Genomic DNA, 56,132 nt, shown 5'->3' with positions numbered 1-56,132 from the left:
ATGTCAGAGTTATGGGACTTGACCCAGTGAGGTTGGTAATTGATCTAGAAAAAGAAATAAGAAGTTTCAAATCTATATGCCTTTTAGAAATAGCTGTATGTACTTGCACGCAAAACTTTAACCAGAATTTTCTAAGTCCAAAAGGGGGCATAATTGGGCCAAAATGAAGGTCAGAGTTATGGGACTTGCTGCTATCAACTAGTTTTATAACCCCGAAGACACATGTGAAGTTTCAATTCAATATCTGCATTAGTTATGGAGATACATGTTAAGTTTCAATTCAATATCTGCATTAGTTCTGGAGATAGTAACTTGCATGTAAAACTTTAACCAAAATTTTCTAAGTCCAAAAGGGGGCATAATTTGCTCAAAATACATGTGAGAGTTATGGGACTTGACCCAGAGAGGTTGGTAATTGACCTAGAAAAAGAAAAAAAAGTTTCAAAGCGAAATGCCTTTAATTGATGGCTGTATGTACTTGCATGCAAGAACTTAACCAAGGTGTGACGCCGACGCCGACGCCAGGGTGAGTAGAATAGCTGGACTATTCTTTGAATAGTCGAGCTAAAAATCCACACATGAAAGAATTCTACACCCTGAGCAAGGTTTCGTGAAGGACAAATAATTTAAAGTCAACTACCCTAACCATCCGGCCACAAAGACTAAGACGTAATCATTTAACTGTATCCACTATCCAGCAGACTTTTTTTTATTTCAATTTGCTGAAATTTAGAGATTAAGTGTTTTGTAACAGGGATAACTCCTTAAATGAAATCATTGCTATTTCCTTGTTTTAGACACACTCAGCAAAGTTTGACAGTTGTGATGTAGTTAATGTGCAAAAATAGATGATGTTATACTACTTAAGGTTCAAGCAAAGCACATATACTCTGACTCTGATGCTGGGCTGATTTAAGTAACCTGTTGTATTTTAGGCCAGTGAGTGTATCTTACCTCACAAAAACTTGTTTAAATAAATATTAATTAAGATTCTTCAAAAAATGGTTGACATATTTAAATCTCTGACATTTTTTCTGATGACACACTGTACATCCAAAATCTGGCAACAATGAGTTGGATGGCATCCAATGACACCCCTGACTTGATCAGATAATACTTAATACTTTGAACTTTTATGTCACTGTATTAAGGGGGGCCAGAAACCATGGATATACATTATTAAACATAATTGATACTTATGTATATAATTATATGTATTTCAGTGAATTGAAATTTCTCTTCACTACATGCAGCCACAGGAAAACACTGCAGCAATTACAAGGCAGAGACTGAAGCACTCATGAAGGCCGTCTCAATGATTGAAGACTCGGCAGAAGAAAGCTCCTCAGTCGTCTTTCTCACAGATGCATGTCTGTCATGGAAGCTCTGATCAACAATAAAGCTCCGCAGCTAGCCAGGAGAATGCAGAGCCTGAGTATAACCTGCAAAGTAGCACTTCAGTGGATTCCATCCCATTGTAGACTTGCAGGCAATGAAGAGGCAGACAAACTGGCTAAGCTAGGAGCTCAGTCAGAACAACCAACAGAACCTGTGAGTTACAAGGAGAAAGTCACCATCATCAAGGCCTAACGAGACCAAGGATGGAGGAAGATGCTTTTCATCTCCTTGATCGGTCTGAACAAGTGATGATGGTCAGGCTCCGCTCAGGGCACAACAAGCTCAATGCTCACATGTACAAGAAATACAGACTGGCATCATCGCCAACTTCTCCATGTGGTGAAGAAGATCAGACTGCGGAGCATATACTTCAGAGATGTAAAAGGCATGACCAGGAGCGAGCTGCGACTTGGCCGATAGACACCCCAATCCACCAGAAACTGTATGGAGGCATTGAGGATCTGCGGCAAACCACAAGTTTCGTCGAGGCTACTGGTCTGGCAGTGCGAACGACAAGAAGAAGAAGAAGTGAATTGAAATGTCTTCATGTCATTGTACATTTAGAGTAATATGAGCGAGAGTAGAACTTTATTGATCTTTAGAAAGTAGGTATCATATTTGACCTAATCGGATTTGTTAGATGCACATGCCACTTTGATAAGGCAGTAATCACATTTTGAATACCTGAACCATACTTTTACCTCCAGCAATTTGCATATATTTAGTAAAATGGAAATGCATTTTGTCACAACTGGTTAAACACTTACTTTCAGGTATTGTGACATGTGTATATAATAATACCTACCCTGAAAACATCAGTCAATTATTAAAAGTATGAAAAAAAATATTTGAAATCAGTAGCTGGTTAGTGTTTCTCTTTTGACTTTGATGTATTTGATGGAACAGGAGTACAATGCATTATCAGTTGAAACAATCTTGTGCAAACTTATTTCCGAAGTTAGCATTGTAATAGATTGTACAACATTTGACAACAAGGTACAGAATCAGCTCTTTTTACAGACTTAACAGTCATTTTATTTTTGTTGTTGGTAACTGCTTTGTCTATATTGAAATGGCTATTTCATGGGAACACGAATTTACGGAATTCAACTTTTGAAGATAAAAACGATGGTACTTTATCGGCTTGTTAGAAATTAATTACACAACTCGAGGGTTCAACGCAATAAGGGCGTATCTACATATGATTATTATATGTAGATACGCCCTTATTGCGTTGAACCCTCGAACTATGAAATCCATGAAAATTAGTCCCCCACAAGTATTTATGACTTTGCAGTGTTTTTCGGCCATTTTTCTGCATAGGTTAACAGGCCCTCTGTCAGTCAATTTATTTTCAATTAATATCGTGTCAAGGATAAAAAAAATGAAAATTTAGTTGGAAAATGAAATGTTCATTGATATGAATAGTTGTATGCATGAAAATAAATAAAAATACTCATTTTGCTCTTAAAATTTAAAACTGCATATTTTAGTCAGGCTAAAGAACTGCTTTGCATATGTATTTATATACTAATGATGTTTGTGCATATAAAGTTATGTCAATGTGCATAGGGCTTCTTGCTAGGACTTGAACCTAGAATTCTTACAAAAGTAAGTGTGTTTCTTTACACTACAAGAAGTGATCCCTAGCTTAGCAACAGAGACATTTATTTAAATACAAAATATTGCATATGTATGTTATCCTTCAGAAACAGACACATTTACTATAAATTAAAACTTTATTCTATAACAGTATGTGGATTTTGGACTGTTGGAGGTCGAATAATCTTAGAACGAAATGAATGGAATATTTCGGTTACTTTGAATACCGGAATCTACTTCTTTACCGGAATCTACAGGAATCTAGATTGTACTACCGGAATCTACATATGACAGCTTTACTCTTTCAATTAAATCTCATTTTCCGATGATTATAAACTTTTGATATCTTATGTAAATAGCTTGTATTATATTTCACACAAAAAAATCAAAATTACGAGATACTCGGCGATTGTTTACATGCGCCGTTACATTGACACGCAGTGATTATCGCAAGTGAATAATTATCTGATCACAGTACTTGAAATGCATGCATTTAAAATGCATATTATTTATTAAGTTTCGACAGAGTTGTTATCATATTAAATTCAGAGTATTATAAATAAATCCATACGCCATCATGGTCATCACCTTCAGTAATCGCCTCAATCTAGAAGAGTATATAGAAACTGTAATATAGAATCTACTCGTGATTTGAAAAATGTAAAATTTTGTTCTATGTAAAAATCTATTAAATGATTTATAAATAGCTCTACAACAAAATTGTATTTGTTTGTTTTTCCATTTCCATCAGTTTTTTGATAAGGGGATTTCAATTTACGATCAAGCCTCAAAACCTCCTGTTCGTTGCTTTCTAAACATGTTGAAAATTTGTTTTTGTTTTTGTAGCAAAAACAAAAGCTTTGAAGTAGTAGTCTCCAACAGGCAATATAATAAAAGATGAAAAAAATGTCGAAACTGCAAAGGTTAACTGGGTAAAGTGTAAGATAAAAATTCAAGAAAGAAGGAGTTTAAATGCACGTAAACGCTCCGGCAACATTACTTCTTTCCAAACATCTTCTCGCTTGCAGACGACACTTCTCACCCATACCTCACCCCTCTACCGTGGTGCATGCTTTCAATGCATTTGTCTTCCGTTTTTGTTTGTTTTTTTTTTGGGGTTTTTTTTTGTTAAATAAATGAAAAACTAGTGTTGAAATCAGGTTTTGTCTTTGTTAAAAAAGACGAGGATATTAATTCAGACATCCCGTTGTCAATTTAAAGAAAAGATGTGATGATATTCTATTTAAATAGAAGAAAATTTTGCAATTCACTTTCGCCCGAGAAATATATTGATCAGCAGTTGTAATAAACGTTTTTATGAGACAGCAATAAACACATAGGTGTCATAATTATAACGCACAGCATGTCCTAATTGTATAATCAATTTGATATGATTACACTGATTAAACACGAAATATATGCATTCATATATTAAATTTATTGCTGTTCTTTTTTAACCGAAACAAGAAAATAACTACTATTTCTCTGAGAAAGTTTTGTTTTCAAAATTACATACATGATTAAGAATATTATTCTGTATTCAAAGTATTCAACTGACTTCTAATTTATTTTTCAACACCATTTTGATCTACGGCGTAATTATGGAGTTTTTTTTTTTTTTTTGGTTTTTTTTTGTCCCATTTTATTTTAAAGAAAATTAACTAGCGGAAGTCACCTGCAACTGGCAAGTTATTAAAACATATTGTTAATTCAATTAACATTCAAATATTGCACACATAAAATTATATTGGCCCAACTCTCAGTGTGCAACATCCTGAAGGTGACACTTATTCTAACTTTTAGCGGGGTATTGTCAGAATTTTTATTACCAGAAATTTAAAAACGGAAACGTCAGCAGAATTTGCAAGTTCACACCCGTATATATAAGAAATAAAATTAACAGAGAAACATATAAGCCACATAATTATGGAATATCCATGCTCCATCTGTGCTTTAGAGTGTCTGCAAGACACCATACAATGTTCAAATTGTAAGAATTGGATTCATAGTAAATGTTTAAATCTGAGTGATATAGATTTGCGAGCTTGGTCAGCTGCTCATTTGAACTTTCTGTGTCAGAACTGTGTATTCTCTGGAACCAGCTATGATGCCAGCGCAGCCCTAGCAAGGTAAGAATGGTTTATTTTTCATTATTACTTACTAAAGTCAACAAAACTCCTACTTGGTCATTTTATATTGTAGTTTGGTTAAATTTCGACATTAGAGCGCGGATGGTAGATCACCGATTAAAGGTTTTTGTAAACGGAAATGAGGTTAAAAATGGAAATACGCATCAAAGTGACAGCTTCAAACAATTTATATCAAAATTATTTTGCAATTGCGAAAATAATTACACATGCATCGTAAATGTGTTCCGGCTAGCAACATCCGACAGCTCGCTCGCGTTGTGCCTATGTCAGTATCACTATGACGTGTTTTTAACACGTGCATGTTGCCGCATATGCACGTGCAAAATATGCAATATTGGTCAAAATACATGAATAATGAGCTGTAGTACCTATTCAAATGTCGGCATGAGAAATTTCGTATGAATACATGCATTATTAACCAAACAGTAATGCCCTGCACGCGCAAATATTCAATATTGGTTAAAATAAATAAATAGTAACCTGCAGTACCTAATCAAATGTCGGTATGTGAAATTCCTAGAGAATACAAGTCATGTATTATTAACCAGATAGTTATACAATATAAACTGACCGATTACAAATGTTGTCGAGTGTGTACACGTTATCATTGCAAAAGCAGCGGCACGATGGCACGTGCAGACTTCCCGCTAAAACGCAAATAAACTATTCCTTATTGCTAAATCATAGCTTGAACTGGTTATTCTCTTCTTTTTTTCGCATAAACAGTACTATTAACCAAACTCTGTGACGTAACGTCAAAAGTTGAAACCCATTAGTGTAACATAAAAGCGACGTATCAGTAGTTTACACATGATAAAAACGGGACGTCTAGATGCTTTTATTTCATTTCAGGCGTATTTTGTTTCATGTTATATTATAAAAACAATGCATACTTATATTAAAGCGTACATTTAAATCTAATAAAAACATTTTAACAGTACAGATATTACCTTTTATAACATCTGAACATTTTTCTGTCTCGTAAGTTTGTGTTTCTTTTTAACTGAGATTTCACCCACATTGTCAAGAATGGTATCGTGTAAATAAACGGTAACGAAATAGAGTGTTTGCAATCATTTTTTTAAAGAACACACATGATTAAACTTGAGATAGTGCGCGTTTTATTATTATTATTATTAATATCTGTTTGTCAGATATCCTGTTTTCGGATAGTAAAGACCGCGGTTTTTTTTACGTGTGACAGTTTTAAGAACTCATTCATCTGTAAATAAAAATATCATCTTTGAAAGCATTTTCAAAATTAGACTGCCATTTTACAGAGAGAAGCAAGCGAAACTGATCAAACTTGTTAAAATACAAAATAGAAAACAGTTTTCTTTTGTTATCGCAGTTTACAAAACATGGTTAATTTTTAGCATGGGTCGCAACTTTTGACGTTACGTCTGACATGCATTTATTATCTTATTTAATTGAATCAAATTTCATGAATATCGTTAGGATATTTTATATTAAATTTAAAGCCAAAATAAATTTGAATGCATTGGAAAATCTTAAATGTGTATGTTGTAAGTTTGTTATTGATTCCGACAAGAATTTTATATATTTAATAGGTCTGTTACTCGATGATGTTGGTTTCACGTGCGTAAAACACCTAGTGAGGGGGAGGGGGGTGGTATATTTCTTAAGAAGGCTTTAAAACTAACTTATTGAAATATTTATGTTTTAAAACGATTAATAGATAAACCGTTTAAACTCTGTCTTGTTATATGTTTTAACATGTAAATCGAGCTGATATCGTACAGTTTGTTGTTAACATTTTTTTTTATTATTCCAGACTGCATACAGCTTTGTTGTCAAACCGCAGAAACAGTTTGGCCAATCAGGCAAAATCTGAATCGATGTTGTTGGAAACTTACGGCGTAGAAGTACCTACACATACACCAGATTCTGCGACATATGAAATAGACGAGGAAGCTGTCAAAATTCTGGAAATGTACCAATCATCGATGAATTCGGCGTATGTTCCGCTACGCACTTTGGGTGACGGGAATTGCCTTTATAGAGCTGTGTCACGTGTGTTGTCGGGAGATGAGCATGCACATATCCTGCTAAGGTTATTGACTGCGTTAGAAATGATACTAAACAGATCATGTTATGACACAAATAAAAAACACAACGACTTCATTAACGATATTAGAATTGTCACAAGTGACTATGATAAACTTTTGAATGACGTTTTGAAAGAGAATTCTTTCAGTGAAATGGCGCATATATATGCATTGAGTGCGGCATTAGATGAACCCATACAGTCCTATTATCCGCCTCAAGTTAAGCCGGAATTATCCTCTGCTTTCACAAGAAAAATTGTAGGAAGCAGCACTTGTGCAGATAAGATTCCTAGAATAATGTTGATGTGGACATCGATGGTTGCCCCTGTTTCAATTTCTAGTTTTCATGCAAATCATTTTGTACCTCTACTTGATAAACAGGAACTAACAGATGTTTGTGACAGTAACTGTAGCATAAATGTGGACCAATATCCTCTGTTTCCAGGTGAAGAGTCTCTAGAGACTAATGACAGTATATGTACATCTATAGGTGGTGCTTATGGGTGTGAAACGCTCGAGGAGCCTGTCACTTTATCTGACATTTCTTTGAAAGATTTGGTGACGGACTCGGTCGGTGTTTCTGACCCGACGGTATCCAATGCTCCTGGATCTGAAACTGTGGAGAAACCAGTCACTTCGTCTGGCAAGTCTATTCCAGATTTATTGACGGTATCAGCCAAAGATTCAAATCCTGCAGTATTTGACACCACCAACTGCGAAACAGGGGAAATCCCTTTATTTGAGGGCAATGCCGAAAATAAAGACACGGACTCTTCCGATGTTTCTAATGAGACAGTCTCTTCAGAAACATCTAATGATATGCAAGGGTTGCCACAATCAGGATTTCTCGACACAAGTAGTCATTACCCATCTGCTGAAAAACACCTTAGGTCTTCAACATATCCCTAGTGGCTGCAAGGAAAATGTCTTTTTCATAATAGACAACAAGGTTAATTTTTTGAACAGGTCAAACAAAAAACGAAGTGCATTCTCAGATGACCGTGGTATTTGGAATTCGTCTGCTGGAACTTCCCCAAAATCATATTTTCTTCTACACGAGAACGGTGACCTTAGCGCTATGTATCTCAGGCAAGGTATTTTTTGTTCAAAAAAGCAGGTCAAAAAGCAATTAGAGTATCGTCCCATACAGCCACAGCCAGAAAAAGAGCAAATAGTTGTTCTCCATCGTTATTACACCACTCATAAGTTAGACAAAAATTACAAGAAAAAGGTTACCTGGTTAGGCGAGGGGGGTCTTGAAAGTTCTTTGGCCCTGGTTGAGTATGTCGGGAAATTCCCTGGTTTAGCACCCCATGGCCTGTCTCACGACAATAAGACGTATGTAAGGACACCTGACTATGTTATGGATGAAATCGACAAATTGGCAGATAAGAAATTCAAACCTGAAGAAATATACCAATCGTTAAAAGACAGATTCGACGAGACAACAAGACCGCCCATTGAGTCAATTTACAACAAAATCTTTAATAAGAAGGTTAAAGAGGCCCGGGAAAACGGACTTGTCATATCGAATAATATTTCTGACCAAATTTGTCACCTTGAAAATATGGTTACTGAAAATGATACGTTTGTCAGGTCAATGATACGGACTGGTGGCAAATCCCCGACAATTATCCTATACACTGACGAGCAAATTGCCGACATAAAACGACTTTGTTGTACGGGACAGACTGTTCTTGGTGTCGACAAGACTTTCATGTTGTGCAAAATGCACGTAACGGTTACCTGTTATAAGCAGTTGACAGTTTTTAGACACAGAACGGGAGAACCCCCTCTATTCTTTGGCCCAATGTTTGTCCATGACAACAGTGACTATGAGACATACAGCTACTTCTTCCATCATTTAAAATTGAAGTTGGCTAGTACAAATATGGCAAAGCTTGTCATTGGTTCTGATGATGAACAAGCTATGGTCAAAGCCATAACGACTGAATTCTACAACTCGACGCACGTTTTATGCACGCGACATTTACAACAGAACGCAAGACAACATTTGACTGACAACGGTGTTGCCCTGGCAGACAGGAAGGTCATCCTTGACAAAATATTTGGGCGTGATGGACTGGTCAATGCTTCGGATGACATAATCTTCGAAGCCCAGTCTGACGAACTTGAAAGCTTCTGCACAAATTTTTCTGACAAGTTTGTGCAATACTTTCAAAAACGACTTCGACAGACGCTTAAAACTAAGGTGAACGAACCTTTAAGAGATGGAATAATATCAAGCGACTGGACAAACAACAACTGTGAGTCAATTAATCATGTGTTGAAACAGACAGTTGACTGGGAAATGAAAAAGCTTACCTGAGTTTGTCAGGCTGGTTAAACAACGAGTGAATGGCCAGTTCCAAGAACTGAGAGCAGCCCTTCCGTCAACAGGTAACTTTCGCTTGGCTGCTTCTCACCAGCATTTTGAGGTTACAAAGGAAGTCTGGATAGATATGACTGAGCAGCAAAGAGCAAACTTGTTCAAACGCTTCAGACAGTATGTTGTTAAAGATGACAAAATTGTCATTTCTACTGACGGACGCAGTGCTGTCATTGCACCAAGAACTGAGGGTAAAAAACCCGGTCAAAGAAAGCGAAAGGTTAACATCAGGACTGTGACTGTCAACGCCAAAAAGACGAAACAATGAATAACATCATTTTAAGTTGCAAGATGAAATATCACACCAGATGCATTTAGCACATTATGCACCTACATTTCTGAAAACGATGTATGCCAATCAAAGAGAATGTTTTTAGAAGTAATTATTGACAAATGAATTCGGCTAAGCATAAATATTACCACGGGTTTTCACCAGAAATGAACCAATGCTTAATTTTTTTCTTTACCCGTTTCCATTTTGGTCCACACGGTCCGCCATTTTTTCTCGAACTGCAATAAATTTCGGATACAACAAACCGAACAAACCGCCTCCGGGGGCAGTTTGGTCGGTTTGACAAACCGGTTAGCGGTTTTTGAAAACAAATGACACAAACCTTTTCGAGATCAAAACCAGTTTTACAAAACAAATCGAAAGTTTGGCAAACCGGTTTGAAACCGAACTGAGTTTGTTACAAACAAAAGCGCCCTGTGTGTTTGATTGGTTCAAAAGTGACAGGTTTGAAGCCGATTAATTATAATATTGAAAATACACTGCCATACCTTTGTACAAACATACAATTTGGATATATCCCGAAACTGTACATGTTGTTTATGAACATTTCTCAACGCTTCATTTGTCTCAATAAATGAATAAATCCACTGCCCCCAATTATGCACTCGTCTTCGTGGGAAAGTTTACGCGGCTCCTTGGATGTTTGGCCGCTTATGTCTTAAAAAATTACGGCTCAGCTGAGAAAAATCTCAAGACTTGAGAAAAAATTTAGTGAAAGCCAACTTGAGAAATTTCTCAGCTGAGACAATTCTCAGACAATTCTGAGAAAATCTTGAGCTGAGAATTTTTCACTTACATTACATTTGGTAAGGAACCGTTTACTTTTTTAATATTTGTAAATCTACCATCTTGCGAGGAACGTCGAAACCTTGATAGTGCTATACGGTGTTTCACGTTATTAACCTAAAGTACGTGTTTTAACTGATTAAAGTTATTTTCATATAAATTGTTACTTTTAAACTAATAATATATGTGAATGGTATTCCTGAAGGTGAATATTAAGATTATTGCAGGGAAGAAAACGGGTGCATCAGGATAGCTAATTTAATCTGTTACTGCAATTTAGACGATCGTTTCGTCTATAAAGTAAAATAAACTAAAAAAATTAACATATATGTTTAAATTGAATTAAACGTAATGAAAGGAAGCAAAGAAGGAGAGCAATAGAGAAATAGGAAAGTAATACAAACATTATTAACATTCGGATGATTGCGATATTTGTTTTTCGGAATCTTTTGCCTTAGATGAAACTAAATTAGTCTGTAAGTTCTTAAAACACAACATTCAAAATATATGAAATGTTAGGCTTAAATAATTCTACTATAACAATAAAGTATTCAATAGCGGGTGTGTGTGTGTGTGTGTGTGTGTGTGTGTGTGTGGCGGGGGGGGGGGGGTCATTTTCGTGGTGTCTAAATGGCACTAATGCAATAATGCAAGAACACTATTACTCCAGCCGGAACTTTGTGCCGTATGTATATAGCACAGCCATTTAGTTGTATTGAATCTTGTCATTTAAAACAACGATTCTTCCATGTTAATTCCAAAATATACGACTGAAGTAACTGTTATTTTAGTATTAATTTTCAAAGAACAAATTTGCGACAAACCATAAGTTTTGTCTAGATTTTGACTGAGAAAATTGTATATATTAGAAGGTCCTCTTGAAGTATAGAACGCAAAATAAAGAAAGCAGTAGCAGATTCGGTCTGATACAGCTTGTTTTTGAGAGGTATAAATTATGCTACACCCCTCACGTTCTTTACTTTAGCGGAACTCCATTATTTAGGTAGCAGGGTACACTTAGATTCGAAAATTTTGGTCACGGACAGTCTTACATGTAGCGAGTCGCAATATTGCACTTCCCTTATGAGCAGAATCAGGGAGGCCATTTTATAAATTGCGTGCATGTTGTGTGCTTTTAATTAATGGCAAGATCAGGATTCTCATACAAGAATAAAGAAAGTTATCAAAACGAAAGTTTTACACCATCCATGAAAAGTAGCATGCCAAAATCATCAATTTTGCACTTTTTGAACAGCCTGCAATGATCCCGCTGCAAGAACAATGCCCAATTTTATTGCATTTCTCAATTTAATAGTCCTTACTGAACATCAGGATGTAAACGGATTGGGGGCCCATCCAGCTCGTTTTTTCCCCACAAAATAGCGAACATGTTCCTGAGTATCAATCAACAAGCACAAAACCCTTCCGTGATTTGAATTTTCCGCGAAAAGGTGCCTCATTGATTCATACAAAGCTACCAGCCGTTAATTTTACAACTGACATCAGAATTTTACATGTGTCGGCTGTATAAATTTTCTAAAGAATTAACAATCATTATCTCTCACCTTAATTTACAGACATCCCAAACCACGAAGTTCTAATTATAAAAATATTGATGGGGGCCAAAATTCGAAGTGTACCCTGCTACCTTAAGATTTTTCAGTTAATGAACCATTTTCTGGCACGATTTCACGTATTTTGGCATTAGGAATGATATAAGGGCAATTTTGCATCACGTTGCGAAAATAAAATATCCCCACCCCCTATTTTCCTATTTCATGGGGTCCCCACCGTCCGAACATCCCCCTGATTGATGAAATGCATAGCTGGTGGGCCAAATATGCGCTGTGTGGGTTAATAATGATAAAAATGTTGTTTATACTGTACCAGAAACCTGTTACTTGAGCTAGAATCTAAAAAAATCGTATGCGTGGGTATTGTCTTTTATGCTTTTATTTGTCCCCATCGTAACATTTGTGAGCTGCTGTGCCGTCAGGCAGCGTTTTTTTAAGTCCCCAGAAAGTTTAGAATATCGAAGAAGAGGTTCTAAACTATGTGAAACCGCACAAATTTAAGAGTTCTTTCAAAATTTAATTTTGGCAGATTTCCCTTAAGGTAGCAGGGTACACTTAGATTCGAAAATTTTGGGCACGGACAGTTTTACATGTAACGAGTCGCAATATTACACTTCCCTTATGAGTAGAATCAGGGAGGCCATTTTATAAATTGCGTGCATGTTTTGTGCTTTTAATTAATGGCAAGATCAGGATTCTCATACAAGAATAAAGAAAGTTATCAAAACGAAAGTTTTACACCATCAATGAAAAGTAGCATGCCAAAATCATCAATTTTGCACTTTTTGAACAGCCTGCAATGATCCCGCTGCAAGAACAATGCCAAATTTTATTGCATTTCTCAATTTAATAGTCCTTACTGAACTTAAGGATATAAACAGAATGGGGGCCCATCCAGTTCGTTTTTTCACAAAATAGCAAAAATGTTCCTGAGTATCAATCAACAAGCACAAAATTTTCCGCGAAAAGAGCCCACATTGATTCATACAAAGCTACCAGCAGTTCGTTTTACAACTGACATCAAAATTTTACATGTGTCGGCTGTATAAATTTTCTAAAGAATTAACAATCATTATCTCTCACCTTAATTTACAGACATCCCAAACCTCGAAGTTCTAATTATAAAAAAATATTGACGTGGGCCAAAATTCGAAGTGTACCCTGCTACCTTTGATACGTTTTTTTTTTACAATCGACAAACACACTAAAGTCTGTCCCACCTGTTACGTTTACCTCGTTTGTTAGTAATCTGTGTCGGTAAAGTCGTCCTAAAAAAGCATTTTTATATTCCTTACATAAATATCTCTAGACCTTTCTTCTATTTTTTAATAAAAGTTATCTTAAAGAAATAATCTTACATTCCCCTACCCCCTTCCCCCCCACCCATAGTCGTTACGTCGACTTTGTAATATGGCGGCGTCCGTAGCGCAATAAACGGGTTCAGCTCAAAATTAAGATGACTAGGTAAATATTTGACAAGACTGTGTTGGTTTGTGAATTTACACTATCATACCGAGTTAATGCTTGGCAATGTATGTTCGGGCCACCTCAATGCAAAACAAAGAAAAGGTGGGTGTGGGGTGTGTGGGGGGTGGGGGGGGGGGGGGGAGGGCGGCAACTAAATAACCATAGGAGTAAAAGCAAACAAAATTGTGCGTGCGAAGTCTCGTTATATTAATAACACACGGGCATTCTTCTTATATCAGTTTTCTGACATTCTAAAGGAAGGAACCTCAATTCAGTTGATATAATCTAAATAGTACCTCTCGCCGACTCGGGACTGGAAGTAGTTTTACGGATTTAAAGAAAGAATAAAAGCGAAAACTAAACTTCACAGTCCGTTCAATCACTACACATTAATCTGAAAGGAAAGGGCGATAAATAATTTTTTAACATAAAAATGATTAATACTCTAAATAGTTACATAGGCCCTCGTGATGCTGATCTGCTAGAAATAGAAATATTGAGTTTTCCTATCAGAAAACTTGTATATATTTCTGTATTTTAATGTAACTTTAAGATGTAATAATGAAATATCAGTTTCAGAAAACGTCCCATTGCCAATTTCCAAATTGTAAGTACCTGTCCTAGACCAGAGAGTATTCGGAAATTTTCTTTAAGATTGCAGATGTAAAGATGTAAAATCATGTAGATCCAGTCACCACTGAGGATAAAACAGTAGAATGGGCCATGGTCATTTTTAATGTATTATTGTTATTATTTAGTTGGCAATTATTTTTTTTGTTCGCCAGAATAAGTGAATGGATCAACAATATCAGCATTTTTGTGATTCAACTTTTTTTTTAAAGTTAGCACATAATCGAAATATTACTATCTCTGAAAGAAAAATACTATAAAATAATAAATTCAAACATCTCAGAGCTAGTCATCGTCGTAGAAAAACAAAATTCATTCATGCTCAGCATTACATTCCATGATAATATCTGAAACGTTCCTGTTGACATGAAACCATAACGGCAACATTTACTTTTATGTTAGTGAGCCAACGGAGCACAATGGAAGACACGTGCAGTTTTCCCGCCAAAATAAGAAACGAAATGAGATATACATATACACCGGCAGAGAGTCATATTGCCGTGTAATTGCATGACGAGGATCTTGTACGATTATTTGACATGCATTTTTCAGGAGCAAGGAAAGATTGGCCACTTTTTGGGAAAAATGACCCCTTTAATCATCTTCAGCCCGATTTTAGTCTTTCAACATACATATTTTTGTTTCGGTTTCCTTCTTATTTCGGTTATGTTTCGGCTTATATATGAAAACTACTGCATTCTATTTCTTTCAGGTTCAAGTTTGGTGTGCATAGTTATGTAAAATGTGTGACAACTCGGTGTCTGATTTATGCAAGACAGTTCTCTCTCTCGACGTACGTTACACTAAAGCATTGTAACCTAAATACTACCGGCACATTTTATGCAATATCGCCAGGCATACGTGTGTTTTTAACAACAATACCTGGACTTAGCACGACATGTCAGCTTTTCATCTACGAAACAATATTTGAACACGTAAAAAACACAAATCCCACAGGGGTCCTCAAAGAAGCAAGGGTGTATGGAGATTTTTGAAACTTCGTTAAATCGTTCAAAAGGTCCTTTTTGATGTTGTCTGAAAGTGTCATTATTTACCTCGTATGTACAATATTTGAGAGCTGCAGACATACACATTTCAGAAATGTTTTCAAAATGAATTTAGTGTAATGAATGTTGATTCTACGGAAGCGTGTAAGGGCCATCAGACGCTAATCTAGATATATGCAAAATTACATTAAACTACTATCTATTTCATTGGTTCCTCGAGGCAATAATGGAGCTTTTTTTCCTTTTCCACACACAATTGGAGAAGAGTATCTGTTTTGAATATTCTACGTTTATATCTGAATGTCTTAATGAGTTCAGTGAATTGGTAGCTAATAGTCTGTTACAGAAAAACATGGAGCGGGATGAGCGAGAGTAGTTTTATGAAAGAACTGCCCACGATAATGTTTATTTGCCAAAAGTGATAAATTTTCTAATAATTTTACATTATCAAGTATTAAGACAGTGTTTTACAGATTTTGGTCGTGATACCGAAAGCCAAACCAGTGATTTTTGGAGCCGAAATTCGACCCTATCCTCAATCAAAAATAGTACGTTTTCTCCCAAATAATAAAGAAATAACCCCAAACTCCATGCTGAAGAATGAAAAAAATCATCAAAATTGGTAAAAAATGACAACGTTATGACCGTTTTTGTGCACCAATGCTGGTTTTCACACTTTGCCTTTAATCTAGGCATCAGTATTTGTTACCAGTGGGCTTGTTTGGTAATTGAATATTTTAATTTTGGGAGATAAATTATTATTCCTAATTTGATAAAAAATGACGTGATTTTCCTAACTGGAAGGGCCCTGGTCCCATTCCCCAAAAACAGTGAAAAATAAAATACTGCAAACTTCATATAAAAACTATTAATGACAATGCTACAAAGTTCAGAGTGAGAAAATTTGTGTTATAGAATAACTGGGCAAAAAAACATGGTTAGTGATATTTTTGTACCTAAATACCTGTTAGTTGGTCGAAATTACACGTACGACTGACTACAATATTAAGTATTTGAGATGCCAGCGCCCCTCACGATGCCTCCGACACAATCAATAGAATGCGGGGATATGCCTTTTCCCGTAAATTATTTCTCTATCGAACAGATATCATGTCTTATAACATACGACAGAAATACATCATTCCTTTTTTAGCAGGAGGTAAAATGACTCAAAATATTCACTGCTTTTGGGATTTTCACGTTACTGTACCCGATGAAAAACACTCGCAAAATAACAATGTTACCTATTTCTTCACAAACTGGGCATGGATGTGTGGACATGAAACAACTAAATCCCGTTGCATTCCCCGATTTCTGAAAAGTTTTTACTGTAAAATTTACCTGATTTCTGCCAACATGCTGCTCAATGCCTGCGCCGTCGGAAGAGCAGCGGGACACATTTTATGCTTCAGACAACGTTTCATACACGTGTAGACCTAAACTCCAATGGCGACAAGAATTTACAATTGGAAACTGCCGTTGGAAATATAAACTTGCCATTTTTTTGGATATTTGGCAAAGCAGAATAAAAATCGTTTAATTTCTCGATGGTGACTTTTTTTTTTTTAGTTTATCATTCAACTATGTTCAGACCCGGTCCAAACATATATGACTCGGGGGCACAGTCTAGAACAAAGACGTCACCGGCGAGGCGCATAGCGCTGAAAGCGGGAAGGTATGGAGGGGGATGGGGGGGGGTGGGGGGGCGAGGCTCCGCCCATATTTAGGGGGCAAGGGGTCTCTCCCCCGGATTGTTTAAAATACAGGTATGAAATGGTGGCCTGGTGCATTTACTGGTGAGGCACTCCAATCTTTAGGCCTATAGAGGGTCAGATGGTTCACCCCTGGACATGTTTGAAATACAGGCATACATTGCGGCTTCTGGTGCATTTTGAGGTAATGAAGGGGTTACTCCCTTCGTGATGGTGGGGGTGGGGGACGGCGTGTCAGGGGGCTTTCCCCCTTGAAATGGCCTCTGTTGCGTTTAGAAATGGGTCTAAATTTTAAGAAAATATTATACCTTTGCCAAAATAGTAGGGTGCATCTTTGACGAGTATAGGTCACTTCTCAGCCAAATTGGGGGAGTGGGGGGGGGGGGGGGGGGGGGCATAGGCACCCGAGTTTTGGGGCTACGCTCCTGCACCGCAGAGCGCGCGCGCGCCGACATAGATCGTACCATGTCATGCACTGTAATTCAACCTACCTATAAAAAAGGTGAAAAGTCCACAAATCTCCCGTTTAAGAAATGACAGATTTTCTCCCGTTACTTAAAAAAACTAGTAAGTTCCCCTTGGTCCAGCCCTGGATCGGGGCCCTACCGGTTTCCCAGTAGTTTCCGGACCGAAATCGCTATTTTTTGCCAGTAACTTTCAAACAAAACATAGTAGAAACATAACAATTTCACAGAAAAAAGCTAGGTTCTTCGTTACCACCATGCAGAATTCGTATTACAGTTGTGTTCATAACACAAATGTAGATGAGGCCTCAAACGGGCAATTAATTCCATTAATATCTCAGTTAGTCCGAGTAGTTTTCCGGACCTTCCATTGTAACAGTTGTAACCTTACTGTTAAAGCAAACATTTCCGATTCCGTTATATATATCAAAAATTAAAATATAATTCTAAGGCGTGATGATGATTTGAAAAGTATATTTCAAGAACTTAACAAATTCTAGATTAATAATACGCTCATTTCAGTTACGTGTAATTACGTTTGAATGACGTTTGCAACGTCACGCTAAAATGACGGGACGTATTTAGCGGACTGGTAATATTACAAAAAAGAAATTAAGAACTTTTAATATAATTAACAACATTTTTTTATAAAAAAACAAAACAAGACCGGTCTCAAAATTGCTAGTCTAACGCCCTGACCACTCGGGCATGGACACTGCTGCTAAACATTTGATTGATTGACGGTATCGAAGGTAAATCCCTGTCTATTTTGGTTCTTATGTTCAGTCGATGATTTAATGTCGTAGTATAGTGAATAGGTCGATTTTTTCTGACTTTCATTGTTTTATTTTATTACTATCGGAATGTTTTTACTGTATCGTCTGTAAATGGGAGCATCAATTGACTGATGTTTACCTTCAAGAGGCCTCAATTTCTGCGCATGCGCACTGTAACTGGAATTCCCCTGCAGTTGACAATCTCTTGTGCTAACATTACATCAAAGTAAGTTAAAACAACCGGGATATTCAAATAATAAATAAGTTCGGTAATGCTAGGTTTTTGCTGCTATGTAAAGGTAACAAATGTCTAGATGATATGATATTGTTACCCAGATGCTTTACGACGGCGCAAAGTCTATACAGCACGGAATGTAAAAGGTCCGGAAAACTACTTGGGTCCGGAAACTACTGGGAAACCAGTATGTTTGCTTTGCCGATAGGCTAAGTGTCGTAGTTATGTCATGAATATGACACCGAAGTTGGGGTAAACCTCTGGTATGGGGAATAGTGCCAATTTTAAAGCGCCTTTGCCTCGAGCAGCCAAGTCCCATAAAAATCGACACAGGAGACAAATGAATTAGAATATTCTACTTGGATTTATAGTTTTTTCGCTACCCACGTGACCGCTGACGTAGTATAGCCACACTGAATAGGCATATTTGTAAAAAGGACATGTGACGATTTTGATGACGTCATATTTCTTGGAAATCTACATACTGGATGGCCGCGGATAAGAACAGCATGGAAGCTGACCTTTTCAGGGCTGTTGTTTGCCAAAAATTCATTTTTTTCAGATTATTAAGTATTTTCTCCCGTTTATTACATTACAGCATATTAATCATATAAGCTACGCACCTGTTACCTTTACCTCTACCTCACAGGCACGGGTCCAGTGTATATTTTTTGTTTAATATAAAAAAAAATCTGTTGTTTTTTTTCACACAAATATACTTTATCTATGTTAGTCAAATGAAAAAAAAATAGATGACAAAAAATCCGGTCACAGTATCTGTAGCGTAATGGCCTCTAAAAGCCACATGGCTCCAGTGTTACCAGACTTGTAAAACCTGTGGTAGAACTTTCACACACATATATAAGACTGAAGACACAATAGTTCGTTTCTGATGTTTATTTAATTTCAGGTAGTTAAAGAAAGTCTTTTAATACAAGTAATTTATTGTCTCAGTGTCCATCTTTCAAATAATATTTAGCTACTATAAAATGTTAAGAATTCATTTTATTATTTATATCCTGAAGTCGTCTTTCATGAAATCTACATAACATATTTGGAAATTAACCTAACGAGGCATAATAGTATTTTTGACTTACGTTGGCAGAACCACGGTTGGTGGCTCTGTCGCCTCGCCTCGCCTCCCTGAATGTCTAGTACATAGACCTTTTATAATATACCGGCCAGACTGTTGATTACCAAATTAAGATGTAGTTTTCCTGGTGTTATGTCTTAACCTGCCCAGAGCTACGCTAACTTGTCAGTTTTATATTTCAACAATTTTAAAAGGTCAGAGTTTCCGGTGAAAGCCTTTAACTAATTTTGAATGAATATATACTTTCCAAGACATTGAATAATTCAGTCTTTTAAACAATAGCTCCCCCCCCCCCCCTTTTTTGAAATTACATTATATACCATATACATTGAAAAGGTGAATTATGCGAGCGTAACGCTATGGGAAATACACAGTACAAGTCTCTAGGAGCGAAATATTTCAAATATCCAAGGCGATTTCAGCTACCAAACGAAGTGATAAAAACCAGGAACACGTCCGCTATCCGCAATGAAATCACCGGGGATAACTGAAATACTTCGCTCGTAGAGACTTGTACTGTGTTTTTCAAAGCAATTTATTGGGTCAGTTTAGTATTTATGGAAGGCTTTAAATGTTTCGAAGGTGCGATCATGCAGGTAGCAGATGCAAGTGTATAAACTCCGATTTTGAAATGTTCTACAAGTTTGCCGAGTAGCTTCCCATAGCGTTACGCTCGCATAGTTCACCTTTTCAATGTATATGATACTGTGACCGGATTTTTTTGTCATCGATTTATTTTTCATTTGACAAACATATAAAAGGTTAATTGTGTGAAAAAATGGGATTTTTTATATTAAACAAAAAATATACACTGGACCCGTGCCTGTGCTCTACCTTGTCTTTGGAGAAAGTTGATTGATAGAGGATGCAGAATTGGCAGTTTTCATCTTGTCCGATTGATTTGGGCTGAGTCACAAGGGGTTGGCCCACATTTTTTCTTTCTTTTTATTTTTTTTTATTTTTTAGGGAGGCGGAAATTGTAATAAAATAAATGTTATTATTATTATTAAGGTAGTTCTGCACGTTTGATAAACAGGAAGTGATGGCGTAACGTCATTTATCCGGAAAATGTACAAGGCAGAAATCAATACTGACAAAAATTGCGGTTCACCTGTATTTTACGCCCAGTGTTTGGGATGTTGGTGGTCAAGATTGATAAAAAACGTTTTAAGATACAGGATGGGATGGGATTCGAGTCTCGGACGATAAAATCACTAGCGATAGCAGCCACATTATAGTGATGTCAAATGATTGAATTTTAATACAATGTCATGTTTTGAAACATTGTACAATTTTGCTAGACTGGCTCCCGTCCCTATGTTTGTTCTTATTTACATATATCAGTTTTCCTTATTAAGAGGGAAGTAACTCCAGAGGGTTGTTTCTACATTGACATTTTTTATTGCCCCTGGCTCCAAACATAGGGACTGGTGAAAGTTGGCTACCAGTGTCTCACAAATTTGTGAGACAAATTCCCATTAATTTCTTTCAGTGACAATCAGCTGCTATACTGTGACGTGTTACCTAAGGGTTTCATGTGCTAACCATCATTTAATGAGCCGCAGCTAATTTACCGATTTATGGCCTGCCCTCAGCTTGTATTGGCTTATCAGACAACAGGAATGTGCTTTTACATATTTTTAGTGGAGTTGTGATCTTATAATCAAGAATTAGATAATTTTAAACTTCACTTTTAACAATGAAATGGATAAAGCTATACTTAAAGTTTTAAAATATTAACAAATAAGACAATAGCATGTTGTAAAAAGTATTTAAAAGGACATTTAATGTTTTATTCTCTTGACCAACTGGCAGTGGCTAAAGCTTAACTTTTGAAACTGCTCCATTTGCATTTGATTTTTCTCCATTATAGCAGCACACAATGTACCATTATTGCTGAGACACCTCCTGCATTGGCCAAAGTATGGCCCGTTTTGGACTTAGAAAGTCCTGGTTAAAGTTTTGTGTGCAATGTCCCATCTCCAAAACTAATGATTGTATGTATTGAATTGAAACTTCACATGCTTCTTCAGGATAATAAAACTAGGTGATAGCATCAAGTTCCATAACTCTGACATGCATTTTGGCTGAATTATGCCCCACTTCAGACTTAGAAAATCCTGGTTAAAATAAATTTTGCATGCAAGTTCCCATCTCCAAAAACGAATGCAGATGCAAGATTGAAACTCTATAGATATTTAAAAAAAATTTAATATAGGGTAATATTCTTGCTTCTGGCAAAACAATTTGAATAGTCGAGCATTGGCTGTCTTAGGGACAGCTCTCGTTTAGGTATTTGATGCCTAAATAGTAATGTTTACAAAATGGCATTTGCTTGGTATATTCTTAAAGGTGAACGTGTTTCGCACTGTTTTGCAATTTTTAAACAATTTTTACCGTGCCTTTTTTTTTTTTTTTTTATAAATTTTGTATAACTTATGGTTTCTCCTCAAGTTCAAGTAGAGACAAATTTCAAAGTGATGGCCACTTAGTACCTGTACGAAATTTTACAGCTGTAAAAGACCTGTATTTTTGTTCAAAATAACAGTCATGCTTATTCCAAATTTACACCTGTAGATTTTATATAACAATATTGATTTTACAGCTGTAGATTTCAATTTACAGCTGTCAAACGACTGTAAAACAGTTCGAAATATGCAAATGAGCTACACCTGTAAAAAAAAGCTACAGCTGTAAAAATGAAAAAAGTTACAGCTGTAAAAATGCGCAAAAGTTACAGCTGTAGAAATATTATAGGTACTGAAAAAGAGGGCATTATTTTAAGGGACGAAAGTAGAGGTGCAAAAAGTTTTAGGATGAATTGCAATTCTCTAGATAAGGTAGCAATTACTATGAAAATGGCAAAATAAATTATCTAGTACGTAAAGTATATGTGGTATGATTACAGTATAGCAACAGCAAAATTCAAGAGTAGGATACAAAGTAGAACATATGCAGATCTTGTTTATAAAACTTTCTTTGTCAGTCATGAAAACATATGACAATCTTGTAATTATTTCTTTTAAACTTATCGGCTTCCAATAAATACTTAATGTATGTACTTATACATGTCCTTTTACAACTATAATAGATAATTAAACATCTGTACTTACTCTATACCGCTTTAAATTCCAAAATTTTACAAGATGTGATGTCTGTGTGAATTTCAGTTATATCCCGCCAAAATGTATTAAAGATGGCTGACAATACTCATGTTTCCCTCCAAAAATGTTACAGCTGTAATTTTGAGACATGACCATTTTACAGTTGTAACTTTCAACAGTAAAATTTTTACAGCTGTAAATTGAGACCTTCATATTTTACACCTGAAAATTTTAACTGTATTTCTGATCAGTTTTCCACTTACAGGTCTTTTACAGTTGTAATTACAAAATACAGGTCTTTTACAGACGTTTTACAGCTGTAAAACAGGTCCTTTTTTCGTACAGAAATCCAAAACGTTTGCAGAGAATTCATTTTACCATTATTTTAATAAAAGAAACATCAAACTATTGGTAAACAATTATAAAATACAAAATAAAAATGTCAATATCATTTTTTCGAGGGTGCCTCAAGTAAACAGATTTAATGAGACAGAATTCTAACTTCAACAGTGAAAAAATAAGATCGAATCCTGTGTTTCTGTTTTGAATTTTGCTTACTTCATTCAAAAATAACCTTGGGGCAGACGTAAAACCTACCTAAATTTCTTCCACGATATGTAATCTAGAGAGTGAAAGTGTATGGTTCAGCCATCAGATAAAATTGTGCTATTTTAGAGGCTTAAAATTTTCTAATAAAATGTTTCCTGTATTAATATAAAAAATAACCATGCAGCCAGGGAGCCAGGCTACAATTTTGCATACAGTTGCAATTGTTGAGACAAATACAGAGGCTGAAACATGTTTTCTTAGTGTTTAAATGGACAAATGGGATTAAAAGTTTTAAATTTTATGAATCCCTGACACTACACAGTGAAAAAAGGCACGCTCTGAAATTTTGAAATCAGTTTGAAAACAGATGAAGCGAGCGGAAGCTGAATTTCAAAAATAAATATTATTTTTTGATTCTGAAAAAAAGAGAGGGAAATTCGTTGACCAAGTAACCAATTTGGTGTGACCTTAGATAGAATTATTAAAGTGTATAAGCATAACAAAAGTCAAGGAAAATCATCATCACCACCACCATCATCATCATCATCATCATCATCATTTTATAATTATTGTTAAATAAAAATTATAAGCCTAGTTCGATTTAAGGTTTATTTCATTCGAATATGTATGTATGCATTTAAATAACAATTTCAAGAAAATATACAGTACAATTCCTATAATTAAAACAAAAGTTCCTATCAACACCGTTTTTGTTTCAGAATTATACATATGAGCCACATCAAGAAAAAGCCAACATAGTGCATTTGCGACCAGCATGAATCCAGACCAGACTGCGCATCCCAGGATCCATGCTGTTCGCTAACGGATTCTCTTACTATTACAATAGGTTTTGAAAGCGAACAGCATGGATCTGGTCTGGATTCATGCTGGTCGCAAATGCACTATGTTGGCTTTCTCATGGTGCGGCTCATATTACTATTTGATATACTGAGATTAGCGCTTGATAAATCCAACTTAAACGAACTGGCGAATAAAGCAATATAATAAACTATCAATTCAATAGATCTATTTCGAGCATGAATATAAACTTTCAGTCGGTAGAAATTTCTCATATAAGCTGTATAGAGTGTCTAAAAATTACAGGAAAGTGCAAGAAATGGAACCCTCGCAATTTTTTTTCAGGGGAGCATGCTCCTGAATCCAATTAGAATTGCTTCCCTGTTTTAAAGGTCTAGTAAGGGCCTGGTTTGGTAAAATTTAGAGCATATGTGACATTAGCAGAACATTACATTCATTACTCTAGTGCCAGTGCTTTACAGAGAATGATGCACATTGATAGGTATTCATTTGAATCTAGAACTACTTGTTCTAGAGTAGATCTATAAAGTATTCAATATAATAACTAGAAGATGCTTTTGTAGAAAAGCGCCTGTTTCCCCCAATGCATATTAGTAATATGCAAGTAGTCAATAGGGGACAGGAAGGAAAGTCAAAGAGACACTGACGGTTGGCTGAAATAGCGATCATCTACTTTGCATGTCCAATCATCCCACGAAGTTTCAACATTCTGGGCCTAGTGGTTCTCAATTTATGAATAGGAAACGGTTTTCCATGTTTTTCCCCTGCGGCCTTGACCTTTAATCGAGTGATCCCAAAATCAAAAGGGGTCATTTACTCTGCATGTCCAGTCATCTTATGAATTTTCAACATTCTGGGTCAAGTGGTTCTCAGGTTATTGATGGGTAAGTGTTACCCATGTTCAGGCTTCTGTGACCTTGACCTATGCTCACGTGACCCCAAAACAACAAAAGTCATTGACTTTGTAAGTCCTGTCATCCGATGAAGTTTGAAGGTTCTGTGTCAAACGGTTCTCAAGTTATTGATCGGAAACAGTTTTCCATGTTTTGCCCTGTGACCTTGGCCTTTGATCGAGTGATCCCAAAAACGATAAGAGTCATCTATTTTGTAAGTCCTATCACCCTATGAAGTTTAAAGGTTTTAGGTCAAATGGTTCTCAAGTTACTGATCGGAAATGGATTTCCACGTGACCTTGACCTTAAATAGAGTGGCCGAAAAATCACAAGGTGTCATCTACTGGGCATGTCCAATCATCTGTTCTCAAGCTATTAATCGGAAATGAGTTTCCATGATCAGGCCCCTGTGATCTTGACATAGTGACCACAATAATCAATTGGGGTCATCTACGTGTGACGAACGGACGGACGACAGGGAAAAAAACAATATGTGTCCCCAGGTTGGGGGGAAGAGACATAATTGTGGTGTTAGTAATGTATAAATTTCGGACATCTATGTATACATCATCTGTCACCCAGTACAATTGTGCGTATGGTCATGAAGCATATATTTTCGAAATGTGAAAACGCAATTTGGCTAGCACTCATTTGATAACTCTTACTTTTTCAGGTGTAGCAGCCTTTGATGTGGTTTGAAGATGTTCACTCGGCTTGTTATATCATTAGGTAAGATTATTATATGATTAGGTAAGATTACTAAATTATAGTTCATGCATCTGTAAACCCTACAAATAACGTACAAACTGAAGCCAGATAAAAGATAATTTTAATCCTTATACAGTGAGAGCATTTATTGTATTCTTCGGGAACTTATTCGTGACCACGTGTCAGTCCGTGTAAGTCTGTCCCATCACATTTTGGACCTCTCCTTTGACATAAAATGTCGTCATGAAACAGGATTACAGGACTTAAAGCATGTTTCTTTTGGTTTTTTTTCTTTGGTGAACTATAAAAAGTCACCCGATTTTTGCAGTAGTCTGGTTTTCTATAGATCAACTTTATGTATCAAGGCGTGTCTGCACTTTTAGCTCATAACAATACAGCGGTAAACACCGAGGATAGCGGATAAGTCACGCCTCGCTAATTGTAAGAATATTGTTCTATACACGCCGTTGTTTATTTCTGGTCGCCATTGTCAAAGATTCTAGGCCTATTTTGGAGATTTACGGGAAATTTCACGACGTCGTGTTTTGGATGTTTCACACTTATTTTTCATTATAGTACTAACTTTTTCTTCCGCAAAATTTTTATTTCTAACTATCAAACCAGTGGTTTTCAGAGGTGTAAACTTAAGCAACCTTATATACCCTAAGAAAAATGGAAATAAATTGAATGGACAAAATGAACAGCTAACATGTTTGACGCTAAATTGTCGCTCGGCAGTAAACAAGGATGTTCTTATTGGTCAATTATTACGCGAGGAAAAGATAGATTTTGCTCTTCTTACAGAGACTTGGTTTTCGGACGACAAACAGTACCAATATGAAACGTCTGATCTCAATCAAAATGGCTACAAACTGAGTGTTACGAACAGGCAAAATAGGGTGGGTGGCGGTGTTGCACTGACGTGTAGATCTGCTGTAAACATGCGCAAACTTTCGGCAGGAAATTCTCACAGTTTTGAATATGGTATTTGGCAGTTGATTTTGAAGAACATTACTATGCATATAGTTGGGATTTACAGACCTCCATCTTTATCCACTTGTTCCCAGTTCGTCACAGACTTCTTTCAATATATGGAGGGAGTACTATCACAGTACTCAAATGTAATGGTCATGGGTGACTTTAATCTTCACATCCACGATGACACAAATGCAGTAACAGAATTCAATAATTCTTTGTACGCCATGGGTTTACAACAACATGTACAATTTAGTACACACACTGGTGGTAACATTCTTGATTATGTCCTTACGGAAGTCGTAAATGGTGTTGAAGTAGTTTCTTGTGAACAGGGTCCATATATTTCTGATCACTGTGCAGTCAAAATTGTGACAAATGTTAGAAAGGAAAATATAACCAGTGAGGTTGTGCTCTTTAGAAATTTCAAAGACATGGATACGAACACTTTTTCAAGCGATCTGAGAAAAATGACAATCGAAAGTGATAATGTCGACCTTTCTGTTGAAGAGTTTCAGACAGCAGTAGAAAATATTTTGAACTCACACGCACCATTTATAGAAAAAACAAATACCATCGCGCTCCAAAACCCTGGTTCACAGAAAAACTTCTTCACCTTAAAAGAGTGGCTCGCAAATCTGAACGTTTGTGGAAGAAACATAAACAATCACATTTGCATGAAGCCTTCAAAACAGCGCGTAAAAACTACGAAAAAGAACTCAAACATGAGAAAAAGTCATCTCTGAGTGAAAAAGTTCTTCATGCAAAAGGTGACTCGAAAAAGCCTTATAGATTTGTATCTGAGACAACAGGCACTAGGTCGGAGAACCCTATGCCAACTGGACATGACAGTACACTGGCTGAGAAATTTGCTGATCATTTCATGAATAAAATCGAAAAAATTCGAGAACCGTTGAAACATTTCGATAAGTTTCAACCATGCGAAAAAGATATTCCTTGTTTTGACAGTTTTAAAGATCTGAGCGAGGAAGAAGTTAGAAAAATTATAAACCAACTACAGACAAAATCATGTGAACTTGATATTCTACCAACAAAAGTGCTAAAATCATATTTGGATGAGCTGTTGCCTGTTATTACTAAATTGGTTAATTTGTCGTTGCGCGACGGCATCTTTCCAACAAATTGGAAACAGGCAATTGTAAGACCTTTGTTGAAGAAAATGGGACTGGAACTTGAATTCGCAAACTACAGGCCTGTTAGTAATCTATCGTTTCTGTCAAAACTAACTGAAAAGGCAGCTCTGTTCAGGCTCAATGATCATGTAAACAAACACAATCTTCTACCAAAAAACCAATCTGCTTACAGGAAAATCCATTCTTGCGAATCAGCACTGTTACGTCTTGTAAATGATTTACTGGATGCAATGGAGAAGAAAGAAGTTACGGCGCTAATTGCCATCGATCTCAGTGCCGCTTTTGATACTGTAGATCATGACATTCTTGTTGATGTGTTAAACAAGCAGTATGGCGTTCGTGGAACAGCACTGAGCTGGGTTGATTCCTATCTGCGCCCCAGAAGTTGTCGTGTAAGTGTCAATTCAGCCATGTCATCTCCACGCCAGTTAAATTGTAGCGTTCCACAAGGGAGCTGCTTAGGACCTTGGCTATATTTGACATATGCGGGGACACTGTTTGATGTTATTCCGCCGTCGATTTCAGTTGAGTTTACGGCTTTGCGGATGACCACACTGCTAATAAACGCTTTAAACCATCATCTCCAATAGTAGAATCCCAGGCAATACGAGAACTTGAACAATGTGCTAAAACAATCAACAACTGGATGAATGAAAATAAGCTGAAAATGAACACTTCCAAAACCGAGTTCATCATGTTTGGTAGTAGGCAACAGCTCTCTAAGTGTTCAACTGACAAAGTATGTATTGTAGGTGATGAAGTGAAATCAGTGAGCTTTATTCGATATCTAGGTGCATTCCTGGATGAAAACTTGAATCTAAAAGAGCATGTAAAACGAAAGTGTAGAACAGCAATGCTCAACTACTTCAGAATAAAATGTATCCGGAAATATCTTACCAAAGAGGCTACCGAAACCCTTGTACTGTCATTGGTGATATCCCATTTGGATTACTGTAATGTCATTCTATATGGTATTGCTCAAAGCGAAGTAAACAAAATGCAACGAATTCAGAACATGTGTGCAAAACTTGTCCTACATCGAAGAAAATATGACAGTTCCAAGCAAGCGCTGTATGACCTTCACTGGCTACCAATCAAAGCCAGAATCACATTCAAAATGCTCACCTACATGTATAATTGTTCAGTTGGAAACTCTCCAGAATATCTTTCTGAACTTCTCGTAAAACAAACACAGACAAGGAACTTGCGTTCTTCAAATTCCGTTACTGGGTGTTTCGTTGTTCCTTTCAACAAGCGCAAAACGTTCAGCGACAGAAGTTTTGGTACTGTTGGACCTAAACTCTGGAATGAATTGCCTCTCGAAGTAAGGAACTCAGACACAATAGATGTTTTCAAAAAGAAGTTGAAAACTCATTATTTTGGAAATTACTATGCACTCTTTTAGAAACTGTGACTGTATTTTTTTAAGAGATTGAAGTAACATGAACTGGATGATTTTATTGTGTAAATACATTCGAATTCTTACCTTGATAACAAACAGCTGTCTTACCGTATCTTAATGTTCTAATATTTTATTAATCTTATATGATGTCTGATCTTTTTTTTTTAATGCTTACTAAATGGTTTATTCACAATGATATTTATGCTCATTTATGTTATATGTCATTAAATATCTTATTTTTTTTTTCGTAATTTTATGTATTTGTAAAACGTCATTGAATATGTTTTCCGTAAAAATAGGCGTTTAATCAAATAAAACAGTTTCAGTTTTTCAAAAAAAAAAAAAAGATAAAAATTTCTTCCGCGAAATTTTTATTTCTAACTATCAAAAAAAAAAAAAAAAAAAAAAAAATAAATAAATCAATAAACAAGAGGGCCATGAAGGCCCTGTATTGCTCACCTGACCTATTGACCTAAAGGTCATCAAGATTAACATTCTGACCAAGTTTCATTAAAATATGGTCATAAATGTGGTCTCTAAAGTGTTAACTAGCTTTTCCTTTGATTTGACCCAGTGGCTTAGTTTTTGACCCCACATGACCCAGATTCATACTAATTAAAGATCATCAAGATTAACATTCTGACTAAGTTTCTTGAAGATACAGTCATAAATGTGGCCTCTAGAGTGTTAACAAGCTTTTACTTTGATTTGACCTAGTGACCTAGTTTTTGACCAAAGCTAAGCCTTGTAAACCTCAATACATGTCAGAGGTACGGCAGGTCAAACTCTGAAATGACTGGTGGCTCCTAAGAGTGACCTTTACCTTTGAGATAGGTGTCTAAGGTTGGGTGGGACACATCGTATCATTGTGACAAAGATTTCTGCCAAATGAAAGAAATGCTCATTCCATATCAAAGATACTGTCTGTGCAAGCTTTAGAATTAGATTTGAACACTAAGAGAGAGTTTGACGGCGAGATTTAGGATTGGGGTTTTCGGGCGACACTGTATTTCATTTAGTAAACATGTGTGTCTAATATAATCCAAGCCTTGAAATGTCTGATAGTTGCGGGTTTTTGATAAATTTATTTTGTGTTTAAATGCCAGTCTATGAATGTACATGAATGAGAAACAAATACAAATTTAATGTGCCTCATATCTAAGATGAACTCTGCCTGACCCAGCTTGTGATGTAACCATGGGCTGGAATGCCTTATTATTGATAGATCTTAATATATAATCTAAATGGTCAGTGCAAGTGGATAAAGGTTAAATAAGAATGCTTCGTTGATAATTTATCCGCATTGTTCATGAATGGGACTATTTTGTGTAGCACATGAACTTCCTTTGGATGTGATTTGGAATCAAATAAGGGTGCTTTGATTGTCAGAAATACACTTTAACTTTGGTAGCGGGTTAAACCCGCAACCAAAAAAGGTTATTACAAGCATAAGAAAAAAAACAACAACACAAAAAACAACACAAAAAAAACTAAGCTCTAAACTCTAAACTCTAAAGACCTTGAACCCCCCCCCCCCACCCCCACCCTCAGGTATGACATTAAGCCCGGGCATGCACCCGGCACACGTCTCATTGATGCAAGTATTTATTCAAATGATTAAATAAAATGTTACTTGCGTTTCAAAGTAATGACCTTTGACAAAGAAGAGTAATGAGAGTAGCCTTGATCTTTGAATTATGGGCTTGGGGTTTGTGCATGTCATTACTGACAAATATAAGTTAAGGAACAATGCTTCATGACGATGATGTTTGTCAAAATTGAAAGTCCCAACGAATCTGGTCTGACACAGTCTACACATAGAGGCCTACATCGAACAGCCCTTTCGGCGACATTTAGTCGATCTGATCGCTTGCAGTTTCCGCAAATATGGAAATGCTGGTGGTAAACATATCCAAATGAAAATGAATACAATTAATTATTCTAACCCTGACTTTCCCTCGGGCCTGTAAGAAGCACTGTGGCCCAGAGTTCGGTTGTTGACTCATTAAATTCCAACTTTTACAAAAACTAATGCTTGCGCATACGTTTGTCATTATATTTTTCTTTTTCTTTAAAGTACTCATTGGGAAGCTGAAGTGTGTGACCAGTGATAGTAACACAACAGGTATGTATATATACACTGCACAATGACTGTGGGTATTTCTTTCACATCTATATGTGCTTCATGAAACACTACAGATTAAAACGTTAAATGAAATGCATAAAAAAACTAAACGGTTGAAAGTAAGACAAGTCTCTTTGGATTTCATTTTATGGTACCACGTATATTTCATCGGGCCTTTTGAAAAGAAACGTCTAAACAATGGAGATTTTGCTTACCGAACGGAAAGCTAGTCAGCGTAATAAGTATCAATTTTCTCTTTCAGGAAGTAGGGAAAACCCCATAGATTGTTCCCTGGACGGGAAGTTTCCCCTTGTGTCTGCAAATTGCACAGATTTAAATAGAGGCGGTATTGCTACATTAAAAGTTTTGCTTAAAATATTTGGGATTACTCAATGCAAATAAATGTCTTTATTTTTCAATATATTTACCCTGTCTATGTGGAGATACAGTCCACCCTTTATACACCACCTGTGAACAGAAACTACCTAGCCCTAACGACCATTGTTCACGATTTTTAGTATATTCTAGACTGCGAATATGACCTTTTGCACATAAAAAAAACACATTCTATATTTTCTAAGCATGGTTTTTTTTATACATGTTTGATTCTATATTGTTTTTATCTTGTCCTTCTGTCATATTTTCCTCCGAACCGGGCAAAAATTCTTGTCAGCGTATCCCTGTCGGATTTTGATGATACTTCACCGCAATGATGGGTATGAAGTGCTAAGATGTGGTTTTGTGGATATTCTGTGTCCATCGTTTCTGTCTTCTGCAATGGTCCATTTCTAATGATAATTTATTTTATACTTTTAAAATACCTGGCAAATCTTAATTAAACAGCTATTGAATGTTTTATGGGTGATTGTCTGTATGAACATGAAAAACTATGGTTGCCAATGCATCGGGAAAAGTCTTAAAATTCTTCTCGTCAGAAACCATTGGCAGGGTTCCGAAGTAAAATAATTTCACAGAAGTAGTAATCTTTCAGCACAATTAATTAAAAAACCGTCAGTGTAAGCCATGAGAAAAGTTTGCATGTTGTATATCGAATGCAACGAGTTTGAAACAAATGTAGTTCATATTTTCTTTGGTCGGTACCATCACTAGGTAATTATAACATTTTTATCCAGGTGCACAATGTAGTCCAACTACAGACGGTACCAAGCGATTCGGAACTGGCTGTAAATACGCATGTCACTGCATCAACAATGAACAATTTAATTATACTACTGGTGAATGTGGCTCAGGATGTGACTTTGAATGGGTGGGACCCAGCTGCCAGTATAGTGAGTATCACATACCTTTCAAGAATGATTACAATAACGGTGATTAAGCATAATAAATTTGTCTCAATTACTTATTGACATTCAATAGATAGTCCTATAAATCCCGCACGATAACGCAAACGATAACATGTTTGATAATTATGATTTTTGTTCATTAAAACGTTTCAGTACAGAAAATATTTTTGTATAACATTATAGTATGCACTCGACTTCTTTCATCGACAACCTTTTTAAGTTCAACGATGCATGAGAACCATAGCAATCAAACAATGATACAAACATGCTGTCGTTTAAAGGACTAACTATAGTAAAGGAACCAGCGTTGGAGCCATCTGGTCTAGTCTCGTAATGGCGGACAGGCATGGCCAGAGAGGTCTAAATTATAGCTGGTTTCTGTTTAAATTTAATTGTGGGTATATTTTTGACATTTTGGTAGAAAAAATTGGGAAAGGAGGTTGTATTTGGTGAAGTGAATCTCAACTTTAGTAAAAGTAGTACTTCCAGGTCACAGCCGTGTGATTTTGATAAGCAGATGTGACAAGAGAAATCTCGTTTAGAAGACCCCTACTTTTCTCTTCATTTTATGTCAGTTTTATTATAACTTTATTATGAAATAAGGATTTGTTCTCTAAAATTGGTAAAGCTATGTTTGGTAGCTCATTAAAAATGTCAGCTTTATATAGAATATATAGGGAATACTACATTATACTATTTATGCTAGTTTGAACTAAATTATCATGTGGGAGTAGTACCTGAATTTCGTCGCTTGCTTGTCTTGTAAATTATTAACACTCGTAATCTTACAGTTCGTTTTCGTAAACATCATGTTTGTAAACATTAAAGATTGCGTTTTGTAACCTTAAATCAGTGTTCCATATTTTAATGTGTCTTGTATAAGAAAAACGTGAGCTCAAGCTAAAACAAAACATAATCAAAAAGTAGGAAGGTCGTGTAATAGGCTCAAAATATTAGAATACAAAGGTACAGTATAGAAAATGAAGCAAAAAATCTTAAGAATAATCTTATTTTTCGCGGATTCCCGGACCGTAAATGGAAAAATCATCTCGACCTTCATAGCTGACTCAGTGACTACCTCGATCTTGAAACCACTAACATGTATGTTGACAAAATACACATTGTGGAATTCCGACCGATGAAGGAATGCGGCCAGTTGTAATCCGTTTCCAGGAAAAGCGTGACATTGAACTGATACCGGACAGTGCATATAAACTGAAAGGAACCGAGTACGGCATTATCCGAGTATGATCCTAGGGAAATTGTCGAGACTGTGACTCAATGCAGACTTGGAGCGCCGGTATAAATTACAGACTCCGGTATATACCGGATTAACTAAATTTGAACGAAAATATCTTAAATGTATATATTTTGTAACCATGGTGATACTAGCCCTAACCTTTAGTCAGTATTTTAAGCATATTATACACTAAATGCGTGCGGACATGCAAAAATATTATCACTTTCGGGCATGCGCAGAAGACCGCTCTAACTCTGCAATGAGTTACATTGAATTGTCGAAGCTCGTGCAAGATTATGGCCTCGCTTAAAGAAAGAATCAACAACCAGTCCAAAGGGTAGTGTTCATATTGGTTACCTAGCCAAGATATTTGTTAACAAAAAGGTAGTTCAGGACGAATTTCCTGACTGAAAAGACTTTATGACATCTTCAAGAATAAAAAACCCTAAAACACTGAAGCCAAGAAACGCAGAACAACCAGTAAAATCACGTCCCGACTCAGTTCCAACTAGTAACATGTTCGCCGTCATTTCTATGGAAACAGTTAGAACAGATACTAGCAAAGATATGAAATGCAACGCACAGAGAAACTTTTACAGCAAATGGACTCGTTTTACAGCAAGTCAAAATGATATTAATAGTGATAAAATGTCAAATGTTCTTTTACAGAATTAAAAAAAATAAGAATTCAACCCTTTAAACATATTAGTGAATTCAATTTCATAAAGCGTTCGCATCACCATTAATTTCGTTATCGTCATAATAACAATGTGTATATCTGCATATATTCAATTCCATATGTACAATTCTGATTAAATTTCACTTTCAGAAAATATTGCACATGCGGAGTTATCTCGTCAAATCGACAATATATATCCTGCAGAGTACTCGTACCTAGCTAATGATAACAATTCATCCACGTGCAGTTTCACTGACAGTGCTGTTCCTGAAGAAAGACTGGCAACAAGAACGGTTGCACCTTGGTGGTCGCTTTGGTTGCCCTACGATGCAACTTTCAGAAAGCTCTTGTTTGTTACCAGACGCAATTACTCGTGTAAGACCTGTAAAATTGATCTTTTTACAAGAAGTGTTGCTAGCTTTCGATGATTTATTAGAGAAAGTATCCAAAATCAATGCGTTACATAAATGTTTTGAGTATTTTAGTTTCTAGATACTTTTTTATATTTCACAATAATTTGAATTATTAATCTATAACAATTTGGTCATGCCAATTTTTATTATGCATACAATTATTAATTGTAAATATTGCTTCTAAGTTGTTTGTAAATTTTATATAAACAGTTTGCTGTAACACAATAACGATTTTAGTACATCGTTTATTTAATTGTAAAGTGTGGTCTCTTTATCTTTTCAGCATATTTTCCATTCTTTAAGGTAACTGTACATAATATTTCGTTGTCCGACTTCACAAACTTTGTATATCGTACCAATGGAGTATCGTGTTACCAACATGACGACTACATTCCCCAAGATGCAACGTTCAAAGTCAATTGTACTGGTGCACCGGTAGGAAATCAAATACGACTTCAACTTGCAAACATGTCCACACAACTTGTACTCTGTGACTTCAGAGTATACGGAGGTAGCTTAAACTTAAATAAGTTATATTTCCCATTAGATATGGTTAGTAACAATTTATAATGTAAATTAGTTCACGCTGTTAAAAGTTAACTCAAATAAAAATAAACGAATGTAAATTAAATACAAAATACTAATCAAAAGCGCTTTTCCCACTTTTTGAAAGGGTATATTTATGCAATGTAACAAAATATACATGTATGCCCTTTTTGATAATGAAATAATTCTTTTATGAGAGTTAGCCAGGTTGATTTTAAAAATTTCTTTTTCCGAAACCAGGAAAAATCTTTTTGATCCCATAGCCGGTATGTATAATTGCTTTTTTTATATAATATTTAGTTCATCTTATATATCTTTACAAGAAATTAATGCATTTACTACAGAATGTAAGGATCGGACATGGGGTATAGCTTGTAATGAGTGCGGATTCTGCAAAGATTTCTCACAATGTGATGCAACCAATGGCAGCTGTCTGTCAGGATGTGAGCCAGGGTATATACCACCTTTATGCAGCAAAGGTAATATAACTGAATATCGACAGTTTCGTGATATGTATATATATATAATTGAGCCGTGCCATGAGAAAATCAACATAGTGGCTTTGCGACCAGCATGGATCCAGACCAGCCCGCGCATCCGCGCAGTCTGGTCAGGATCCATGCAATTAGAGAAACCGTTAGCGAGCAGCATGGATCCTGACCTGCGCTGGTCTGGATCCATGCTGGTCGCAAATGCACTATGTTGGTTTTCTCAGGGTATGGCTCAATTATCCAAAATCAAAGTGAGATTATGCTTCATTTGAGGGTAAGAATCACCAATGCTCAAATTAGTCTGCTCAGTTAATTCAAGAATAGAAAATCAGTCGCAAGATTAATTCTTTCATTTTCTTATTTGTCTTAATCAAAAAGTTTAAAGATATTTTCTGCGGTCATTTGGGAATATTCGGTTCACTATGATTTACTCATAGCTTTCTAAATGTACGACTAAATCATCTGTAACTTTTTGTTGCGTTTTGACTTTACGAAAGACATTCACGTAAATTTTATAATTATCAGTTGTCACACCAGCCGTTTTTTAAGCCTTACCCTGCTACATTTCTATAATGGACTTGTTTATCTTTCAATTTGGACAGTACCATTAATGTTTTAAAGGGGTGCTTACCTAAAAGATACTGATTGAGTAACGAATAGTGCAGACCATGACCAGACTGCACGGATGTGCAGGCTGATCATGATCTACACTGGTCGCATCGTGTCCAGACTAATAGGTGAAGACCGTACAAGCTGTCTACGTATTTTAACTTAGTGTTGTTATATCATCATGTCCTTTAACAATCACGGAGACCAATAAATGAATATGTATAATATGAATTTGCTTAAGCAAGTGCTAGCTGGCAGAGTTTGAACAGCTTTAAACAATTTGCTTTGTTGCAGTGTATGCTTCAAAGTGATCCAGAAATTACATAGATTTTTTAAAAGGAAAATTATATCATTTGTGCGTACTTCATACATTTACGTAACTACACACAAAATAAATTGCATTAGAGTCTGCAATATTAGGGTAAGTGTTGTTATTTTTTGAAAGCTAGCAATTATAGTAACCGGTCACCGTGGCCCAGCGGTTAAGGCGTCCGCCTCGGGATCGGGAGATCGAAGATTCGAGCCCCATGGGGAGCGTTCGTCCGGGGGATGTTTGTCATGGGACTCGTTCCGAAAAGGTCGGTTCGTGAGCCGCGAGCTAGTTAAATGAATGGTTACCAGCTTCTATCCGCCTGGCGCCAGGCATAGTGGTAGGAGTTGGGAGGTAATTGGTAAGCACAATAAAGGTGTCTCGTAAGCCAAATTGGCTGGCCCTTTCAATAGGGGTGATACTATAATAAACAAAACCTTTACCTTTTATAGTTAAAGATGCTTGCTTTGATATTTGGTATGTAGCATCATCTAGCTTTATAGTTGTCCTCTACGCAGATTGTTCAAATTCTCCCCCTAGTTTCAAATAGAACGCCGCCCTGGGGGTCACATGGTTTATATACAGTAGGCTAATATACGGAAAAACTTTGAAAATCATCTTGTCCAAAAACACAGGGTCCATGTCTTTGAAATTTTCTATGTGACATCATCTAGTGGTCCTGTACCAAGAATGTTCAAATTATCACCCTAGGGTCAAATATAGCCCAGCCCTGGGGGTCACATGGTTTATATAGACTGACTGTGGTTTTCCACTTTTTCTATTTTATACATGAGGAAGAGTTAACCTCACGACCGATGGCAGAAAATCGATATCAGGGGAGACAACAGCTATATGGTACTGGTAAACGGGTGACCGACATTGCGATAGAAGGGCAATTTTGAAAATCGTCTTGTACTAAATCACATGGCTTTGGGCTTTGATATTAGGTATGTAGCATCGGGTAGTTGTCTTACACGATCAGGCCCAGAGCTTAGATATTTAGTATGTGGCATGCTGTAGTTGTTCTCTACCAATGAAATTATTCGATCAGAACCGTAAAGGGAGATAATAAAAAAGAATGGATTTAGTAATACCTTCTGCTATGCGAATCAAATATTTAAACCTTTGAAAAATATATTATTAATAAATGATCGAAAATAAGATTGAACAGGAAATCGATATATTTATGTTCATAACAACAAATGCGGCAACAACATTATAAACAAACTCAATATTGCTCTTAAAGCAGTTAAAATCAAATCGTTTCGTACATACTTTTTACATTAATAAAAGGGTATTTCAGGAACAGTCACTTTATCTCACAACTGCACATGAATAATACAAGTAGCATTAGGCATTTAACAATTATAAAATAAAAGAATGAAAGAGATCAACAAAACTCAGATTTTGACAAACAGCTGTTCTGAGACATATGGTTTTGTGACGGACGGACAGACGAACGAAACAAAAAATAATATGCCTCCCCTAAAATTTGGTCAGCCGTATATATTTTCTCTACACCAATACAAAATTAAAGTCAAGTTGCACTTTACTGGGATCATCTGTAATTATACACACACACATTCAAGTATATTGTTTTTTTTAAAAAGAAGGCATTTTTGACGTACGGACGGACGGATGTACAATGATGTGACAATTGACATCTCTTCATGCAAATATATCACTTGAACCTAGGAATAGCTATAAATCGCTTTATTCATAAAGTATGTATCAAGAATAAGATATTGGTTAACTTTTACTAAAAAAGCGTTTTCTTTTAATGACCGCCATTTTGAATAATGTAAAATAGAAACCAAAAGAACTGTGACCTTGGCCTTTACAGCGAAAAGTATTGTAATTTGATCAAAAGTTCCTCTTTGCAAAATTTAGTACGTTTGTCCCGTCAGTCTAGATTTTTCAAATTTCATGAAAAATTGGAACTTAGCTATAGCTCAGTGTAAATATAGATTTCACCGATATGTGAATAGCTGTTACTTTTATGATATTCCAGCAGAGAGTCTTTAACGTCTTAAAGTGTTTATAAACCATTTCTTCTGTCAAATTTTCTGGTACATGTCTCCATCCAGAGATGTCTCTCCTGGTTTTTAATTATCAATCCCTCTTCAGATTCATCAAGATTTGATTCGGGGGATCCTCAGGGATATAAAGGGATATAAAATATATCTATATTCACTATGTTTGTGGTATAGAAAGAAAGAGAAAAATACGTTTATTTCGTATCAACAACATTTGTGCAATAACATCAAGGGTGACCTTTCACCATATGGGAAAATTAGACCCATCGATTTTTCACACGAGTGAAAATATTTTATATAGCGCAAAGAAGGAGCCCTTTACTTTATTTAAATTCATGGAAAAAGTATTATAGGTATTTTAGCTTTGCAAACGATGTGATAATATTCAATGCATTGTCTTTCTTATGAATATTTTATTTTTAAAATGAAATTAAAAGAAAATGGTCTTTTTTTGCGTATACTTTATGTCTGTCTATCTACAATTAGAAACATAGTAAAATATGGATAATTTGCTGAAATTTCTTCTGTTTAACAAAGAATAAATAGATTCTTATGTGTGCTTAAAGACCTTTGCAAACGACTTAGTAAACTATATTCATTTAGCTATTGTTTCATACTAATTTCAGTTTTCTAGGTGAAGAAGAAAATGGTCTTTTTTAAGCATTTTGCAGATGAGTATAGGCTTTTTTTCCTTATCGGAAAGACTCGAACATTCTCGTATGTTTCCGTCAATTCTTACGGAATTTAAGCTCCTTAACGGTAAAGACTGATATCTTCTCACCCGCTTAACAGCACACATGTACGGATTTATAAATTAGTGGACGCTCCATAATATGATTTGTTTACAGCCAATAGTCAATTTTAAACAGCTTGAGGATCGAAGTTCAAAATTTAAAAAAGAAACGTTGAAATTTGAGGCGGCATATTTTGGGCAAGTTAGAAGTAGAAAATCAAAATTCAAATTTTGAAAGGATGATGTTGAATTTCGCTTACATTGAATTTCGCATAGACTCGGAAATCGAAATTAAAATAAAAAGAATTCGTCGAATTTCGAGGCAGAATTGAAATTAGATCCAGCAGGATGACCGAAATTCAAATATTTTGATGGGTGCGGTCGTCCAGTGGATAATGTGTCGGCCGCTCAACCCAGGGATCGTGGGTTCGAGCACCAAAAGGGGTCACGACCATGACTTCTCATATGACACTAGTACTGGTTTTTCCAGGAAGCTGGCTGTTTAAAAGATAGTTTCACGTTCAATACCAGTTTTAAATTCGTAAGCTTTGAATATTCGAGCAGGCTTGAAATATAATACTGGGAATAATCTATTTAGATTTTTAACAAGGAGCCGTGTTCAATAAACGCTTGATGCCCCCGGGGGCATAAAATCTTGAATTTCGATATATCCGATCTTGCACGATTTTTAATCTTTGAATCTTGAGCAGATCGCAGTTTCAGTATTATACCGAAATTCAGCTTTTCAAATTTGAAGTACGATTTTCGAGATGGCTCGTCACTAATTGCTTGCCCGATATTTGACTTTTTCATTTCAATATAAATCTTGGAACAGGCTGTTCATTTAATACGAGATCGAAATTTGGCTTTTGGAATATTATAAATTTTGATCATTGAGCTGGCCCGATATTAAAAGCTATTTTGAAATTTGACGTTTTTCGATCTTCAGGTGTAGCTTAGGATCAAAATTCGATAAGTTATGAAGTTGAATTTCGATCTTCGAGCTGGCATAAGATTCTAAACTAGTTGGACACCGCTCATGGCATAATAATAAATGTGCAGTTATTTGATTACATAAAAAACTACTTAAAATCTTTATTTCATAATCATAAACATCAAAGAAAGAATTATAAAAGCGAGTTTCCATCTGATTGTAAGAAAGTAGAAATTACTTTTGGAAAGTCATTGTTTGGTTTTATAATAATGTGTTTGTTGAGAATACCGTTATAAATGGTATTCTGATTAAACCACCAACTACCATTTAGGTTTCTATTTTCTAATCTATCTTTGCAATCACTGTAAATTAGACTTAAAAATGTCCCTAAATCCATATGATCAAAAGTATTAATGTAACGGTACATTGGCGAAGGGTTAGACATCGGTCTGAAATACGGAGTAGGCCGAAAATTAGCGAACAGTCTCGACAGCCGATTTACCTGGCCAAACGTATTATCGGCTTTTGTGGTGATTTTCACGATGGGTCTAATTTTCCCATATGGTGAGATTACACGTGTATTCGAAAATATTCACAAAAACATTAACAAAATGGCATTATAAAATCGGACACCAACATTTCAGAAAGAACATACGTTCTACCTGAAACTTTTTTTCTGACAGAAGAAATCAAAACTGAATCGATTTATTTGACTTTTTTCTGGATTTAAAGATATTGTCAATAAAGATCACGAACTGTATTTTTACTGGAAAGCAAATTGCAATGTTATAAGTGTACATCTTTTTGTTTTGGCTTTTCTATTTAAATTATACATAACAAGTAGACTACTCACTGATAGCTGCTTCTCCTAAAAGTTATGAAAATTACCAGAATAACTTAAACAAGATGAATGTTTTTGTTACTAAGTTCTAGAAACATTTAGTGTTATGAACGTTTCTGCTAGGGAGAACCAATCAATTGCTTAATTATAAGCATGTAAGATATGTTTACGTATCGGCGGAAAATGGTTAGAAAGTGTTCAAAGTGTATGTGGATAAAGAATTATTTAAAACACTTTCGTTCAAATCCGCAGTAGTCAAAATCTCTATTAATATTTGTATAAATAAGAAGCTTCTTTATTGATGTAAAATACACACTAGATAGGAAATGGTTATTATGGTAATTAAACTAATTTCATTTTCTAATGTGTTCTGGAAGCACAACAGCAGTTTCTTACGCACAAATCGGTTTTACTGGTATTTCTGCATAGGTTATATAGCAGTAATTCGGTCGAAAGAAATTCCTAATAAATAGATCCTAATTTTCCATTTTTCGCGCATTTGCACGTAAACCGGAGGCCAAGTTGACATTATTTCGTTCGTGGAATGAATTTTACCTAAAATAAGACACTTTTCATGCTAATATTCTCATGTTTTCGAGTTGTTAACTTGAAAACGAAAGTAGGGTGTTTATTCTGCGGACCGCTTTCTGAAATGCGGCAATATGAGGGTACCTGACTTTAGTTGACTTGCATTTCACTGCATACAATTTAACACCCCTTTTTCTTTTCGTTTTCTTGATGCAAATGTATGAATATCTTGTGGAAAATAGGTCTACGACGGAGTAAAATTCTAGAAACTGTATCAAAATTGTTCTGAATAGCTGAATTTTATATAAAACAAAGAACATTTTCTTTTATTGGTATATAGGCTATATTGATTTTGGAAATTGCTGTTTTTAGCAAACACTAACCAGACGGGGTGTGACTGTACTGACGGGTACTACTGCGAGAACACTTATGAATATCCAACAATATGTCCAACTGGCCATTTTTGCGTGAATGGTAAGTGGGATAGACCTATAAGGATTTCTTACGCAACAGTGGATATTTTATCTGAAATAAATTTCTTTCATATCTAATATACTTATAGAAAAAGAACTATTTTGTTTATAATATGTTTACATTTTAAGAAATTAGAATCATATAGCTTATAGCAAAATAAATATGCATCAAATCATTCACACATTCTGTGTCATTTCGAATTCTGATAACAACCATTAATATTTTCCATGAATAAAACCAAATTGTATTTGTTCTCGCAACAAAAGATTTTTATCAAAGGTTTCATTATTTCAGTAATTCTACTCAGATTTATTCTGTTGAGTGTAACAAAATGAACACATATTTTAATATATAGTGTTAAAGATTTAAATGCTGACATAGAGCACTAAGTTAACACTAAATAAAAGGTCAATTTACATTGTAGGTTTAAAGTCACCGTGCTCAGCGGGGACTTTTACCAATAACAGCGGTTCAGCACAGTGTGAACAGTGTACACCAGGATATTATTGTCCAAATCTGGGCCTATCTACTGTAACAGATGTATGTTGGATCGGACATTACTGTCCTGAAGGTACTTTCTGATAACTTGCGACTTTAGACGTTATCCATTTACTTTTTAGCTCACATGTCACTTTGTGACAAGGTGAGCTTTTGTGATCACGCAGCGTCCGTCGTCCGTCCGTGCGTGCGTCCGTCCGTCCGTGCGTAAACTTTTCATTGTGACCACTCTAGAGGTCACATTTTTCATGGGTTCTTTATGAAAGTTGGTCAGAATGTTCATCTTGATGATATCTAGGTCAAGTTCGAAACTGGGTTACGTGCGGTCCAAAACTAGGTCGGTAGGTCTAAAAATAGAAAAACCTTGTGACCTCTCTAGAGGCCACTTTTTTCAGTGGATCTTCATGAATTTAAAAGTTGATCAGAATGTTTACCTTTATGATATCTAGGTTAAGTTTGAAACTGGGTTATATGCCATCAAAAACTAGGTCAGTAGGTCAAATAATAAAAAAAACCTTGTGATCTCTCTAGAGGCCATACTTTTCATGGGATCTGTATGAAAGCTGGTCTGAATGTTCATTTTGATGATATCTAGGCCAAGTTTGAAACTGGGTCAACTGTGGTCAAAAACTAGGTCAGTAGGTCTTAAAATAGAAAAACCTTGTGACCTCTCTAGAGGCCATACTTTTGAATGGATCTTCATGAAAATTAGTCAGAATGTTCACCTGGATGATATCTAGGTTAAGTTCGAAACTGGGTCACGTGTCATCAATAACTAGGTCAGTAGGTCAAATAATATAAAAACCTTGTGACCTCTCTAGAGGCCATATTTTTCAATGGATCTTCATGAAAATTGGTCAGAATTTTTATCTTGATGATATCTAGGTCAGGTTTAAAACTTGGTCACATGAGCTGAAAAACTAGGTCACTGTGTTAAATAATAGACAAAAAACGACGATGTGGGGACAGGTGAGCGATTCAGGACCATCATGGTCCTCTTGTTTCGTAGGACATTAAGTTTTAAAGTAAAATAAAATCTTGTAAGAAGATCTGATAGATATTGACAGTTTCAGATTGTTTGTACGTTTACAGTTTCAAAACTACTGGAACTGGTTCTTGAAGCAACTGCCATTCCGAAAAACAACGACAAACAACTGAATATTGTGAATGTTTAGTTCGAATCAGTTCATGAGCGGTATGTCTACTTTCGTCCGCTTTGCTGAGAGACATGAATTGTTGCAGACGAATGCTTAAAATATATATTCAAATTGCTAAAAATGAAATTCTATTTTGTAGTATTTTGTTTTGGGTGTGGGGGTGGAGGAGATGGTTCACACCAAATTCAGTTATTGTCTTAATACCATATGCCATATTATACTTTTTCAAGGGTTATTAATATTAGTATGTTAGAAAATTCATTCAATTCATTAATTTCAGTGCATTATTTTGAAATATATTACTAAGTGTGAAGTGGCGGGTTAGAACTTTGCTCATTATCATAACATGCCGTGTGACTGCCATAAACTTTCCTCCATCCTTTGACTCAATTGTATTATATCTACTTGTTCTTTGGGATCAAATTGGTCGCGTTCATATTTCAAAAGGATCTTCTTTTAGGTTTCATTCATATTGGTTTGTGCGGTAATTTATGAAAGGCTCGCCTGGATAACTCCTTACCGGACCTGGTCCAAATTTACTAACACATGTATCTCTAAAGCGATTTGGTCAAAAATCATTATACATAATTTAAGCATTTTATCTACTAAAATGAAAGGTTTGTATAGATAACTCCTCTTAGTTCGAAATTGTCTGGATGAAACTAACAGACCTGCGTTACTTAGAAGTGAATTTTATAGACAGAATATGTAATATAGTCTATTCACGATTAAGGAGTTTAACTTGTAACCTTTAATGTTTTATAAATGCCGTGTTTGTTGTCAGAAAATACTTTTATTACAGTTTTCAAGGGGGAATGGGATCGAGTCCAAACTATCAGAAATACATTTATTAAGAAATATTTTATAGCAAAACCATGTTTTAACACTATTTATACACGATGGGCGGTTATACGTCGGGCGTAATGATATATAACCGAAATAATATATCTCAAATAGTGATTTTCTTTTGAATAAAATCATTATTTGTCAATCAGATGCCTATCGTTATATTACTCGGGCTGTGTCCACTTGATATAACTCCTTCACCTCTGAACTCCAAGCAGTGACTTTATTCAAAGACAAATCACTGCTGGGGATATATTATTTAAAAAGTGACATTATACATATTGTCAGGTTATACATAACTATACTACGTCAACGTTTTACTTCCATTGTTATGGACGCAGGTTAATTAGTATATATTAACCTTAAGAAATATAAAAAGATTATTCATTATGTGACAGATGTGGTCGTTGTAACTGTTTAGGAGCTGTTGTACCTTCGCCTTGTCCAAATGGATACTATCAGACTGACACAGGGAAATCGGACTGTATTATATGTCCTGTCAATTTTTATTGTAATCAAACGGAAGCAGAGGCGGAAAAACAAAGTGGAACCTCTAAACCAACACATGGAGTAGTTACTCCAAAGGAATGCCAACCAAAGAGATGCCTCAAACCAGGATTGTCAGGAGGTATTAATGTCCGTTTCTTTTGGTATGTCAAGTTGTTCTAAAAGTTCTATAGTGTTGAAAGTAATTTATTAGTTTATATCTATTTTTTATTTTTGAAAAAAATGTCTAAAGTATGTCCATTTAATTTGATCAGTCAGATATTTAGTATTTAGGTCAAATTCCATGTTCGGATAAACATGTTAATGCTGAAACTGATGAATTAAGCCGTGCCATGAGAAAACCAACATAGTGGCTTTGTGACCGGCATGGATCCAGACCAGCCTGCGCATCCGCACAGTCTGGTCAGGATCCATACTGTTCGCCTTCAAAGCCTATTGCAATCACAGAAACCGTTAGCGAACAACATGGATCCTGACCAGACTGCTCGAATGCGCAAACTGTTCTGGATCCATGTTGGTCGCAAAGCCACTATGTTGGTTTTCTTATTGCGCGGCTCAAATTATGTTTTCAAAATTTAAGACTCGTTTAAATTCTCTAGTGGAGGTTTTACCACTCGCCATTCCCCAACGCAATGCATATTCTTTTTTTCATGCATGTTTATTATTACATTCATTTTTGTTTATGTATACATGAACGCACTCTGTGCACACACCCTTTACATTTACACGTGACTTTTGTATGTGAGTTTCTGAATGATTATAAACAGTCTTTGAATGTGACTTTTCATGTTGGTATTCTGTCTTTGTGTTTATTGGAAAGTAAAATTTTCACAGTTCCGCGTATAGAAAAAGAATCTGTAAATTAAACCATCCTTAAACAAAATCTTTTTCTCTGGTCCATGATCTTATAGAGGGAAGAATATCAAAGAATAAAGGGGTGTAAAATGAAGTAATATTTACATTTTATATTCCTTAGTTCAGAACGTAAGGATGGTATTATGCTGATTTTAATAAAATATCTACCTCTGTTGAAGTTTCTTAGTCCCCGTCATGTGAAGTGGTCAGGTGGACGTATTATGTGCAGGTGGTGGTGACCTATTAACCCTTACCCTGCTAAATTTCTATAATAAACTTGTCCGTCTTCCAATTTGGACAGTACCATTAACTGTTAAAAGGGGTGCTTACCAAAAATATACTGACTGAATAGCGAACAGTGCAGATCATGACCAGACTGCACGGATGTGCAGGCTGATCATGATCTACACTGGTTGCAAAGGCAGAACCAATCGTGTCCAGCATGGTAAGGGTTAATCTGTAGTAAAGTTTCTCCTCTATAACTTGAGTCTTACTCTTTGACCGATGACATGAAAGGCACACTGTTTTGACTCAGCATCTAATGCTCCGCACAGGGGTGCTCCTGTTTGACTCAGCATCTAATGCTCCGCACAGGGGTGCTCCTGTTTGACTCAGCATCTAATGCTTCGCACAGGGGTGCTCCTGTTTGACTCAGCATCTAATGCTCCGCATAGGGGTGCTCCTGTTCAGCATGGACTGTGAATTTTACATAATTTGATGTTTCGTTTCAGAATTGGATCCATTTGAAATCGGCGGACTGAGTATAAGTATTAGGTAATACAATACTTACTTATTTCGGTACGGTCCAATTTTCAACAGTTTGATAAAATTATTTGCATGGTTTTGCCATTTTAAGTATTCTACGCTTTGTTTAATAATTGTAGTTTTGACATTTAAATAGGGTCGCAAGTACACAACCTATCCTATGCAAGTTGACCGCCCCCCTCCATTTGTATTGGTATGAGTGGAATTCTATAATACAGTCACGAAAAATGGTCTTGTAACATATGTAAATGTTCTGTTCAACCCAGAGAGTGAACGGTAGTTGGCATTTCCAATACCATCCATGAACAGATTCGGCAACCTTTTCATATAGTTGGTGTTGGGCGATCTGTGCTGTAGGTGAGCTATTGTGAACATGCTGTGTCGTGCGTCGTCAACCGTTTGTTTATTAACACTCTAGAGCTCACAGCTGAAGCCCAATCTTAATAAAACTTTTTCAGAATATTACCTAAAATAAAATCTCAGACGGATCCGTTACTTGGTCATCTGGAGTCAAAAACTAGGTCACTGAGTTATTTTTCATGAAAACATTGTTAATTCTTGAGGCCGTTAACGTCAATTTTAGTAAAACTTTGTCAGAATATTTGTTTAGAAATTTAATTCAAGTTTCAAACTGTACTTGGTTATAAGTTCAAAAACTAGGTTACACAGCCAAATTGTACAAAACACTGTTAAAACACAAAAGGCCACATTTTACTTGATTCAATTAAAACTTTGTTTGCAAAGTTTGTGTTTGATTTCCTTAAAACTTTATCAAAATGTTTGTATCTATGAGATCTCATTCAAATTCGAAACTTAGTTACCTGAGGTTGAAAATAAGGTCACTGGGTCCAATCATAAATTTAGAGGCCACATCAGTCAGATCATTAAAAAAGACGTTAACACTAGATGCCATATTTATGGTTTGATCTTCTTAAATCTTTTCAGAATGTTTGTCTCTCTTGGAGGACAGTATGTTACATTGTCTGTTTATTGCAATCTTTGTCATACATCAAGCGCTTTTTATATTACTTAGTACAAATATTTCTCTTAGCGAGATGATGTTTCTAGCTAAACTTAGGCCCTTACCTTGAAGGTTAAGGTTACAAGTCTTAACCCTTAGCCTGCTGCAGGCGAATTTAACAGCCTTTGCAAACAGCTTGGAACCAGATCAGACGCCGATTAAATCGGCGTCTGATCAGGTTCCAAGCTCTTTGCTACTCTGACAATATTTCTTCCAATTTTGGAGCAAATTGAATGAACTTTACAATTTTAGCAGACGACATTTCCAGCAGACGACAATTTATCTAGCATGCTAAGGGTTAAATGTTTAAAAGTCTAGTTTCTCGTCCAATTCATTACTCTTTAACATCACTTGGCAAGTGTGTTTAGACAATTTTCGCCCGAGATGTCATGGCCCATAGCAAAGGTTCACGTGTTTAGTTTCATGACCGATCCGTAACTTATTATGCCAGGGATTTTATGTTACCCTGCACGGATCTGTTTCCTGTAACATGTCGGTGTCTCTCATTTAAGACCTGTGTTCTTAAAGTTAAGGTCACACTTGGAGTTCGGAGGCCCACTTTTATGTCTAGTCCATGAATGAAGATATTTTAATGTAACTTATAACAAAAGTTCCCTATATTACTTTTAGGCTAACGGGTTATGTGGTCTGTTTCGAATGTGGTCCATAAATAGGCTGTCGATCAAGAGGTCCTATATTTATTGGTGCATTGTTGACAGTAACGAGGTAATGTCAAAAAAAAGTCTCACAACTCCAAGGTCAAGATTACACTCAAATATCAGATTTGTAAACGGTCTGGCATTCATAATGAATTTACGATATTTCTTAATTGAAATACAACCTAGACCCATAATTCAGAGGTGGAGATAACACTTTGAGGTCAAAGGTTAACAGGGGCTGTTTTTTGTCCGATCTATAGATATGTAATCAATCAGTAGATTTAACAATACTTGGTTCAAATGTTTTCCATACAACAGGAATCATGTGGAAGACGCAGGTCCGTAGCCAAAACTCAAGGTTACGCCATCTTGTCCACATTGATTTATTTTTATAAACGTCTAATAATCTAAACTTATATGTACAATTCAGTTTGTTGCGTACAAGAATTAGGCCCAAAAACTCTAAATGTTTCGAATATTGTTATCCAATGCTGCATTCGAAAAGTTTTCACGAAGGGAAAAGTTGTAATGCAATTACTTGTTATTTCAGTTGCAAACCTAGCTGTAGACAACATATGACGCCATTCACTGATCTAAAGTTCATGGCAAACTGTGACGGCTGTGAAAATGAGGTATCTTCGTACCAGTGGTCAATCAGAGAGTGTTTTAGTGAAGTTATACAGGTTTGTTTTCTTCGCCGATTTCGTCTTGTTTATTTTTAGCTAAGCTTTAGTTTCTGAGAATAATTATTTAATTGGTGGCTTTAAAGTCATATCGTTACTATGATAGGCCAACTTTCCTGCTTTTTTGCGGCTGAAGACCCTAGATGCCCCTCTGAGCATTTTCTAGACACGGGCAGGCATTTGGATAGGACTACCGGTTTCTTAAGCCAGTTGGATGGCGTCCTCAACTAAATGTATTCTTCACCCCTAACGAAGTGTCGAATCCACAACATAGAGAAGTGGGTGTTAAATGTCAGGGACCTTAACCACCCAGTCACTGAAGATTTTTTTGAGGATCAGAATGTACTAAAATTAATTGTATAATTCCAGAAAACTCATTTGATGTGTTCAAAGTTATTTCCTTTTCCGATAGTTTGTAAGTATGTAAGTATATATTATGCCGTTATTGGCATATTGTGTGTTGTCATTGAATGACTTTTGTTAGCATATGCTAGTATATGTTTGTGCAAAGTTGACATATCTTTCACGAGTGAACATCAGATATTTTTCACCAGTGGATATTCATGAGTGAAAATGTAAGATATGGTGTCCATGAGAGAAGGATATTTTATCTAACATGTAAAACAAACAAATTCCTTTTTTATTCCATGTTTTGACTAAATTTGAACATTTTATAGTTACTTACCAGCGAAAAATATATTTGATATAGTTCACTCTAATACTTCCATACATTTTAATACATGTAATATACAACAATCCTTTGATGATGGAGTTACTCAAGAGGAGAATTCGGATGAAAATTAGTCTTTTTAGTATATTACGTCCAGTTCTTGAGAAAATAAATAGCAAATCTTTTATTAGCGCATCGCCTCTTGTTTACAACATAATTATTCTTTTCATCTTGTTATTTACCAACTGTTCTCCAAAATGAATCCATTAGTAAAACACATCATTAAATTTAAAAGAAAATAATTCTTCTTTCATCATTGCAATTTATACAGCAGATTTTTAACCTTTTTGAAAAAAAAATGGTGATCTTGAACAATTTCATATTACATTATGATTTAACGAAAATATTTTGTCATTAGATAGTTACTTCTAATGTAGAAAATCCTCGTCAAATACGTACAATTTATCCAGATATACGAATTATTGTGTATGTTGAGATACATTCGTAATTAAATGCCATTCAGTAACAGCTAATTTAAATAAGGAAAAAAATTAATAAGGTTTATGTAATAATTGTTCATATTTTCAAACCTGCGTCTAGTTGCAAGTATTAGTATATTTTCAGGAGTGTGAGCATTACGTCAACTCTGTGACATTCCTCACCGAGTCTACAGGATACTATACCGCGATACCTCACAATGATAAACAGAACTGGACGTATATTGCAGTCGTTGTAAAGGGTAATGTACACATGCTGCTTATAAAAATCATATTTTACATAGATAAATCTAACTGTTTGTATCTTGCAATCTTTGTACTATGCCCCAACGATAACTTGATATTTACAAACATGACTATAAATAGATTAAAATGGAACATAGGGAATTCAGCATTTTTCTAGCATGTTACAATCTAAATATTTCCGGATTTTGTTCAAATTACAAATTAGCTCAGTGGTAAAGCATGATGTCCATGGTCAACAGATCTTTTGCCGTGTGGGTTCGAAACTCAGTATTGAGAATTAAATTTTTATTCACTTTTGCATAAAATTAGGTTTCCTTCATAGCTCTGTGACAATACGACAGAGAGGTATCTAAAGTCGATATGGCAGATCAGAATAGTTTATTATATATCAAAGATGATAGATTAAATGCATGCACTCAAGTCATGCAAATAGTGAACATGCTATTGTGTTATATAAAGACATATATACAAATTCAAACCATCAAAGAAAAAAAGAAACAAAACAAAAGTAATGAAAAAAAAAATGAAAACGAATAGAAAAAAAAAAACAAATCTGAAAAAAAAACTCTTATGAAGATTCGAACCCACAAAACGACTTATATACAAATGTGTCTGCAGTTTACCCAACTGAGCTATGTTGCCATATACTTTAAAACTATTTAAAAATGAAAGAAATACCAATATTTAATTGTCAAGTAAAGGGGAAAACCATTATGAATTATATTTTCATAGTTATCATGAAATAGACTCGTCCTCGCGTTTCGGCGGGAATCGCAGTAGTATTAGAATTACCGCAGCGAGCTCAATCTGGCCCCCCTGACCCCTTGACCCTATTCTATAAGTGGACTTTAATTCTTACCCTAACTTAAATTACTAACTTGCGAAGCTGGAACCTTCGGTGCACTTGGTACCCTTGTACCTGAAAATCGTTTAAATCTTTAGTTAACCGAATAAAAAACCTTTGGTTTAACCAAAAAAGATTTAGTCTTTGGTCTGGACTGCCCCCTTGCCCCTCTAAAAATCCAATGCCGGAAAATTTTTAAAAAATAAGAAAAAAACAGGTTTTCAGGTTGCTTTAACTTGACAAAACCTTACCAGTTAACAAAAATGAGAACAAAATCTAAAAATATTAAAAAAAAATTAACTATAAAATAATTAACATAAAAAGTACCTCCTGTAATATTATTTCCGAATTTCTTATTTATTATACTAACTATTATACCGCAGTAAAACAGACGATTCATTATCACATTCCTTTGATCAGCTGTTATTTGCAATAATCAATAAAAGCGGCCCCGGTGCATTTAAACCAAAAATTTGTTTAAAGTTGTTGATATTGATAAAACTTGAAAATGACACCGGTGTTGATAAATAGTTTTTGTTGAAACAGTTTATTGAGAATTACGCTGTAATCCGTCTGCACTTAATGACCTTAGTATAGAACGTTTCGCAGACGACATATGTGCAGTTTTTGTTGAAACAGTTTATTGAGAATTACGCGTAATTCAAAAAAATTTTAAAACCATTAAACGTATAGATTATAGCTTTGTAATTGGTGACACACGTGTGTTTACAATCAATATTATAAGTTAAACGACGATTTATTGCATTCCTTTTAAGAAAAAACATATTTCGGGGAGTTGTTTATACAACATATTTGATCTATTTTCAATTAGTAAGTATATTATTAGGTACACATAGTAATTAAACCTTTAACCCAAAAGGCTGTTTCTATCTTTAGGATACAGTTCATCTGATATGTAGAATTTGATGTAACTGCCCATCAAAAGCATAAATGTTAATTCTGTAAATGCTGAATCGTCTTACGGGTGAATATCAAACATTTTTCCTTGTTTTAGATAAATTTTAATTTTTTTTTCTTATAATAGATATTAACTTATCAGTATCAAAGTCCTCAGCTGCCTCAGCTGTTATATTTACATATCAAATATACCAAAAAGTAAAACATCATCACTGAGGCCTATTATTTCCCCACCTAAATATAAAATGTAAATATTGGGCTTTTAGTCGGTTATACGGTTCACCCGGGAGCTTGCCACCCTTTAATAAAATCTTAATATCTATTATATAAGTTTCCGGGTTTTTCTGACTATAAACACCCCACTAAAAAGCATATCTAGTACATCTATTTATTTTCTTGGTTTGTTTATAAAATCTTTATAAATTTACGATAATTCCAGGTCTTATTTCAAATATATTTAAATAGTTCAGATAGGCCATATTTTTATATGTTGAATGTATCCAGGCACCACGAGGGTTTCAAAATACTTTTTCATTTGTATGTAATCAAAAAGTATGATTATAATAGTTTTCAAAGAGAAACACTTCATGTTTTACTTCCTCTACCTTTTTCTATTTTCCTGTCTTTCTTTTTAAGTTTAAGAATTATTTCACTAAATCATCAACTCGTTTTTTTTGCGGCAACTTCAGAAAGCAGATAAATTGCAACGTGCCTTTGTTCTAGCTAATTGTGTTTCTGTTTATGAAAAACATTTATTACTTTTTTAATTTCTTCGGTTATTAGTGGTAATTTCTTCGACATTAGGGGTTATTGCTTTAGTATTAGCAGTAATTACTTGGGTATTAGCAGTGATTGATTCTCCTTGTTTATCTGATATTTTAACTACAGAGTCCAAATCTTTTATTATTTTTTTAATTTGTCTTTTAATATCTTAATTGCTTCTTCTTGTTTAGCTGATATTTACTACAGAGTCCAAATTTGTTTTTTTTTAATTTGATCATTAAATTCATTAATACTTTCTTGTAATTTTTTGTAATATTACTTAATTCTGCATATTTTAAATTGTGACGGTGTCAACAATACTAATCCAATTCGAATTTTTTTTTTTAAAAAGTCATCTATTTTAGAATTAATTTCTTTTTTAAGGTTATCTAATGCTGTATCATGATCATCACCTTTTTGTGAAGCTGCTTTTCCAGTTCAGATTATATTCTGAAAAATTATTTGAAAATGTGTCAAAGTAAATCTTGATTCCCTTTGTCATTTCAGTATTTAGTTTATTTATTTCTGTTCTGATTTCAAAACTGATACATATTTTGTAACTTTTTCTCAGCTTCAATAATCTTGTCTTTTAGTTCTTCATGTTTAATCAAAACTATTTTAATCTTGAACTTGAGTGAATAAAATGTTTAAATTAACTCGAAATACTTCTTTTATGTTGTCATCTGTCAAATTCAGATTTCTCTTCAAGTTCTTTAATAGAATCAGTCATAGCTTTCATTTCTTCTTCAATTTTTACCTTGTAATTGATTAATTTAATAATAAATTTTTTTTAAAATCTTTTTTTTAATTCTTCAATATTCTTTACTTCTACTTTAGTGTTGTTTTATAGATTGATGTCTTCAAGATTATAGTCATCTATTACACTTTGAATTTTTTTTATACACAAACGTCTTGAAACTGCATCGTTAGGTTTATCTGGATTTCCTAGGTTGATTATTTCATTACCTCCCATATCTAATGCTCTGTTCATTGGGGTTTATCAAGTTCCTTATTTCTGTGAAGATACGATTCCGTTTCCTTTTAAGCTTTTTGAATTGTTTTTAGTAGCATAATCACTTAAATCAAAATCAAATTTAACTTTACTTTTACTGTCAGGTTGATTAATTTGTTTTACATCATTAAAAACTCCCATTATATAATTATTATATATTACCAGTAAAGTTTTTTTTTAAAAACTTCCTTGGTTTGTCAATATATAAGAAATCATATTTTTGATTTGTTGCATTAGCAAAGTATCACGATCTATATTTTGTTCATCACAATCCTATTTTTCCATTTACCTGGACTTTTAAAAAAAATATTAATGTGAACAGTTAATCCGAATATCCTTTGGTGTTTTATAGTAAGACTGACTTAAAAAAAATAACACAACAGTTTTTTTCGACCTTGAATAAAGTATTTTGTTATTTCATTTGAACTTTTTTACTTCACATACAAAATCATCAAATATTACTACTTTTTGTTTTCTGATTCAAGATTTTCACAAGGTTCAATTTGGTTGGGATCAGCTGAATATTCAAGTATTTCTTTGGATCTAATTTAATCTTTTTTTCAATTTGGTTTTAAGTTGTTAATTAAAAACTTGATATTTAGATTGTTCTAGGTTTTTAGCATATAAGTTTAATTTATCATATATATAAGAGGTTTTCGAAGTATATGCATTAATGGGATTTTTTCAGATCCTGACGATCCACATAAATTAACATTCTAAAACATGATCTGGATAAAAGGATAAAATTGTTTAAAGTTATTGGATTTACCATTTTTGTATCATAATTTGGAATTTCATTTATATATAATATTACATTATTTTACATTATCTTACATTATCTTACATTATCTTACATTATTTAAAATTATCTTTCATTATTATATAAATGCAATCAAAAAATTAATGAAAAGATAATAAGAAAAAAATTAGTTGGGCAAAAGATGAGAAATCTTAGAGAAGAAATAAAGGGGAAAAAATAAGAAAAGCTACAAATCGGGGTATGTTACTGAAATTTAAGCCAATTACTGAAAAATAGAAAGTCAAAAAAAAACAATTAAACAAGTCAGTTAAAAGCATTACCCGGAATAAAACAACAATTAGCAAATTTCTTCCAAAAAATTTTGCTGATAAGATACATGAAATAGAAAATCTAAAAATGGTGACAGAGTTATTGGAAAAACAACCCCCTCCGGGACTACAACAACCATTACAACCATTACCGCTGGAAGGGTTTCTATGGGTTTGGAAGAACTATTCCGAGAACCAACACGATTATTACCGCCGAAAGATCATATGGGTTTGGATGATGAAGATGATAAGTTTGAAGACACTAGAGAATTTCCTGAAGAATCAGAAGAAGAATTTGCGATAAATTTAGATGCAAATATTGATAAAGATGTAATATCAGAATGGAACTTACCTGTATTATCAGAGTTAGTAATAAACAAAGATAAAGATGATTGGATAAAAACAAGAAAAGAGGTTACCGAAAAATTAAAGAGATGTACTCGTGATATAAATAATTAGTTAAAGAAAACCAGATGAAATAATTTAATTTACAGATGCAGAACCCATGACTGCAGGTGAGTATGTTTCAGAGTTAAAATCAGACAAAAAAAATCTTAAAATTTTATGGTGAACGCTTATCAAAAAAGATTGATGAATCAAAAGTAATAGAAAG

General features: G+C 35.1%; 1 protein-coding gene across 1 annotated transcript; it reads left to right on the top strand.

The window, feature by feature from the left end:
• The first annotated feature begins 25,678 nt into the window (after window positions 1–25,678).
• On the top strand, window positions 25,679–52,679 carry LOC128546696 (uncharacterized). The gene is made up of 13 exons (XM_053517951.1): window positions 25,679–25,738; window positions 31,326–31,373; window positions 32,507–32,662; window positions 34,747–34,980; window positions 35,293–35,520; window positions 35,900–36,034; window positions 42,410–42,511; window positions 42,936–43,082; window positions 45,434–45,640; window positions 47,106–47,148; window positions 49,370–49,502; window positions 50,797–50,911; window positions 52,657–52,679. Exons 1-13 carry the CDS (start codon window positions 25,711–25,713, stop codon window positions 52,677–52,679), a joined length of 1,599 nt encoding a protein of 532 aa, XP_053373926.1. The 5' UTR covers window positions 25,679–25,710.
• The last annotated feature ends 3,453 nt before the right edge of the window (window positions 52,680–56,132 follow it).

Source organism: Mercenaria mercenaria, chromosome 11, assembly GCF_021730395.1.
Source record: "Mercenaria mercenaria strain notata chromosome 11, MADL_Memer_1, whole genome shotgun sequence".
NCBI lineage: Eukaryota > Metazoa > Mollusca > Bivalvia > Venerida > Veneridae > Mercenaria > Mercenaria mercenaria.
This window is presented reverse-complemented; position numbering and strand designations above follow the sequence as displayed.

Coding starts and splice junctions, on each gene's coding strand:
- LOC128546696 (XM_053517951.1), top strand. CDS start 25,711: ATGTTCACTCGGCTTGTTATATCATTAG. Junction 42,512..42,935: donor TGGCCATTTTTGCGTGAATG/GTAAGTGGGATA, acceptor TTTACATTGTAG/GTTTAAAGTCACCGTGCTCA. Junction 43,083..45,433: donor CGGACATTACTGTCCTGAAG/GTACTTTCTGAT, acceptor GTAACTGTTTAG/GAGCTGTTGTACCTTCGCCT.